The 62,715-nt window shown below is 48.8% G+C and overlaps 3 protein-coding genes and 1 non-coding gene across 4 annotated transcripts; 1 reads left to right on the top strand and 3 right to left on the bottom strand.

Annotated features, from left to right (window-relative positions):
- Nucleotides 1-2,693: 2,693 nt before the first annotated feature.
- Nucleotides 2,694-5,633, bottom strand: Nr0b2 (nuclear receptor subfamily 0 group B member 2). The gene is made up of 2 exons (XM_057785349.1): nt 5,093-5,633; nt 2,694-3,031 (listed from the first exon to the last, which is right to left on the bottom strand). The coding sequence occupies exons 1-2, from the start codon at nt 5,631-5,633 to the stop codon at nt 2,790-2,792; spliced, it is 783 nt and encodes a 260-aa protein (XP_057641332.1). The 3' UTR covers nt 2,694-2,789.
- A 5,437-nt stretch (nt 5,634-11,070) lies between these two features.
- Nucleotides 11,071-11,189, bottom strand: LOC130884498 (5S ribosomal RNA). Its single transcript, XR_009058025.1, has one exon. It is a non-coding gene; the product is annotated as a 5S ribosomal RNA (ribosomal RNA).
- A 1,542-nt stretch (nt 11,190-12,731) lies between these two features.
- Nucleotides 12,732-29,134, top strand: Nudc (nuclear distribution C, dynein complex regulator). The gene is made up of 8 exons (XM_057785520.1): nt 12,732-12,904; nt 18,172-18,249; nt 24,944-25,147; nt 25,247-25,312; nt 26,660-26,974; nt 27,948-28,031; nt 28,119-28,237; nt 28,609-29,134. Exons 1-8 carry the CDS (start codon nt 12,824-12,826, stop codon nt 28,658-28,660), a joined length of 999 nt encoding a protein of 332 aa, XP_057641503.1. The 5' UTR covers nt 12,732-12,823; the 3' UTR covers nt 28,661-29,134.
- A 1,869-nt stretch (nt 29,135-31,003) lies between these two features.
- On the bottom strand, nt 31,004-40,777 carry Kdf1 (keratinocyte differentiation factor 1). Its single transcript, XM_057784967.1, has 4 exons — nt 40,739-40,777; nt 32,607-33,674; nt 31,901-31,975; nt 31,004-31,450 (listed from the first exon to the last, which is right to left on the bottom strand). The coding sequence occupies exons 2-4, from the start codon at nt 33,640-33,642 to the stop codon at nt 31,368-31,370; spliced, it is 1,194 nt and encodes a 397-aa protein (XP_057640950.1). The 5' UTR covers nt 33,643-33,674; nt 40,739-40,777; the 3' UTR covers nt 31,004-31,367.
- Nucleotides 40,778-62,715: the final 21,938 nt, after the last annotated feature.

Genomic DNA, 62,715 nt, shown 5'->3' on the forward strand with positions numbered 1-62,715 from the left:
ACCTTGGAAGGGGAAAGTGAGAGACGGGAAGTTGGCTTGAGGATTTGAGGTGGTGCTACAGTTAACTAGTAGAGACCATTGAGGAAAAGGCATCAAAGATAAAGCCTGGTCTACAAGAGCTAGTTCCAGGACAGACTCCAAAGCTACAGAGAAACCCTGTCTCAAAACACCGAAAAAAAAGGGGGGGGGGGGCTGCCACCACCACCAGACTAGGTTTTGTTTGTTTTTTGAGACAGGGTTTCCTCTGTGACGACCTGGCTGTCCTGAAACTTGCTCCATAGGCCAGGCTGGTCTTGAATTCAGGAATCAGCCTGTTTCTGCCTTCCAAACTCTGGGATTAAAGGCACACACCACCACACCTGTTTCCCTAATTTTTTTTTCCAGATGTGCTCTCTAGATAGGGCAAGCTGACCTTGAACTCACCATGTAACCGGAACTCCTGGCAACCCTTCTGCCTTAGCCTCCTGAGTGCTGGGGTGATCGGCACGAGCCTCCGGTCTAGTGAGGTCTGTCTGCTTTTCTCTTTACTGTGACATGGGAGTGGATGAACAGCACATTCCACAGACAGGTGTAATAGCGCACATGTGTGATCCCAGCATGTGTTAGGCTGGAGGATCAGAGCCAGCTGGGGTTATATAATAAGACTGTCTCATTTGAAAATGACTTGGGGCTGGAGAAATGGTGTCTTAGTTACTTTTCGACTGTGATGAAACGCTGTGACCAAGGCAAGGTGTAGCAGAGGGAATTTAATTCTTTATAGTTCCAGAGGCTTAGAGTTTATGCCGGAGACAGACGTAGGTGACTGGAGCAACAGCTGAGAGTTCACGTCTTGATCTGCAGGCAGAGAGCTACCTGGGAGTGGGGTGAGTCTTTTGAAACCTCAGAGCCCACTCTCAGGGACACATCTCCACCAAGGCAATACACTTTCACCAACTGGGGACCATGTAATCAAACACAAGCTTATGGGGCCATTGAGACCCTCACAGATGGTTCAGCAGTTAAGAGCACTGGCTGTTCTTCCAGAAGACTCAGGTTCTATTCCAAGCACCCATATGGTGGATGGCAGACATCTCTAACGCCAGTGTCTGGGGGTTCTATGCTGCCCTCTTCTGGCTTTTGAGGGCATTGGGCATGCACACAATGTACACACATATGCAGGCAAAATATCCATAGACATTAAAAAATAAAATAAGATAAACAGGAAGCATATGCAGATTGGAGGTGTCGTCAAGAAGCACGCCCACTTTTGGGTGCACGGGTGCATTGTATTGTGACTGTGTGACTTGGGTACATATATGTGCTTTGGGGGGATCTGCTGCCACATGCTTCCCAGTACTATGCGGGGGTCAGTGGAGGTTGTTTTGTGCGTGTGTCTGTGTGAGAGAGAGTTGTCTGTATGGGTGACCCTGAGCTACATACACATCTGAGTTCTGTGAATCGTTGTGGCATCTGAGCTGGGTGGTTCTATACTAAGGGGGCAGGGGGAAGGCACAGGGTTGTCCTTGGTGCTGGCACTGGGTATCCATAACGGGCAGGTGGCATGGTCCTAGGCTGGGAGCTTCAGAGCCAGGCCTGAGTGGTGACTCCTAGGCTGTTGCCCCTGAGAGAATGACCTCTCTCTGGGCAATAATTAACTTGGCCCTGTGAGAAGGATCCAAACTGCGGAGGTGAAGGGGTGGAGCCTTCTCAGCACAGGAGGAGGGCTGAAAGTCCTATAGGCAGCTGTGTGGTTATCATTTCCTCCTGCCCACCCTTCAGGTCAGTCACCCTGACCCAGGATAACCGGGTCAAAATATTTCACAAACACTGAGGCACAGACATTAACCAATCAAAACAGACACTAGCCAGACTCTGAATGGAGCAGGGCTGGAGGCTGTAGCCTGACCAAGTACAGCCTAGGTGACTAGGACAAAGGGAATGACCCTCTGAGAGGAGGGTCCCAGGACTGGGGCAGGGCAGAGGCACAATGGAAGGGGAACTCAGGGACTCAGGACACAGTGGTTTCAGACTTTAATAACTGCGAGTGACCATACCATAGTTAAACCTTTGCCTGCTTCGGCCTCTAAGTTGCTTTTGGGGCAGCTCTGGCTGCTTTGTTCCCTGGTGCTGGGAGAGTAAAGGGCCAGTATCTTCCGTCAATTGCAGGAAGGGGGTACTCCGAGTGTCAAGAATTCTTGAAAGTAAAGTGGTCTTGTCTACTTTGGGAATGGGGCATTTCTGTGATTAGCTGCAATCCCAATATCTCTGAGGTAAGAGACAGTCTCTAGGGGACAGTAACCTGAGAGGGGACAATGGAGGCTCTGGAGACAGGGAGAAGGGCGCGAAGGTGGCAGAAGTGAGAAGAAGGCTTTCTGGTGGCTTCTCATTCAGCTGGAAAACAAAACTTATCCCTACACCAACATCACCATCCTGCCCTAGAACATTAAGGAGCAGGTCTCTGGTTCCTTTCCAGGAGTCCCCTCTGGCAAGAGTAGGGTGCACCCTGGAGATTGGCTGGTCCCTTCTACATGCAACTATGGTGTCAGCTGGTCATACCTTTTATTACAAAAATCAATAACTTAGTTTAGTTCTATACAAAGTTAGGAGGAATTCTGGCTTGATGTATACAGCCTTATTCATGCTCCCATCCCTGGCCCAGAGGCTTTGGGGGCCACCAAGGGCCTATTAGGCAGTTAGTAGCACATGGTGTCCAAGCGAAGAAAGTCCAAACTGGGGCTGTGGCTGAATGAGGGCTACTCCTGGGGAGTTGAGCTCCTCCCCTTTGGAAGCTCCGGACCCCACTCTGTAGGTCACCGCAGCAAAAGCATGTCTTCAAGCAGTTCAGTGATGTCAACATCTCCGATGATAGGGCGGAAAAAGAGGTCCACCAGCAGGCTGCAGGGAATGTTCTTTAGAGTGGAGGCCATGAGGAGGATTCGGGCCAGGCGGCCTTGGCTAACTGGGTACCAGGGCTCCAGGACTTCGCACAAGGCCCAGTGAGCCTCCTGTTGCAGGTGGGCGATGTGGCAGGAGGCATGGAGGCCTGGCACATCTGTGGTAGAGGGCAAAGAGGGCTGGTAAGCGGCTGCTCTCTGGAGGCTAGCCCAGGCTAGCCCAGGGTGGGAGAATGTTAGAGCAGTTCCCTCCCTCACCTGCTACGGTGCACTGCAGGGCCTGGCGCATGCTTGTGCCCGCTAGACAGGCCTCCTACAACTGCGCTGTACACTGATGGCTCCTTTAATATGCTAGGCAAGAGCTGTACGGCTGAACTGCGTTCCCAGCTCTTAAGGAGACCTAATTGTCTGGTGGTGCTGGGATCAATCCAGGACCTGTGGCTCAGGAGCAATGCTTTACTCGTGAGTTCCCTGCCTTGGCCCACTCTGCCACCATCTCCTTCATTTTATTTTATTTTTCATTTATTTATTTATTTTGGTTTTTTTTTGAGAGATAAGGTTTCTCTGTAGCTTTGGAGCCTGTCCTGGAACTAGCTCTTATAGCCCAGGCTGGCCTCGAACTGACAGAGACCGGGCTGCCTCTGCCTCCCAATCGCTGGGATTAAAGGCGTGCGCCACCACCGCCCGGCATCTCCTTCATTTTATTCATCCATCCACTTACAGACTGGAAGGAGATGATGCAGATATGATGACTACGATGTACGAACGACACTGATGGCTCAGAGGTTAAGAGCACTTACTGTTATGGCCAAGAACCTGGGACCAGCTCCTACCTTCATTGTGACTCACAACTGCCTATAACTCTGTTCCTTCCACCCTCTTCTGGCTTCCGTGAGCTCCCACTTAAATGAGGCATGTATATACAGGTAAAAAATCATACACATAAAATAATAATATATAAGTAAATCTTTTTTCTAATTTCTTGTTTGAGACAAAGTTTCTCGGTGTAGCCCTGACTGTCCTGGAACTTGATAGGTAGACCAGGCTGACCTTGAATTTGCAGAGATCCCCCTGCCTTTGTCTCTGGAGTACTGGGATTAAAGGTGTGGGCCACCAGCCTTTAAATCTTAAAAAAAAAAAAATACGTGAAAGAGCCAGGCGGTGGTGGCGCACACCTTTAATTCTAGCACTTAGGAGGCAGAGGCAGGTGGATCTTTGTGAGTTGTGAGTTCAAGGCCAGCCTGGTCTACGGAGCAAGTTCCAGGACAGCCAAAATACGAAGCCCTGTATTGGAAAAAAAAATACAAAACAAAACAGAACCAGGCTGTCTGGATTTGAATTCCAGTGTGGCCACTTGTTAGCTGAGTGACCTTGGACTAGTAGTTTAATCTTTACGAGTAACCTTAGATGAGGAGTTTAATCTTTGTGCCTCAGTTTCTTCATCTGCCAAGTAGGGATAATGACAGTACCGGTCGCCCACGATTGTTATGAGGTTTAACCAAACCAATATTTGCCAAACCCTTAGCCTGTGTCCTGACATATGGTAAGTGCACGTGGCTGTTTGGTGCTGTTGCTGCTGTTTGGCATGATACTTTAACGTTCAAGGCTTGTCTCTTATCTTCTTCAAAGCTACAAAGAATATTTTCCCGTGCCAGGCATAGTCTTGGTTTGAGGTCAGCTTGCTCTGTAGTGAGTTCTAGGCCAGCTAGAGTTTCCTGCTGAGACTCCGCCTCAGGTCTTGGCATCGTCCGGCCCCGCCACCCATTGCTGTTCTCCTGGCTAGGTTTTCCAAGGAGTGCTCATTCTTTCATCTTTCTGCTCTGTGTGGCCTCTCTGAACCCACAGAGGATTTTAACCTTTAGAACCTCACTGTGCAGCCTGCCCTTGGAAGAGGTGATTGCCACGTGGCTGGGTCTCCCTTACTCCCTCCACCCTCCCACAGTCCCCAAGAGTCAGGGCAAATTTCTCAGGTGCAGCTGCAAAGATCAATCTTTGCATTTGCTTGGCTTGCATTTCCAGCCCTGCTCTGCCTCCTCTACCCTGCTGTGTGGCCTTCAGATAGTTGCTTAACCTCTCTATGTCTCTCTTGGGAGATATCTATTTGAGGCTAACAAGGATACAAAGAGACAACGGATGTCAAGCCCCAAGAAGGTTCTTTCCCTGGATGGCTCCTATACACTCCCAGTTTGGTCACCAGCCATGAGTGTCTGGAAACTCACCTGGGTTGAAGAGAATGGTTCCTTTCAAGTAGGCATACTCCTTGGGACCCAGTTCAAGGCTCCAGAAAGACTCCAGGCAACGCTGGAGCCACCGCACAGCAGCCAGTGAGGGTTGTGGCCGGTCTGGTTGCTGGGTACCCTGGGTACTGCTGCTGGGTTCCTCCAGTAGGATTTGTTTAAGTATACTGGGCACCGGAGCCTCAGCCACCTCAAAGGTCACAGTATCTTGGGCCAACCCAAGCAGGAAGAGAGGGCCCCAGCAGCCCCCCAGCAGCCGCCGCTGATCCTCGTGGGGCAGGTGGCAGAAGGACGGTAGGTTCCGGAGGAATGCCACTGTCTTGGCTAGGACATCCAGAGCCTCCCGGCAGGTGCGGTGTGGAGCACACAGATGAACAGGCCGGTGCTGCTGGCACAGACAGTGGCTGCGAGATGCCGGTGCAATGGGCCTGGACCTGAGGCTGGGGCTCAGAAGTGCATACAGAATAGCTGGGCGGCCGGCAGAGCCCTGGCATGGGCAACCCCCAGACTGGCTGGAGTTCATGGTTGGTGTCTTGTTCCCGTTTCTTCCCAGCTATCTGGCCTTTCTGTACTGTGGGGCTATTTATATCCTCGATGGGCGGGAGAGGGGAATGGCCGTGCAACCTTGACTCCAGAAGTCATGTTCATTGAAAAAAAAAACACATACACACACACACAATGCATACACACACTGACCCTGGCAGGACTGGTGAGGAAATGGTGGGGGAGGGGCACTGGAGTTCCACGTGGCCTTGCTATCGCTTTAGTCAATGAAGTGGCCATTTCAGGGCACAGGGCCACCTACCTGCCTTTTATCGGATGACTCAGTGTATAAACAAGGTCATTAACCCAGGCTGTCCCAGGGCACCAAGGTCTCAGGTGCTTAACCAGCCAGTGGATCTGACTACTGCTTCTGTTGGTACCCACTTTCATGCACACAGGACCAGGGTTCTCACTGAGCCAAGGAGCCAGCCAGGGAAAGCTGGCGAAAGCCTTGAATGCGCGACCCAGCCTGGAAGTGCCTTATCGCGGCTGTGTTTGCCTAACCTTGGGGCTCTGCCCCCGTTGTTGGTGAGGAACAGGCTGCAGGGAAGGGAGCCAGGTCCCTGGGGACTTTACTCATTGTACAGTTTAGAAGGCCCCCTTCCTGGGACTCCAGCACAGGGGCCCCTTTGGAGGAAGGCCATTCGGAGCCCCCTGCTCCCAGCCTGCATTCCCACAGCTCCAGGGCAGCTGGCCCTGCCGGCCCTTGCAAAACCGTGAGCTGGCCTGGCTGCCATTTGTTGAAGACACACTAGATGTGGGTCACTTTCCATTGTGATGTTGGGGACTTCCAGAGGAGATCAGAGTCTTACTCTGCGACACTCAAAGAGGTGAAGTGACCTGCTCAAAGTTACTCCAACGGGAAGGGACAGAGCACAGACACGGATAGCCTCAAAGTCACCCTTGTTTGTCCCCCTGGATCAATTGTGTACTTCAGGGTGAGTTTCCCAGCACCGGTGGCGAGGAACTGACCCCCCACCCCACCCCACTCTCCTATCCCTGCCTGGTCTGCAGGTGTGGCCCGCCTCTGGAGTGAGTGGAAACATATCTCTGGCAGCACATGGCTTCTCTCTCCCGGATATTTGTCTCAAGTGGTTAGAGGCGAGGGACAAGGGAAATGGAAGGTCCTCAGTTGTGTCAGGTTCCTGACCTTGGCTAGCCTTGCCTAGCAGGCTTGCTGTCGCCACACTCTTGGGCAACCTGGTGCTCCTGGATGAGAAGAGACTCTGGCGTCCTCCACCCTGGCATCAGGTCTTGGCTCCACGCTTGCCAGTCGCCGTGTGACTGTCAACTGGTCTCCAGGGTTCTGTGAGCCTTGGCGCCTTACCTGAGACATTAAGGTCTCCCTGAGGTGCTGACTTGTGAATGGAGCGAGGTCCTGCAGAGACTGCGCATCCCATTCTAACCGTGCAGGCAGGCAGGCTGCTTCCGGTGTAATAGCCTATACCTCAGCCCAGGCCTCCCTTGGGAAAAGAACAGACCAGCAGGTATGTGGCAAGGAACACTCACAGTGAGAAAACCAACACAGACGGCCTGACGGAGCTGGACGAGGTGGTCCTCGGTGGTCCTCGGATGGTCCGCGAGGTTCCATTCCCATCCATCTCTTTCCTAGAAATGACACAGGAAGCCTGAGGCTCCATTCCTTTATTGTTGTTTGTTTGGTGCTAATTGCTCACTCCGTAGCCCAGGCTAGCCTTGAATTTGCACTGTGTTGCCTCGGACACCCAGCTGCTAGACTTACAAGTCTGAGCTACCACACCTACCTGCTGGCTGCTGCTTTTTAATTTCATTTATTGGGTATGATGGCTGCAGACAACATAAAATGTTATTTTTGTATGAAGTGAAGCTAGTTCTACCTTCCTCCTTCCTTCCTTCCTTTCCTTCCTCCTTCCTCCCTCCCTCCCTCCTCCCTCCCTTCCTCCCCCCTCCCTTCCTCCTCCCTCCCTTCCTCCCCCTCCCTTCCTCCCTCCTTCCCTCTCTCCCTCCCTCCTTCCTTCCTTTCTCTTTCTTTCTTTCTTTCTTTCTTTCTTTCTTTCTTTCTTTCTTTCTTTCTTTCCTTCCTTCCTTCCTTCCTTCCTTCCTTCCTTCCTTCCTTTCTTTCTTTTTGCTTGCTTATTGAAACGACGTCTGCCTCTGTAGCTCAGGTAATCTTGGAACTCGGTGTAGCCGAGGCAACCTTAAACTCATGACAGTCCTCCTGCATCTGCCTCCCAAGTGCTGGGGTTCCGGGGGTGAGGTACAATGCCTTCCAAGCCTCACCTCCAAACTTGTGTCTGCAAAACCCCTCTCCTGTCTGCCAGGACACAGGCCCCTCTTGTAGCTAGAAACAGGGCTTGCTACATCTTGATCCTCACAGATGGACAGGCTGCACCTCCTGCTCCTGCTGAAATCGGGGGCTAGAGCCATCCTGAAAAGCCTCAGTCTCTACCTTCCACTTCCACAAGCAGACAATCAGGCTTGTCCAGGGGAATTGCCTTGATTTGCTGACGCATGTTGTTTAACCATTTTTAAAAATTTTGTTTATTTATTTTGTTTTTTTGAGACAGGGTTTCAGGTACTCCAGCCTGTCCTTCAACTTACTATGTAGCCAAGGCTAACTGTTAACTCTTGGGATCCTCCTGCCTCTTCCTCCTCTTTTTGCAGCAAGAGGGCTTTGTTCTTGCTAGATAATACCCTGGTGCTCTAACCCCCATTCAAATTATTTTTTTAGATTTATGTATGTGTTTTTTTTTTTTTTTTTTTTTTTTTTTTTTTTATTTTTCGAGACAGGGTTTCTCTGTGGTTTTGGAGCCTGTCCTGGAACTAGCTCTTGTAGACCAGGCTGGTCTCGAACTCACAGAGATCTGCCTGCCTCTGCCTCCCGAGTGCTGGGATTAAAGGCGTGCGCCACCACCGCCCGGCTCTATGTATGTGTTTTGCCTGCATACATATATATGCATGCTTGGTGCCCAAGGAGGTCAGAAGAGGGCTTCAGAGTCCGTGGTACTGGAGCAACACATGACTGTAAAGCACTTTGTAGGATCTGGGAACCAGACCTGGATCCTCTGCAAGAGCAGCGTATACAGTTACTCAGGCTGGCCTTAACCTCACTCTGCTTGCCCAGGCTAGGTGGGTTTGAAATTGGGACCGTCCTCCCTCAACCTCTAAACTGCATCCGTTGTCGGCTTGTATCCCTTAGCTGCTTGGTGCCAGTGTTTTATTTTGTTTGTTTTGTTTTTTTAAATTTTCTGAGAGAGGGTTTCACTACGCAACCTTGTGTGCTGGCTAGTTTTATGGCAACTTGTCATAAGCTAAAATCATTTGAGAGGAGGGAACCTCAACTAAGAAAATGCCTCCATGAAAATCAGGCTGCAAACAAGCCTGTTGAGCACTTTCTTAATTAGTGATTAACGGGGGAGGGCCCGGCCCCTTGTGGGTGGGGCTATCTCTGGGCTAGTGGGCCTGGGCTCTCTAAGAAAGGAATCTGCGGGGCAGTGGTGGAATTCCAGCCCCCAGGAGGCAGAGGCAGGCAGGTCTCTGAGTTCAAGGCCAGCTTGGTCCACTGAGTTCCAGCACAGCCAGGGCTACTCAGAGAAACCCTATCTTGAAACGCATCCCCCACCTCTGAAAAAAGAAAGGAGTCTGCCGGGCGGTGGTGGCCCACGCCTTTAATCCCAGCACTTGGGAGGCAGAGGCAAGCGGATCTCTGTGAGTTCGAGACCAGCCTGGTCTACAAGAGCTAGTTCCAGGACAGGCTCCAAAACCACAGAGAAACCCTGTCTCGAAAAACCAAAAAAAAAAAAAAAAAAAAAAAAAAAGAAAGGAGTCTGAGCAAGCCATGAAAAGTAAGTCAGTAAACAGCACCCCTCCATGGCCTCTGAGTCAGCTCCTGCCTCCAGGATCCCGTCCTGACTTCCCTTTCTTAGATAATGAACAGTGATCTGGAAGTGTAAGCCAAATAAACTCTTTCCTCCCCAATTTGCTTTTGGTCATAGTGTTTTATCATAGCAATAGTAACCCAAAGTCAGACACCTTGTCTCTTATAGAACTCTGTAGATCAAGATGGCCTTGACTCATAGGATCTACCCACCTCTGCCTCCTAAGTGTTGGAATTAAAGGCTTATGGTATTGTGCCTGATTAAAAAAAATTATTAGGATAATATCAGAGGCTAACTAATGGGAGTTGATTCTCTTCTTCCCCCATGTGGAATCTGGGGATTGAACTCACATCATTAGACTTGACAACAAGTGCCTTTACTTGCTGAACTATCTCACGGGTCCAAGGTCTGCATTTCTTTTTTTTCTTTTTTTTTTTTTTTTTTTTTTGGTTTTTCGAGACAGGGTTTCTCTGTGGTTTTGGAGCCTGTCCTGGAACTAGCTCTTGTAGACCAGGCTGGTCTCGAACTCACAGACATCCGCCTGTCTCTGCCTCCCAAGTGCTGGGATTAAAGGCGTGCGCCACCACCGCCCGGCCAAGGTCTGCATTTCATGGCCTCTGTCTAGTAGTGTATAAAGTATTGCTGTCATTATTTATACTGCCAAGCAGATGATAATGTTGTCAGCAGTTTGGTAATCAGAAGCCCAGTCTATGTGTTTAAGTCCTGGGGTCTACGTTCTTTTGATCTGCCATGTTGTTCTGTGAATATGCTTTGGTTCTCTGCTACAACAAGGCACCAATCTTCCCAGGTCCTAGAATCAGCCGGTACTCCAGTCTGATTCTGGTGTGGGAGTGTAGTTAATGGAGAGAGAGTGCCTACCATATACAAGGCCCTGACTTCTATGCTGTACCCACGTAAGGGGGCAGGGGTTAGAAAGACTAATGGAAACCACATTTTTCAGAGTGGGAGATGGACGGTGTCAATGCAGAAGGGAGGAAACACAGCACAAACCCTATTCTACTGGATGGGAGCTGGCGATAATCACCCTCATGTTTCTTTACATCCTCAGGTAGGAAATGAATGTAGGGAGCCAAGGAGATGGCTCACCAGTTACAGCACTAGATACTCTTGCAGAGGACCAGGGTTTAGTTCTCAGCATCCATGTGGCAGCTCACAACCAAACATCAATAACTCTAGTCCCAGGGGATCCAACACCCTCTCTGGCCTCTGTAGGCACTGCACACATATGGTGCACAGCCAGCCATACAGGTAAAACACATACATATAAAATAAACCTAAAGGGGCTGGAGAGATGGCTCAGTGGTTAAGAGCACCGCCTGCTCATCTAAAGGTTCTGAGTTCAATTCCCAGCAACCACATGGTGGCTTACAACCATCTGTAATGAGATCTGGTGCCCTCTTTTGGCCTGCAAGCATGCATGTAGGCAGAATACTGTATATACAATAAATAAATAAACCTTTAAAAAAATAAAAATAAAATAAACCTAAAAAATTTCATTTTTTTTTATTTTTATTTTTTTTTTATTTTTTTATTTTTTAAAGCCTACAGCACCCGGTATTCCCAGGCGGTCTCCCATCCAAGTACTAACCAGGCCCGACCCTGCTTAGCTTCCGAGATCAGATGAGATCGGGCGCGTTCAGGGTGGTATGGCCGTAGACCCTAAAAAATTTCAAAATTGAATTATAATTTTTCTTATTTTTTTAAGCATCACAGAAACTGCTTCAACAGGGCTTCCCCCTTATTGGCTGTGGGGCTCAAAGAGCATGCAAAGCGCCTGCGCACTCAGGCATGTCCCGAAGGCTGGTAGTCATCACTGCTGCTGCTGTCCTCACTCTTTGGAAGAGGAAGCTGAGGAGGTGGAACCCTTCTGCCAGGCTGGAAGCTAGGTACCTCTCACTGTAGGGAGCTGTGTATTTCCTGTGCCCTGTGTATGTTAAGATCATACCTTAAGAGGACAGGTGTCATTTCTGGAATCCTTGGAGGGGAGAGAAGGCTGTGGTTAGGATCGCTATAGATCAGAGGCTGACTGGAGCCATTTGCTCAGAGAAGTCCAGGGCTTTTCTGTCTTAGGGTTTCTTCCTTCCTTCTTTCTTTCCTTTTCCTTTTCTTTTTTTTCTCCCAAGACATGGTTTCTTTGTGTAACAGTCCTAGTTATCCTAGAACTACTGAAACTTTCTCTGTAGACCAGGCTGGCCTTGAACTCACAGAGATCCGCTGGCCTCTGCCTCCCAAGTGCTGGGATTAAAGGCGTGAGCCACCACCATCCCGCCTCTGTGGGATCTTATGGAGGCATTTCTCAATTAAGGCTCCCTCTTTTCTGATGAGGGTAACTAGTGTCAAGTTTACATAAAACTAACCAGTATAGGTTCTAACTGGGAGATGACACAGAGCGGCCCTCAGAGACCTGAGTCTGATAGGGAGATAAATCCTGGTCTTTGGGAATGTTCTTCTGAGGTTCAACCCTCAGGAGTCACTTTTTCAAGAAGGGAGATACGGCCGGGCTCTCAGGAAATGTTTGGTAATAATCTTCCAACAGTGTAGCACTACCAGGGTTACAAAGTAAAAAAATATATGCACGCGGGGCATCAGGTGATACACACGGGCAATCTCAGTGCTTTGAGAAGAAGGTAGGTGGACCAGGAGCCCAAGTTCGTCCTTGCCTCCGGGTACAGCATTCCTAACAACAGCAAAACAAAGCAAGCCTCCACCACCACTCTCACCACCAATACAAAGCAGTTTTCCAGACAGTAAGGGAAGAGCATTAATCCAAGCGCAAACAGTTTCTAAGCCTGGGGCTCTATGCTAACTACAGTTCTGTGCGCTTTTCCAAAAGCCTGGTCCAGTATGATGGAGTAGGTTTGGTGAGTGATTTCTTCCTGGGTCTCAACTGCCGCTCGCAGGAAAAGACAACTGAAGGTATTGCTCGACCAAAACTTCTCTTAACTTCCAGCCTTTGCAAGATGTGAGCTCAGACCTTTCTAGAAATCTCCCAGGTATCTGGTGACCATAGCAACTCAAACCAAACTCTGCGGCCGCAAGCCTCGCCCACTGCTTTAGGGTCGCGCCTGTTGATTTGCTCCGCCCGTTAGCCAATGACCGGTGAAGCGGGCTGTGTTCCGGGAGCTCAATGGCCAGCGATGGGCGCGGAGGCGGGAGGAGAGCAGGGGAGGGCGGAGCCAGGCGGCCGGGACGATGCGTGTTTCCGGCTCCGCTGCGGAAGGCCAGCGAGGGGAACCGTTGGGCCCGACTCGGACCGTGCGGAGCGCGAGTGCGGAGCTCGGAGCGCAGCGAGATGGGCGGGGAACAGGAGGAGGAGCGCTTTGACGGCATGCTGCTGGCCATGGCGCAGCAGCACGAGGGCGGCGTGCAGGAGGTAAGTGGCGTGGCCCGCGCTCCGGCCCTTGTCCGCCGTGGATCGCCGAGACCTCCCCCACCCCGGCCTCGCGGGTCTCCGAGGCCCCGCAGCTGGTCCCCGCGCCCCAGCTTCCGGTCCACCCACCCCGCGGGCGAAGTCTCTCACTCCAACGCTATCAGCGCCCCGTACCTGGCCCCCAAGAGCAATCTCGTGATTCCAGAGTGACCCCAAAGCTTCCCGCATCCATTCTGGGCTCCATGCGTGCTTCTGCTTGCATTTTAATGATTACTCACTAGGGCATCCCTGGACCGACTCTCCCAGGCGTGATTTCCATCTTAACCAGAAGTGAAGCCTACCTGTTACACACACTGCGTGGGGTAGTGAGAACCGGGGCGAAGTCAGCACGTGGCCTTTTAAAACTTGAATCGGGGAAGTGAACCGGAGACCTGTAGACGGCTCAGTTGCCTTCTACGGGGTTAAGCGTTCCGCATGGTCTAATCTCAGTTGCCCAGTCTGTGAGGTGAAAAGTGGGAATGCCAGTTCTTGGTTTTGGTTTTATGAGTCAGGGTCTAGCTTGCCCAGAACTTGTTAGAAAGACGAAGGTGACTTCAAATTCAGGGTCATCCTCCTGCCTCTGCCTTCTGAGTGCAGATGTGCGCCACCCTGCGTGGCTCCTAGTTTTCTTGAATATTAGGGAAGTAGTACTTTTAAAGTTCATAAGGCTTGTTCATCAAGTGTTTGCCATTATCGTGTACAAGACACAGAAGATTGGACCTTGGGGATGCAGACACAGCCGGAGACCAGGCCTTGCCTTCATGGAGTTACTTACGTACAAACTTCTTTCTTTAAAAAAAAATATTAGCCGGGCGGTGGTGGCGCACGCCTTTAATCCCAGCACTCGAGAGGCAGAGGCAGGCGGATCTCTGTGAGTTCGAGGCCAGCCTGGTATACAAGAACTAGTTCCAGGACAGGAACCAAAAAGCTACAGAGAAACCCTGTCTCGAAAATAAAAAAATAAAATAATAAAAAAAAGAATAAAAAAAATATTAGGTGTGCCTTTAATCCCAGCACTGGGGAGGCAGAGGCAGGTGGGGAAGGTGGATATTTTGGGTTTGAGGTCAGCCTAGTCTACAGAGCTAATTCCAAGATATCCAGGGCTATTTAGAGAAGAAACTCTCTCTTGAAAAAACAAAACCAAATTATTATAATTGGGTATTTGTGTCAGGACAAATGTGGGGCCAGTTCTCTCCTGCCACCTGTATGTGGGTTCATGATCTTAGGTTGCCAGGCTCTTGAGGTAGTCACTGTTTACCCAGGGAGCCATCTTGCTGGCCACAGTGAGCATTTTAGAAGTATACCTCAGGGCGCCAGTCAGTGGTGGTGCACGCCTTTAATCCCAGCACTCAGGAGGCAGAGGCAGGCGGATCTCTGTGAGTTCGAGGCCAGCCTGGTTTACAAGAGCTAATTCCAGGACAGGCTCCAAAGCCACAAGAAACCCTGTCTCAAAAAACCAAACCAAAACAAAAGTAAGTACACCTTAGGGTTTGAATGATGTTCATAACTGTTATTCTGGTACTGGGAAGGAAGAGGCAGAATTACTACAAGTTAGAGGCTAGTTCTTGGACAGTCAGGTGCATAGTGAGACCCCCAAATATATAGCCCATAGGTGATGTTGAGTGACCAGACCTAGTTAACACCGTGGGTGTGGTTTATGGTCTACAAAGATATATATGCTGTTAATTGTTTTTTTGCCCCCACCCCCAAAATGGAAATGCAGGCAGAGGTGGAAAAGCCTACGGTGGTTCTGACAGTACTTTGATTCTACAAGTACCTGAGGGTCAGAGAGTGACAGGTTTACCCAAAATCAGACCCGAAGCCCCTCACCTCGATAGGCCCCTTCCATCTGTCACTGGGGGTGGGTTTTCATTTAGCTCTCCGTTAGGTCTTAGGGTTACTGTACTGCATCGAAACACCATGACCAGAAGCATCTTGGGAGGAAAGGGTTTATTTCACTCACAACTCCGTATAACAGTTCATCATCAAAAGCAGTGCAGGCAGGATCCTGGAGGCAGGAGCTGATGCAGAGGCTATGGAGGGGTGCTGCTTACCTGCTTGCTCCTAAAGGTTTACTTAGCTGCTTTGTTAGAGAACTTAGGACCATCACTGGGGGAGGGGGCGCCCACAGTGTGCTGGACCCTTCCACATCAGTCAGTAATTAAGAAAATGCTCCGCAGGCTTGGGGGGGGCGGTAGCCCAGTCTTCTGGAGGCATTCTATCAACCGAGGCTTACTCCTCTCCTGATGTTAGCCTGTGTCAAGTTGACATAAAATCAGTCACTACACATTCCAAGTCTTTCTCTAGGTGCTTGTGTTAACCGAGGACTTCTGAATCCCTCCTCGTGAGAGAGAGTGTCAGACCTGCAAACATGAACCGTGGTGATACTTTGTGCTTTAACAAATACAGCTTGCCTGAAGATCAGAGAAGCAGAGCAGCCAGTCACTAGTTCTTGCCTCTACCCAATCCTCAGGCCGGAAGGGTGATCCTCTCTGTATGAATCCTTAGACTGATTCCTGATCTTCTGTCTCCTCTTGATTTATATTCCTCTCTCTGCCTAGCCACATCCCTTCCTGTCTCCACCTCCCTAGTGCTGGGAGTGAAGATCTGAGGCATCACCATCTGGCTCTGTTTCTCTTTGAGACTGGATCAGTCTCCTGTAGCACTATTAATAAAACCCAGAGGCAGAAATTGGAGTTCAACTTGAAGGTCAGAAAAGTAAAACAGCCAGCCATTGGTTCTTACCTCGCCTTCAGTCTGAAACGTCGATCCTGCCTCCAGCAATCTCAGAATGAGACTGTGTGAGAGCTGTCTCCTCCCGCTTTAAATTCCTCTCTAGTGCTGGGATTAAAAGTGTCCACCACTATCATCCGGTTTCTATGGCAAACTAGTGTGGCTACTGGGTTTAAAGATGTGTGTCACCACTGCCTGGTCTATAAGGCCGATCGATCAGTATGGCTGTTATACTCCCTGAACTTAATGCCAGCCTTATTTATTAAAATACAAATGAAATACTACTACAGTCTTCAGTAGCCCAGTATAACCTTGAACTCAGAGCTCCATCTGCTTCTGCCTCCTGAGTGCTGGATTAAAGGTGTGTGCCACCACTGCCTGGCCTTGACTTGCTCCACACTAATCAGGCAAACTTTGTTACAGCACAAACATCACAGTGAAAAGCCTCCTTGTCTCCATTCCCCTAAACTAACAAAATGGGTTTGGGAGTGAGTTCACTTTCTGTTTTAATAAATTTAAAGTACCTAGAAGTAGGGATTTCACAGTGGGGTAAGTTCTTATGTCAAATTTAGACCCATGGATAAACCTTGAAGACATTCATGCTAAGTGAAATAAAGGACAAACACTGCCATGCATCATGACACAGACCTTTAATCCCAGCACTCAGAAGGCAGAGGCAGGAAGGTTTGAGCTTGAGGCCAGCCTGGTCTACACAGCAAGTTCTAGGACAGCTAGGGCTACACAGAGAAACCCTGCCTCGAAACAACAGAAAGCTGAGGATGTCCATGGAGAGTCCGATGATAACAGTGAACCTCAGAACATCCCAACTCAGCAGTCCAGTGCAGCGCGCTGACTCTGGCTGCCTAGGATCGCCAAACATCATCATCTGTACACATAGTCCAGGAAAGACCACAGATTCCATTTCTACTCAGTGCGTGCTGCTGTATCAGAGTGAAGTCTAAACCCTAAGGTGCCTTAGCTGGTGACCCTTTGTATGTAGGAAGAGTCTACCGTCTGCTAGCCTCTCTCCTGTGCCAGACGCTCCCAAGGTTCACTGTCACAAAAGGAGAGAGTGAACTGAATGCCAGCCTTGCTCTCAGCTTCCCGAAGACCATCTGCCCCAAGCTTCTGCTTTTAATTACACCAACAGGAAAAATAGCTAGAACAACACTAGGGAAATAAAATCACCTACTGGATAGCTGAGGCTGACCATGAACCCATGGTCCTCCTCCCTCAGCCTCCTGAGTGCTACCACACACACTTATCGCCCTTATTTTATTTTTTAAATTATTTAGCTGGCGTGATGCTGCACACTTTTAATTCCGACACTTGGGAGGCAGGGGCAGATGAATTGAGTTTGAGACCAGCCAGGGCTGATCCTGTCTCAAAACCAACAGGGGTTAAAGAAATGGCTGAGTTATGAGCCTATACTCTTCTTCCAGAGGACCCGAGTTTGATTCCCAGTATTCAGCGTCAGGCAGCTCACAACTCAATGGCCTGTCACATGATTCAGGGGATTCCTGCTCTGGTCTTTGTGAGCTGGTCTTTCTGTGCCAGATGCTCCTATGGGCTCTTTTTAAAGAAATTAACTTATTTTTACGTTATGTGTGTGAGTGGGTGCGTGCATGTGCACTGTGTTTCTGGTGCCATGGACACTTGCAGAGGGTGTTGGATCTGGAATTACCGATGATTATGAGCGACCATCTCAGTGCTGGGATCTGAATCCAGGTTGTTTTGCAAGAGCAGGAAGTGCTCTTCATGGTTCCGTTCGAGTCTCGCCCTAACCTCTAACTAATTCCGAGTGCTGAATTAACTGTGATAACACCACTGCCCAGCACATGTGTGTTTTTTTTTTTTTTGTTTTTTGTTTTTTTATTTATTATGTATACAATGTTCTGTCTGTGTATGCCTCCAGGCCAGAAGAGGGCACCAGACCTCATTACAGATGTTTGTGAGCCACCATGTGGTTGTTGGGAATTGAACTCGGGACCTTTGGAAGAGCAGGCAATACTCTTAACCACTGAGCCATCTCTCCAGCCACAGCACATGTGTGTTTATATGTGCGTGTGGTGGTTAGATGACAACTCCCCGGAGCTTTTTCTTCTACTGTGGGTTCTGAGCAGTGGCGCCCAGGCTGTCAGGCTTGCATGACAGGGCCCTAACCAGTGAGCCATCTGTAGACTTCTTGATGGGCTTTACTGTCTAACCATGAAGGCTTGGTTCAGGCATTTCAAGTCCTGGATGTAGAGGAAGCATGTCTGACGGGTCCAGCCTCGCTGTGAAGAGGAATGTGTACGGACACACAAGAGATGAGCGTTTGTCCTTCACACTGAAGGTCCTGACAGAAGGGGCTTTGGGCCTTGGTGGGGAGGCTGGCTGTCAGGGGAGAGGTTCAGAGGTAAAGTTCATGTTCAAATTCTCTCCTAAGCTAGAACATTGTCTGCAGCTGAGGACCCCTTCCTGAGCCCCAGCTCACAACCTCTCCCTCTGTCTTTCAGCTTGTGAACACCTTCTTCAGCTTTCTTCGACGCAAAACAGACTTTTTTATTGGAGGAGAAGAGGGGATGGCAGAGAAGGTGAGTGCTGGGGACCCCTTTTTCTTCGGCGGGTCTAAGGCTGGCCTGGCTATCTAAGTTGGAGCAGAATGCTAGCAGAGGGGGACTGGGGAGGGGAGTATCATGGAGGCCCCGCTTGGGTATTTTACATTCTTCAGAATCCTGGGCTGAGCTATAGAAACACCATGGAGACCGTCTGCTATAAGCTTGCTTTCTGTCTGCGAATCACCCCCCAGCCCCACAAGGTTTTTATCTGGCTGGGAGATGAGTGGACAGACATTTTAATTTGAAGCTTAAAACCAGGCATAGGTACATGCCTGTAATCTTAGCCCTAAATTTGAGCCAGCCTGTGCTTCATAGTGAATTTAGATCTATGATATGAGACCCCATCTTAAAAAAGAAAGCAAAAATTAAAATATAGACACAGGCCAGGCCTGTAGTCTCAGCATTTAAGAGGGGGTGGTTCAGGGCCATCCTTGGCAACCTGGGCTGCATCACTAGATCCTGTGTCAGACAACTCTGCTACCCCTTTCTCCCAGGTTATAATGAGCTGCTACCTCAGACCCATTAAAATGGCTTCCATCAGAAAGACAGGAAAAGCTTGTTTCTGTGGAGGCTGAGGCAGGAGGGTGGCTTAAACCTTCAAGTTTGAGATTAGGCAGGTACACATTTAAAAAGAGACCGTAACAGCTGGAAATGAGTGTTGGCAAAGACATGCAAAAGTTGGAATCGCCATGCACAGCCATTGGGCATGTCGGGTGGTCCATCTACTTGTGGCAAAGAGCCTGGTGGCTCCTTGACTATAAAAATAGAGTTGCCATGCCCAGCAGGTCCGTTTCTGGGCAAGTCCCTGTGTTCCTGATAATGGACATTATTTAGAATGAACAAAGGCAGGAGGGGCCTGGAGAGGGCTGGCCACAGCACTCACATCAGGGAATTCACAGCTGTCTGAAACCAGTGTCATGGGATCACACGCCCTCTCACCTTCCTGCCTACTCTCAGATGTGTATGCCAGCTCAGAGATACACATACACATAATTAATTTGTTTGGTTTGGTTTTGTTTTGGTGTTTGAGACAGGATTTCTCTGTGCAGCTTTGGGACCTGTCCTGGAACTTGCTCTGTAGACCAGGCTGGCCTTGAATTCACAGAGATCCGCCTGCTTCTCTGAGTGATGGGATTAAAGGTGTGTGCCACTACTCCCAACATTGTTGTTTTTTTTTTTTTTAATATTTATTTATTATGTATACAATATTCTGTCTGTATGTATGCCTGCAGGCCAGAAGAGGGCACCAGACCTCATTATAGATGGTTGTGAGCCACCATGTAGTTGCTGGGAATTGAACTCAGGACCTTTGGAAGAGCAGGCAATGCTCTTAACCTCTGAGCCATCTCTCCAGCCCTTTAATTTGTTTTTTGGACACGGGCTTCTCTGTTTAGTCCTGGCCCTCCTGGAACTCTTCTCTGTAGACCATGCTAGCCTCAAATACGGAGATCCTACTGCCTCTGCCTCCAGAGTTCTGGAATTAAAGGCGTGTGCCAGTGCTACCATGCCTGGCCTGAGATCCTAAAGCAAATAAAAAGCCCAATCCTTTGACAGACCACTCAAGTCAAATACTTGCCCAAACTCAGGGGTTTGCTAAGAGCTCCTGAGACTGGGAGCTGGGGGGGGGCAGTAGTTCTTGTACTCTTCTACTTTCTATTTTTTGGGTTACTGGTTTTTGATTTTTCGAAACAGGGTTTCTCTGTGGCTTTGGAGCCTGTCCTGGAACTAGCTCTGTAGACTAGGCTGGTCTCGAACTCACAGAGATTCACCTGCCTCTGCCTCCCGAGTGCTGGGATTAAAGGTGTGCGCCACCATCGCCCGGCTTTACTTTCTATTTTTTATGAGAGATACTGGGAGGCACTCACGAGGCAGGGGCAGGAGAGGATCTCTCTGAGTTTGAGAGTCGTAGTAGAGAGTTCTAGGACAGTTCACACACATATATAAGAATACCTATACAGCCGGGCGGTGGTGGCGCACGCCTTTAATCCCAGCACTTGGGAGGCAGAGACAGGCGGATCTCTGTGAGTTCGAGACCAGCCTGGTCTACAAGAGCTAGTTCCAGGACAGGCTCCAAAACCACAGAGAAACCCTGTCTCGAAAAACCAAAAAAAAAAAAAAAAAAAAAAAAGAATACCTATACAGAAGCAGAGCATATGGCAGGGCGTGAAAGTGGCACACACACACAGAGACATGAGTAGCCATGTAGAAGCAGAGCGAGAGGCAGGGTGTGGTACCTCCGTGCCCTTTCTAGGCTTGCTTTCCTCCCGGGATCTTGATGCTCAGCGGCTAAGAATGGTCCAGGCTCCATCACTCAGGGGACTGCATGTGTAAGCGCTTGTGACTGAGAACTGAATCATTGGCTGTCGACCACTTCAGTTCACAGGTTCCCCCCGCTGCCTTCCTCCCTGGGGAGGGGGTTTGTAAGATCCAGCCTCAGCTCTTGCTGCATCTTCCTAGCAACCAGCAGCCGGCCCTGAGCTATGAGACAGGATTTTGACAGACATGGTTTCAGTCTAACAGAAGATGCACCGTCTGTCTGGAAATACCAAGGACTTAGGAGCTTTGTGTTGGGAACCTGGGCAAAGACTTGGTTTCTTGCTGTCGCTCATGTCCCCCTTGTCGGTGTAGTGTGTCTTTGCTCTCTAGATGGTTTTTCTGCCTTAGAACTCATTGTGCTTAGACAGGAAGGATGGAATGGTGGGTGTTCTGTCCGGCACATTCAGCGGTTGGCCATGCTTGCGCCTACTGTTCAGTGCTGTTCTACCATCTTTGCTGTGTCTGTGGAAGCTTCCATCACTGTCCACTCCTGCAGGTGTTTCTAAGGTGGCCTGTGAGGTGGGTTTTTGCTCTATTGTTAGAAATCAAGGATTTGCCAGGTGCCGGTGACGCACACCTTTAATCCCAGCACTAGCAGAGGCAGGTGGATCTCTGAGTTCAAGGCCAGCCTGGTCTACAGCGCGGGTTCCAGGATAGCCAGAGATACACAGAGAAACTGTCTCGAACCCCCTCCCCCCCCAAAAAAAAACCCCAAAAACAAAAGCAACATGTTCCAGGGTTGTTACCAAGTCAAATCATGAGGGAAATTTGTGTCAAAAGACACAGGCCAGTTTGACTTTTTTTTTTTTTTTTTTGAGAAAGGGTTTCTCTGCGCAGCTTTGGAGCCTGTCCTGAAACTCACTGTGTAGACCAGACATGCCTGGAATTCACAGAGACCTACCTGACTGCCTCCCAAGTGCTGGGATTAAAGGCGTGCGCCACCATTCTCGGCCCAGTTTGACTTTTGATGCTAGTGTGAGATTCCATCTAGGCCCCATGTGAACTGCTGTCAGCTTCCATTTTGGGAGTTTGTCATGCTATCGTCACTACTCTCAGATCCCTCTACTTGCTTAGGTGACTGACTGCCTCCTCCTTTTTGTTTGTCCTTGGCTGTCTGGTCTTTGTCTTTTTTTTTTTTTTTTTTTTTTTTTGTGGTTTTTCGAGACAGGGTTTCTCTGTGGTTTTGGAGCCTGTCCTGGAACTAGCTCTTGTAGACCAGGCTGGTCTCGAACTCACAGAGATCCGCCTGCCTCTGCCTCCCGAGTGCTGGGATTAAAGGCGTGCGCCACCACCGCCCGGCTGGTCTTTGTCTTCTAAGTACTTGTGTGTGGACTGGGGACTAACCCTTAGGCTAGGCGCCATGCTAGGTGCCATGCTAGGTGATTGTTATGTCGTTGAGGTGTATATCTGCCCTCAACCCTAGTCCCAGTCTTGATATGGAAAGCACAGTAGCCTCAAACATGACCTTCCCTCTTCTGCTTCTGGAATGTGGGACCACAGGAGTGCAGCCACCACATCTGGTCGTGTCACGGATTCTTAGGAAAATTCTGTAAGTTCTGTAAATGTTTGAACAGATGTACTTCCCACTTAGCAGTTTAGTGAAAGGTGCTGTGTAAAATCACTCTGCGTTCAGGAAGGTGGTTGAGGTATTTGAGATGCTGCAGAGAGCTCAGGCAGCATCCAGCTTCAGAGGGCATGAGGCCCAGCCCTCCTGATTCCTCTCAAGTGAGGAAGGAGCTGATGGCAAAGTCAGTGCTGTTCAGAGCCTTGTTCTTCAGAAGACAGGGGTCTTGACTTGGTGAGAAACAGAAAATGTGGCTTGAAAGCCTCCGCGGAGCTAATTGTGGGCGGAACAAGGCTGCCCTGAGTAAAGGGAGCAGAAACAGCAGGTATAGAGCTGTAGAAGTTGCTGTGTGCCCTCTCACTCGCTCATGCTCTGCAGGCCAGGTGAAAGGACCTGGGCAGAGGCCGAGTGTCAGTCTGGGGAGCAGTGGGCATCCTGCGGGCATCCTGTGGGCATTCTGCGGGCATTCTGCTGCTGCTGGAGCTCGTGGAGGGAGACAGCTCGGCCTAAGCACCAGCGTCTTAAGACTGGTACCAAGTGGGTCTTTATAGGTGATGCTTTGCTCTGACCTTGGGCACTGTTTCACTCAAAACGAGGAGCTCCCAAGGAGGAAAAGGATGCCAAGGGTGCTGGTTTGTGGGGTGGGTGGGTGTAACAAGCTTTCTTGTTGGCTGTCTTTGGATTGCCAGTCCCCAAGTGACGTGGAGACTTAATTACGAAAGCTTGGCCTTAGCTTAGGCCTTTTCTCACTTTGCTCTTAAATTACTTTGTCTGTATTAATCTACATTCTGTCATGTGACTCAGTTACCTGTGCCATATGTCCATCTTGTTCAGCGTCCTCCCTGGTGTCTCCCCGCCTCTCCCCAGAGTGTTCTTTCTCCTCAGAAACCCTGCCTGTTCTCTCCTATCTAGCTATTGGCCATTCAGCTCTTTATTACACCAGTCACAGTGACGCAACTTCACAGTCAGTGTAAAAATACCCTCCAACAGGTAAGGGTGGAGAGAAGCCAGGGCAGTTCTGCTTGTCCCTTAGGTGAGGGCCTGCCGACATGGGCCTTTTCCACCCCAGCTCCAGGTGTCTCCTCGCTGAGACCTCTTGTTCTTCCCCTGGGACCTGAGAGGCCGCTTGGAAGTTGAAAAAGGGAAGGGGTCAAGGATGCCTCTCTAACCCAGTCTTAGAAGGGAGAAAGATGAGGGTAGCTGGTTCTGAAAGACAGAATCAACAGGACCCCTCTGAGCATCCCTGCTAGAGATGCACCTCTGTTGTCCTCTACTTGAATGTGTTATGAGACTCTTGAGTCTTCAGGTTGGGTGTAAGTCTGCCCTGCCAGACTAGGAACCATCCTTGTCCCTGTCAGCTCTGTCAGAAAAACACCTGTGGGGGCTGGAGAGATGGCTCAGGAGAAGAGCGCTGGCTGCACTTCCAGAGGTCCTGAGTTCAATTCCCAGCAACCAGTAGCTCACAACCATCTGTAATGAGATCTGGCGCCCTCTTCTAACCTGCAGGGCAGGAATACATACAGGCAAAGCACTGTTTACATAATAAACAAATAAGTAAGTAAATAAATGAATCTTTAAAAGAAGACCTCACTTTCCCACCTGCCAGCCTGTGACTCCAACCACGCGTCAGTGACTGAAGATTTGACCTGTGACCTCCACAGTCTCTGCCTAGAGGCCATTTCTAGCATGTCCTTTGGTGGGAGGGGCCTGGGAAGAAAGGTCTGAGGCTGCTATGGTTGGCCTTTGCCTGGTGGCTCCCCACTGCCCTTTTTTAACCTCTCATGGCTAGGAAGTAATAGGACAAGTGGATTGTGACATGATTTATGGGGCTGGAAGGGGGGGAGGACCCTGTTCCTGCCCCTCCTTGACCAGTGATTGTCAAATGGCTTGAGTTCAAGGTCCCACTGATTAGAAACTGGGGACAAGGCCCTGTGGTGGAACGGCCTCTGCGCCTCATGGCTGTTGCTCCCATCTCAAACTTGCTGACGCATTGGTGAAGCTACTCAGGGTGGCATGGGGTGGGGGTCACAGATGAATGAGAGTCTGGGAGCATTTGGCAGGACTTTGGGTGTGGGAGGCTGCACCCTCCCTCCATCTTAGGCGTGAAGGTGCCTGGCAGAAGGTTAATTGAGCTCTGATCACGGGGTGGCTGCTCTGGGGGACCTCAGGTGTGCACTTTGTATCGAATGTGGGTGACCACAGAAAATTGCATTTTCTAAGGTTCTGTTCAGAGCCTGGTAGGTACACTCAAGAGACATTTGAGCTGGTCCTGGATGCTGGCCGGTGAGACAGAGACCTCATTCCAGGTGAGAGCAGCATCTGCCGAGGCTGCCTTTAAAGAGAGATGGGGATGGCTCAGGGTCATAGTTCAGATCTGTGACAGGTGCCATGGTGTAAGCCCTGGGTGGCAGACGTCTAGATGGTTCTGGGGTTGAAGCATCATGGGAGGCCCCCTCAGTGAACGTGAAACAACTTGAAATCAGAAGCTCTCTGTTTAGGAAGGGAAATGGTCTCTTCCCTTTGGGGCGTGCTGCCTTCTGGGGTTGTACGCCTAAGATGGATATAGGCAGGAAGAGGGACAGAACAGGAAGTGTAGACCTGTGTGCTAGGGGAGGCTTCCTAAAGGGGCTGAGCGTGAGTTCTGCTTGCAACAGAAACAGCTACCAGCACTGTCCTCACCGGTGCACAGCTGTGTACCTGGCAGCATTTGCAAGGTAGAGGCAGGCAGGGGCTTTGTCCCTGGGCCTTAGGACACTGCCGTCTGCTCTGATGTTTCCCTGCCCTCCCTAGCTCATCACACAGACATTTAACCACCACAACCAGCTGGCACAGAAGGCCCGGAGAGAGAAGCGAGCTCGGCAGGAGACTGAGCGTCAGGAGAAGGCAGAGCGGGCAGCCAGGCTGGCCAAGGAGGCCAAGGCAGAGACCCTGGGGCCGCAGATCAAGGAGCTGACTGACGAGGAAGCAGAGAGACTGCAGCTGGAGATTGACCAGGTGAGGCTGGGCCTCCGCCTCTGCCCCATCCCTGAGTGTATCGGCCCTGGGAAGTAGGGCTCTGTCCCACCTATGTGCCCTGTGTGCCCTTTGCTGCAGAAAAAGGATGCCCAGAATCATGAGGTCCAGCTCAAGAATGGCAGCCTTGACTCACCAGGGAAGCAGGTAAGATAGATTAGCAGGGGCCTGGGCATCACCTTCCTCCCTTGGACAGAATTCCCTTGTCTCCTTCCCCTGCCCTTAGCCTTCAAGGTCGCACCCCAAAGACATGGAAAACCTAGAACAGAGCCAGTGTGGCGGCTCACACCAGTAATCTCAGCACTGGGCGGGGGTGGGGGTGAGGCTGAGGCAGAAAAAATGATATTAATTTGGGCTATATAGTGAGAACCTATCTCAAAAGAAATTAAAACAATATTTTTTCAACCCAGGCATAGTGACACAAACCTTTAATCCCAGCACTCAAGAGACAGGGCAGGCGGATCTCTGAGTTCCAGGCCAGCCAGGGTTATGTAGAAAGACATTGCCTATAATGATGATGATCTTTTTGTTAAATGGCTTTAAGACTGGGACAATATACCAGGCAATGGTGGCGCAGGCTTTTAATCCCAGCAGGGAGGAAGCAGCAGGTGGATCTCTGTGAGTTCGAGGCCAGCCTGGTCTACAGAGTGAGTTCCAGGACAGCCAGGGCTACACTGAGAAACCCTATCTTGAAAAATCAAAAAATAAAAGACTGCAGCCGGGCGGTGGTGGCGCACGCCTTTAATCCCAGGGAGGCAGAGGCAGGCGGATCTCTGTGAGTTCGAGGCCAGCCTGGTCTACAAAGGGAGTTCCAGGACAGGCTCCAAAACTACAGAGAAACCCTGTCTCGAAAAACCAAAAATAAAAAAAAAAGACTGGGACAAGAATCCCCACAAGTGGGCTGAAAAGATGGCTCAGTGGTTAGGAATACTTGTTGCTTGTGCAGGGGTCTCAGGTTGGTTCTCCACACCCACATGGTGTCTCACCACCATCTCTAACTTCAGTTAGATGCCCTCTTCTGTACTCTGAGCACCAGGCGTGCACATGGCGCACACACACATGTAAGCAAAACACTCATACACTGCTCACAAGTCAGGGCACCATGAAGGGTGGGCTGAGGATCAGTGGGCTCCACCATATCCTTTGTCACATGACACACTTTGAGCCCTTCTGACAGAGATCAGAACCTGTTCTTACCTTCGGTTCTCAGTGGCCTGGAGTGTGTAGGTCTGCTATGCTTAGGTCTGCTGTCTGTTTTGTTTGTTGTTTTTCGAGACAAGGTTTCTTCATAACTTGGAACTAGCTCTTGGAGACCAGGTTGGCCTTGAACTCACAGAAATTCATCTGCCACTGCCTCCCAAGTGCTGAGATTAAAGGTGTGCGCCACCACCACCTGGCGTAGGTCTGCTGTCTTGTCCAGTGGCAGTTCTGGGCCTGACTTGGTGGAAGTCTGGTCTGTCAGGTAAGTCACTGAACACTCTTGACTGTGAGCAGGATGCTGACGAGGAGGATGAGGAGGAAGATGAGAAGGACAAAGGGAAGCTGAAGCCCAACCTAGGCAATGGAGCTGACCTGCCCAACTACCGCTGGACCCAGACCCTGTCGGAACTAGATCTGGCAGTGCCCTTCCGGGTCAGCTTCCGGCTGAAGGGGAAGGACGTGGTGGTGGACATTCAGCGGCGACACCTCCGGGTGGGCCTCAAAGGACAGCCGCCGATCATTGATGGGGAACTGTACAATGAAGTGAAGGTGGAGGAGAGCTCATGGCTCATTGAGGATGGCAAAGTGGTGACGGTGCACCTGGAGAAGGTAGGGGAGGCCCAGCCTAGCCTGGGTGCCGACTGCAGGGGAGGGACCAGCTGACTCCCTAAGGCTCCCATAGGTCCTTGGGGGCCTATTCCTCACTCTGCCCTTGTTTCAGAGTCAGGAAACAGCATCAGTTCAGCTGTGTTCCTGGCTTGGCGCAGGTTGGGCAGTCTTGTATGCTGAGCTCGTTCCCATCATCTTTGCACATGGGTTCAGTTCCATACATGCTTGCATACCTACTGTGTGCAGTCTTGTTTGCTGAGCTCTTTGTTCCCACATGCTTGCACATGGGTTCAGTTCCATACATGCTTGCACACCTACTGCAGTCTTGTTTGCTGAGCTCGTTCCCATCATCCTTGCACATGGGTTCAGTTCCATACATGCTTGCGCACCTACTGTGTGCTGGGCACTGTTCTAAGGATGGAGAATAGTGAACAAACAGAAGGATTTGTCCTCACAAAGTCCATATTGTCTTCTACACTGCCTTCCTACAGGTAGGGATTTGCTGGGGTAAATAAAGGTGGTGTCTGAAAAGGGCCGAGAGTCCAAGGACAGCTTTCCCTGGCACAGACAGTGGCTTGGCTGCTGCTCACTCACCTCTGTGCTCTTGTTCTTGGTTTTCCTCCCAGCCAGGATCTCCCTTTTTGTTTGCTTTTTTTTTTTTTTTTTTTGTCTTCCTTCTTGTTTACTGCTGATGCCTTAATGCCTAGTCCACCTGTTACTCTGCCTCTCCTCCACGCTGAGTGCCCACTGTATGTTTCGTTTCCTGATGGGTTGATTGGTAACTGTTGGCCTCTGTATCTATCTTCCATGGCTGGACAGAGGTCCAGTTCTTCTGTATCTCAGGCCCAGCACAGACCTGCGTGGGACTTGGATACAAGATGTGGATGGGAGAGAGTTGAGTTCTAAAAGGGTTGAGGTGTACTTCCTAGGTCAGAGCTTTCCTTCTCCATGGGTATCTTCCTCCTCCTCTCAGATTAATAAGATGGAATGGTGGAACCGCTTGGTTACCAGTGACCCCGAAATCAATACCAAGAAGATTAACCCTGAGAACTCCAAGGTGAGTCCTGGTTGGCTGGAGCTTTTCTGGAATTGAGGGGATAGGTGCTCCAGTGCCTCGTTCACGCTCCCCCCCACCTCTCTCTAGCTGTCGGACCTGGACAGTGAGACCCGCAGCATGGTGGAGAAAATGATGTATGACCAAAGGCAGAAGTCCATGGGCCTGCCCACCTCAGATGAGCAGAAGAAACAGGAAATCCTGAAGAAGTAAGCAACTCGGGGATTGCCCTGGGGACTTAGGCCACTGAATGGGATTCTAGGCTGCCCTGCCCCCTTCCAGCACGAACCAGCCAAGTTCATGGTTCTATGGCCTTGGCTAAGTTAACTTGACCATTTGCCAGGGTCATCTCCAGGACAAGGCTACCTTAAGAGTAGGAAGCAATCGGTAAGAGGTGGTTATTGCCACCTACTGGAAATTGGTGCCACTGCTGGCACTTGCCACTCCCAGCCTCCAGGGTTGCCATGGCCTTCAGCCGAGGCCACTCCCCAGTTAGGGTTCTGGGGAGGCCGGGCCCCGTGTCAGGGCGAGGCTAGGTTGAGATGGGCGCTCACTCCAGTCTTACACTTCTCTTTCCCAGGTTCATGGATCAGCACCCAGAGATGGATTTCTCCAAAGCCAAATTCAACTAGCTCCCGTGTTTGCCTTCCTGAACTCTTGGGACTGAGCCCCTAAACTTCCTTTCCCACCATTTCCTGGGACCTGGGAACCTTAGGGCTGGGACAGGCATGGGACTTCCCAGGCATGTGAGCTCCAAGGCTCCCCTGGAGATGGGCTGGGTGTTGGTGGTCTCCTCCTCCCCATTTGGCCTGTTACACATTAAAACTATTTACCCTGCTCCATCTGTGTCCTCCCTTTAGCCCCTCCCTGTTGCTGCGGGGACCTGGGGTTTTGGCTTCTAGCCTAGATTCTGTTGTGTGGAATTCTACCCACTAGGGCAGGCTCTTCACTCTGGATCTCAGCTCCTCCATGACTTAGGGGGGATGGTGACACAGGCTTTATTTAGAGACAGGGTTTCTCGGTATCCTGGGCCATCCTGGAACTTACTTTGTAGACCTTGAACTCAGATCTACCTGCCTCCCCATGTGATTAAAGGTGTGTGCCATCACCACCACCTGGCCTGCTTTAGTTTTTATTGTATGTGTTATGTACATGTGCTACAGGACATGTGTGAAATTCAGAGGATAACTTTGTGCGTGAGCTCTCTCCATGTTTATGTGGGCTCCAGAGATGGAACGTGGATTGTCCAGTTTGTCTTTCCACTCTGAGCTACCTCACCTGCCACGTGTGTGGCTCTGAGCAGAAGCTACAGCTTCCCAAAGGGACCCATGATCCAACAAGATCTAACAGCAGCTGTGTATTACCAGGAGACCAGTCCCAGAATTGAGTATTTAGACTAGACCGTGCCGAGACAGAAGAGTAATAAAGCTGGGGTGACTTTGCATAGGTGTGGGAGCTGGGAAGGCAGGGTACAGTCCAGTGGAGCCCCACTGTTTGTCTCTGACCTGTTCTCTCAGAGCCAGCACCTATGCAGTGAAGGGCCCAGGAGGCACTTCTGCTCACATCTGGCCCTGGAGCCTCTGCTTCCACTAGAGGGTAGGGGTCGTTGAGTGTAGGAGCTGTTCAGGGTAAAGTAAGTACCCAGCTGTTTCGATAAACCCTTTTCTGAGAATGCAAAGCTTCACAAAGCTGATGGGGAATTGGTTTCTGGGCCAAGACTAGTGTTTAGGGACCATTAACACTCTGACTCTGCTTTCCCGTTCTGTAATCTTTTCCTTAAAAAAAATTTTAGATTAATGTGAACCAATGTTTTCCTAAATGTATGTATGTATATGTACCATCTACATGCTTGGTGCCCACAGCAGTCAGAAAAGGGCATTGTTTACCTTGAACTGGGGTTAGGGATGGTTGTGAGCCATTGTATGGGTACTATACCCCTTTTTGAGGCTGAGCCTTGGTGTGTTTATCACTGGTTAGCTTTGAACTCAGCGATCTTCTTGTTGGTTTCCTAGGTAGGATTACATGTGAAGACCCCCTTTTCCTCTTGCAGCACCGGAGATCAAAGCCAGGATCCCAGATATGCTAGTCAACACCAAGTTGCACCCCTACTTGGTCATTCTCTATTCATGCCTTAGTCTGTATAACACAGCAGCTCCCAAGAAAAGGGCCAGTTCAGTTGCTATAGTTTACCTAGGGCCTGTAGTCACAGCTCAGGGGTCAGCTGTTGTCGTCTGGGAAACTAGATAAATGATAGTTTTACCACTTTCCAAAGGGTGTCCCAAACATTAATGTAAAGAAGGAAGAAGCTGGATTAGAATGGCCCCTTTTGCTAGCTTGTGGTTACTGGGCTAGGTGGGTCAGCCCAGAGCTTGCTGAAACTTTAGATGGGGCCTTACTTTGCTCTAACGGGTTGAAGAGCTGCCCTGGCTAATCTAATGGACCCTGTGCTTGTAGCCCTTCTGCCTCATCCTCCAGTAGCTGTGACGCTAGGTCTGTACCAGGTCCAGCACCTGGAAAGAGCAGCTAAGGGCCCTGCATGGTGACCACACGAGGGGAGCCTGCTTTTGCCTCAGCTGCCGAGTTTGGTGCCCGTTGCCAGCTACAAGGATGTCTTTGGACACCAGGCGCTCTCAAGTTGCCAGCAGGAGCAGGATAAGGTGAAAATCAGAGTGCTGTAGTAACACGAGGGAGAGGGGAGGGGTTCCTGATAAGTGATGAGGGGCTTAATACCGAGGGTGGCCAGACCATGGAGGAGTGGCAGTCCAGACAAAGCTGCCCTAGATTGTTCTGTATCTATTAGAAGCGAAGCTAGTGTCTTGCTCCTACCTTGCCTTTCTACTCCACAATGCTGAACAGCAATTGGGACAGATGGCACAGGGAGAACCATGTAGCTCTGATGAGCCGGCCGGTGTACTTTCAACTATGGTCATGTTAACAATATAGAACAGCCAAGATCAGTACAAACTGCTCAGCAATATAACAGGTGGGCACTGCCCAGAGAATCACATATAGAGGTCATCTGTCCCCAGCCCAACCTATGTAGTTTCCATAATTGCTTAGGGTGACATGGGAACGGAACTGGGAAGCTACTTCCCAAGACTTTGCTTTCAGCTCACAGGAAGAAACAGGCCCAGGCAGCAGTAAGTCCAGCTGAACAGGCAGAGGATGGGGCACCATGGTCCTGTGAAATGTATGTGGTCTAAAGCCATTCAGCGAAAGAAGCCAGAGGTCACTGCTTCTGGGCTCAGGATCTGGCCTCCACACAAAGGGGTCCTGGTTCCTCGACTCCGTTGGCTATGCTTCTTCCAGGAGGGGCTGTGACTGCTGGGCCAGTGGGGGTTAGCAGTACACCTGCAGCAGGGGTGCCCCTGAAGAGTCTGTGTCCGTGCCCTGGAAGGATGAGTCTTGGCTGCCTGGATACCCTGGTTGGAGGAGGAAGCAGAGGCTCAGAGAGGGGAAGGAGCTCAGCCACGGAGAAGCCTGCTGAGACTAGAACAGTAGGGCTTGAGCCTAGTCAGCTGTAAAAGCCTAGGCAACCCACTCCTGGTGTTCAAGTCCCAGCAGTTGTCTGTAAAAGGGTAATGACCTTGCTCCTGGGGTTGTGGCGGCCCAGAGGACAGCAGTAGACATCATAAGGGGAGCTTCCGCAGCTGCAGGATGGGAGGCCTGCCGTCCAGCTTACTCCCCAATCACTTCTAGCTCTATTCTGGGAACCTTCTCTCTTCAAGCCAGCTTCCAAGGTTGCAGTGGATATGTGGTTGCTCAGGCCCTTTTCCATTTCTGACCCCACCCTCACCCACCCCCAAAGTAAGCTGGGAGTCATCGGAAGGCCCAGTGTAGTCTCCCACCCTCTGGTCAGGTCAGGACCACACCTGGGGCTCCATATGGCCTCAGCTTCCTGGCGATGGCGTCTGCTGTTGTCTCCTGGGAGATCTGCACTGTCAGTTCTAGGGAAGGAGTATGAATAGACAGTGGTCATTACATTGTATAAAGCAGCTCAGTGAAGAAGGGTGCTCGTCGGGCACAGGCTAGAGAAATATGATTAAGACGTGGGTGGGTGTGTAGGGGGCAGATGGGACTTTGGCTAGGCCAGGTCAGTGATGCAAATTCTTGGGGGTTTGTTTTGTTTTTTTGAAACAAGGTCTCTGTAGCCCAGGCTTGCCTGGAACTCTTGGCGGTCCTTTTTCTTCAAACCTCTAAAATTCTGGGAATACAAGCGTGAACTATCACTAGCCTTTCTTGTTTACTGCAGAGGCCCAAATTCTTGAGTTCTGGGCCCTTTTCAGTCCAGGCTTGGGAGCTGTTCAGTAATAGGGGAAAGGAGGATCCTGACAGATGCAATGAATGAATGGATGAATGGATGGATGGATGGATGGATGGATGGATGGATGGATGGATGGATGGATGGATGGATGCTGAGGACTGTGCAATGGCCACTGAGTCTGCATGTTCCCCACAGTTCTCAGCTTCATTGTGCCAAAGAGTTTAGAGATGTGTCAGCTGGCTACGGGTAAGCCCCACAAAGAACCCAGCCCAACCGTCCTATAAGCCAGAGCTTCCCTACTTGGGCACACTTACCGTCCTGGCTGAGGGCAGAGCCCACCATGGTCTCATGGCCACTATCAGGGGCAGCAGCAGGGGCTGTAGAGCGTGCCGAGCGCCCCTCGGAGGTCTGTGGGCGGGAACGGCTTTTGCGGGTACTGATGCGGATGATGCCGCGCACCAGGCGGCCCTCGGCGTCTTGCTCGTCCAGGTGGTAATCCTGTGTGATGCTGCTGATCAGGTCTGAAATCTTGCTGGTCTTCTCCAGGAACACAGTGTCTGACGTGCACTTAGCCAGCTCGTCAATCTGGTGTACACTGAATAGCTCTGTCAGCTTCTTGAAAATAAGCACGTCGATCTCCCGGCTCGACATGGAGCCACTGCCCATCTCGGGCAGGTCCAGGTCCGACTCGTGGAAGGAGTAATACTCCTCGGAGCCGCGGGGGCTGCTGGGGAGGGTACTGGGCAGGCTGTGCCGTGTGGTAGGGGGCTCGGGTAGGGGCTCCTTGCAGCAGGAGTCCGAGTCAGGGACTGGGGAGGTGGCATGGCGGTAGGGGTAGACTGGAATGCCCTTGAGCTTAACGTCAGGGTAGCTGAAGCTGCTGCCCATGGGGGACTTGAGCCGCTGGCCATCCCGGCGGCTGGGAGGTGCACGGTCCGGGCTGGGTGGCACACCATTGGGCTCTTTGACCCAGGCGGCTTCGGCAGACCCCTCAGTGGGGTCCCCAGCAGATAAGCAGGGGCTGCAGCCCCGTACACAAGCCCCACAGCGCTGCAGGCAATCCCTGCAGCGGCGAAAGCAGAAGGCAGCCTTGCACCAGTCCCACCCCCAGGGGCGCCAGAGGAGGCAGCAGGTTGGGGGCTCGGTGGCCGGTTCTGCAGAGCCTGAAATGAAGGTGATACTCTCTGGCCCGTGGTGACCAGGGTCCTTGGGGTCTGGCCTGCGGGTGCGGCGGCCTGGTGGGGGCTGGGAGCGCTCATCATTCGTTTCCAGGCATAGCTCTGTTGGCCTCTCCCAGGGACCCAAGCGTGGCGGCCCAGACGATGGGCGAGGCTGTCCGGGCCTGGGCATGACTCAGAGCATGGCTTGCTGCAGTCAGGCACCTGCAGGGGAGAAGCCAGGAGGATGTCAGAAGCAGAGGTCAGAGACAAGCTCTTGGGCTGACCTGAAGAGTTTTAGACTCCTGGGAAGCCTGTGAGGAGGACGGATGGTGCATTCCGTAAACCCTTGCAAACGTTGAGCTCTTCTTGCCCCAAACAGAAAGTTCTCTTTGTGGTCTAACTAAGGCTTTACAATCTCCTGGACTTCTCAATGAATGGCTATTATTGAAAACAAAACAAAGAAAATTACAAGTGTCAGTGGGGATGCAGAGAAATTGGACCTCTCGCACTTTGCTAATGGGGCTATGAAATGATGTAGGTGTTGTGGGAAACAGAACAGTTCTTCAAATTCTAAACACACAGGTTGGAAATGTAGCATTCATGGCCTACATAACATGAAGGAGGCGCTAAGTTCATCCCCAGTATGGCAAACAAAAAACATAAAAATGGGCTGGACAGACCGCTTAGCAGTTAAGAATGTGGGTTCATAAGCACCTGTAACTCTAGCTCTAGGGATGTGACACCCTCTTATGTCTTCTGCCCACACTGTGCTCACAGGGACTCTCTCCCCACTCCACATACATATACAAAAAAATTAAAAACTTTTTCTAGATTTCTTTTATGTGTGTGAACATTTTGCCTGTATATATGTGTGTGTGCCATGTGTGTCTGGTGCCCATGGAGGTCAGAAGAGGGTTGTAGGGGCTCTTGGAACTGGAGTTATGGATGGTGGTGAGCTATATTGTGAGTACTGAGATTCGAATTTTGGGTCTCTGGAAAAGCAACCTGTGATCTTAATGCCCAGCCATCTTTCTAGTCATAATTAACTAATTAATTGATTTTCTGAGGCAGGGTTTCTCTGTAGCTTTGGAGCCTGTTCTGGAACTCACAGAGATCTACCTGTCTCTGCCTCCTGAGTGTCAGTCCTTATTATTTTTAAAAATTATGTGTAAGTGGGGGCTCAACAGATGGCTCATGGTTAAGAGCACTGGCAGTTCTTCTACAGGACTTGGGGTTCAATTCATAGCACCCATATAGCAGCTCACACCTTCTTTAACTCCAGTCCTAGGGGATCCAGTGCCCTCTTCTGGCCTATGTGGGCACTGCATGCATGAGGTCCATAGATGTATATACAGATAAACACTCATATACATAAAAACAAATAAAATCTCTGCTTAGAATAGTGGTGTACAGAGGATCTCTGTGAGTTTGAGGCCAGCTTGGTCTATATAGTGAATTCTAGGACAGCCAGGGATACATAGTGAGACCCAGTCTCAAAACGAAAATAACAAATAAATAAAACCTAAAAAAAATGTTTTTAACATTCCTCAAAGCTCCCCAAAATTACTATATGACCTAGCAAATTCAATCCTTGGTTTCTATCCAAGAGAACTAAAAGTCAACTTTATTTTATTGGTTTTTTTGTTTGTTTGTTTTGTTTTTGAGACAGGGTTTCTCTGTAGCTTTGGAGCCTGACCTGGATCTAGCTCTTGTAGACCAGGCTGGGCTCAAACTCACAGAGATCCACCTGCCTCTGCCTCCCGAGTGCTGAGATTAAAGGTGCGCCACCACTGCCTGGCTGAAAGTAGCAACTTTAAACATTTGTATGTTAATGTTCATAGTAGCATTATTTACAATAACCATAAAGTAAGATTGATCCAAAAGTTCATCAGTGGGGGGGGGCTTCCCGAGGACCCGGGTTTGATTCCTAGCACCTACACGCCCACAAACAACCAATTGCAAGTGTAGTCCAAGGGGATCTGACATCCTCTTCTGACTGCCACAGTGCTGCATGCAGGTGGTGTGCAGACACATATGCAGGCAGACCATGCACATCAAATGAAAATAAAGGTTAAAAAATTAAAAAGTATATCAATAGATGAATCGACTCATAAACTGAAACATTTTGGGGATATCATTTAGACCTTAAAAAGAATGAAATTCTGAGCCGGGCAGTGGTGGCAGAAGTCTTTAATCTCAGCACTTGGGAGGCAGAGGCAGGTGAACCTCTTAAGAGTTCAAGGCCAGCCTAGTCTACAAGAGCTAGCTCCAGGACAGCCACCAAAGCTACACAGAGAAACCCTGTCTTGAAAAGCCAAAAAAGAAAAAAAAATTCTTTTGTGCTTTGACATGGAGAAACTTTCAAGACATTCTAAATGAAATAAGTTATACAAGAAAGAACAAACACTCTATTGTCTAGCTGATATGAACTCTCCACAACTACCAGTTTAACAGATATAGAGAAATAGTGTGGTGGATGCTAGGGGCTGACACAGAGGAGCATGGGGGAGTTATGTTCAATGGATACAGAATTTTAGCTGGGAAGGTGTCATAGCTCTGGAAGGTGAGGATGTATTCAATGCCACAGGATGGTGTGCTAAAGAATGGCATATAAGCCGGGCGATGGTGGCGCACGCCTTTAATCCCAGCACTCGGGAGGCAGAGGCAGGCGGATCTCTGTGAGTTCGAGACCAGCCTGGTCTACAGAGCTAGTTCCAGGACAGGCTCCAAAGCCACAGAGAAACCCTGTCTCGAAAAACCAAAAAAAAAAAAAAAAAAAAAAAAAAAAAGAATGGCATATAAAAGATTAAAATGATATTTTTCCACAAAGAAGGTAAGCTGTGCAGGGACCTTACTGTCCCCACTTTCCTGCCATCACTGAGCCTGGTGCAGGCCTCTGTTCAACAGAGCTTTCTGTCTGCCTTGCCACGATCACCACCACTGCCCCTCCTTCCTTCGTCCCCGTCATCCTGGGCACGGGCATCCTACTCAGATGTGCCCTCCTAGAAACATTTACCATCAAGTAGGTTTCTCTTTTTCTTCTTGGAGAGAGAAGGATTGGTTTTGTTAAGACAAGAGGGTCCCATGTTGGCAGTTAGGCCTCAGATTTGCTAGGTAGCCAAAACTGCTCTTAAACTCCTGGTCTTCCGATCTCCCTTTTCACGTCCTGGGGTTAAAGGAGTGTAATACCTTGTCTGGCAGCACCAACCAGTTTTGGTTCTTTGCCACAAAAATAATCCTCATGGACTAGGGAGATGGCTCACCAGGTGAGAGCACTAACAATGAAGAACCCATGTGAAAGCAGTGATGACATCTGTCATCCCAGCACTCCTATGGTGAGATGGGAGAGAGAGAACTGTCTGGAAGCCCATGGGCCAGCCAGCCTGGGATTAAAGGCATGCACCACCACTGCCCGGCAGTATTCACAAATTTTAATGCCAGCATGGAGTAGGGTCAGTAGGAGACAAGTGATCTCTGAGTTTAAGACAACCTGGTCTATGTAGAGGGTCCTAATCCAGCCTGGGCTATGTAGTGAGACTTTGTCTCAAAACAAAACAAACAAAACCCAAAAACCTCCTAGGATGACGCAGGCGGAATCAAGTAAATCACCAAGGGACCCTAAAGGACGATGTAGTGCCATATTCAAGAAGGCCTTAACCACAGTTAACTGTCCTTAGCCTGTATTTTGAGCCACCATGTGGGTGCTAAGAATTAAACCTGGGTTCTCTGGATGAGCAGCCATTGCTCTTAACCACTGAGCCATCTCTCCAGCCTCCTACCCTTTTCTGAGATGCTGATACTTTATCCTTTACCCCTGATTTTTTTTTTTTTTCCGAGACAGGGTTTCTCTGTAGCTTTGAAGCCTGTCTTGGAACTAGCTCTTGTAGACCAGGCTGGCCTTTTTCTCACAGAGATTCGCCTGCCTCTGCCTCCCAAGTGCTGGGATTAAAGGCGTGCGCCACCACCACTCAGCCCTTTACCCCTGATTTAATCACTATGGAGTTCTATATAAAATTTATTGAGACAGGGTCTATGTAGCCCTAGCTGTACTTGCTAAGTTGACTGGACTGGTCTTGAACTTACAGAGATCTGCCTGACTCTACCTCCTGAATTAAAGGTATGCCAGCTGAACCAACAGATACACACATTTCTAAGGGAAACAAAATAGCCTAGCATCTTTGCTTAGGAAGCAGACTGTAGCTCTTAGGGGTAAAGGGACACATATCTGCAGTGTGATCATCAATGGTTTATACCAACCTACCAGCACATGCCTGGAGAGCTCATGTAGAGACAGACAGACAGACAGACAAGGAATATTCGCTATGCTGGATGAAGACACAGTTCTTCCTGAAGTTTTAGTTTCTGGGACCCACTCAGCTCTCCTTCTCTAGGGGACCTCGAGGAGTTCTAGCCAAATGAGCCCCTCTTTCCATACCCTTCTGCTGAGGGCTCTTGATGACTGGATCAGCCTTGTACTCACTGGTTTGGGATAAGCCTAAATCCCCAGGGACTTTGAGCTTAAAGGTCAGCCTCCTTTCTGCTTCAACGCCTAGAACAAGGTCAGTTTGGGAAGGTGTTAGCATGGCACAGACACATTCTGTGTGACTTTATGGTAGAAAGACAAAGGACTTAGGCTCCAGGCAGACCAGAGCAGGAGCCGGCACTCTTAGCGAACGGTGTATGCCTATGTGTTCTATAAACTGAAAGAGGTATTTCCCCCTTGGAACATCTGCTGCTCAGTTAAAAAAGAAAAGGTACAGAAACTGAAACTGTAGTAAGTGACTTTAGAAGTGTTTCACGAGGGAATGTGGTAGCACACACCAGTCACCCTTGTCCCATGAAGGCTGAGGCAAGAGGATCGTGACTTTGAGACTAACAAAGCAAGACCTCCATTTCAACAAAACAAAATGTTCTTCACAATTCAGAGGGAGACAGCTAAATGTTTGTCCTGATTTAATCAACATGAGGTTGGATCCAATCAGTCATTTAACAAATGTTGAGGCCCTACTGTGCATTCTAAACTCTAAGGACACAGCGGTAAAACAGACTAACTCCCTAGCCTCAGTTTACATCCTATTGAAAGTGATTACTCACAGCTTCCATTATCATAAACATATTGCTTGTAATAAATCTATTAATTCTCAAGACATTCTTAGTATTATTCCACTATACTAAGGCAAAAAGTTTAAGTAAGTTGTCCAAAGCCAGACCCCCCCCCCCCCCCCGGCATACAGTTTTTCTGTCTAACAGTCCTGGCTGTCCTGGAACTTGCTCTGTAGACCAGACTGTCTCAAACTCTGCCTCCTGAGGGCTGGGATTACAGGCGTGTCCACCCACCCCCTTTTGTTTCTTGAGATAGGCTCTTATGTATCCCAGGCTGGCCTCAGACTCACTGTGTACCTCGGGAAAAGAGTGACTTACTGATCCTCCCGCCTTCACAGGTACCGGTTGATGCAGAGCTGGGGCTCTAACTCCGGGTCTCATGCATGCTAAGGGCTCTACCAATAGAGATCTATCCCAGCCCCCACAAAAACACTTCTGTTTGTACTCATTGGCCTGGCCTCGGACTCTCACCCACTCCTACCCCTGTCCTCCACTAACCACCCCATCTGTGGACTTGTGAGAAAAGAGCCAGTTAGGGCTGCCAACACGAGCTGGCATCCTTTGAGGGCTTGCAACTGGAATGTTACCCAAATCAGCCACTCTCAGCATCACACCAAGCTGAACTTTGTGGGTCTGTGGGAGGATCATGGTTACCGACATTGGGCTGGGCCACTGTCACTTTCCCCACCACCAAGAGCTTAGGACTGACCACTGTAGGGTACGTTCATATCTAACACACACATTTACCATGGGCCAGCACCCTGCTAACTACTGAGGAAACAGGAGCAAATGCTCCGGCCAGAGAGCATTCCCATTACTTACAACTACCATGTGAGTAATTTACCTTCACTCCACAGCCCAGGAATCTGAAGCTCAGAGGGGGCTAGAGCAAGACGGCAAACTGTTGTGTGGTGGGCTAGGGCTCTTCAGCCCGGGCACCTTGCTCTGTGCCACATCTCCAGTCGGGGAAGAATGGGGACAAATGAGCAAAGCCTAGGATAAACCAGGGATGGCGGCTCACTCAGGTAAGCCCAGCACTGGAGAGCCGGACACAGGCAGGTTCCCTGGAGTTCAACAAGATCAGCTTGGGCTACAAAAGAGAGACCCTGTCTTAAATCCTAACAACCAACCAGTCTTCCTACTTGTGGTGTGATAGTGTCTGGTCTCAGTGGTCCTTCCAAGGCCCATTCATTCCTTTCCCCACCAGGGTCTCTGCTCCTCCCCCTCCTAACAATTCAGTAACACTGGTCACCTAATAGAGCAGGGCCAATTCGCGCCTTTTAGCTTGGAACAAGACTCTTGGTCCCCCTTAGAGTAGTGAGATGACCCATGTCCCTAAACCCAACACGAGACTGGATGACAAGGAGCCTGGGCCATATGAGACCCTATCTCAAAAACAAAAACTAAATATATACTTAATTAAATTGAATATAATTAAAAATAAATAAAACAATTAACCAAAGTGAAATAAAATACAAATAAAATTTGAAAATCCCATCTGCCTAAACGGGAGAGATTAGTGTCTTTATAGCGCTCCAATGAGGCATTGGTGTTTAGCGAGAGCCTGGGAAGACGGGCTCAGTCACCGGCATTGGAAGGCATCACAAGGATGCTCGAGGGTCTGGCGGCCCCAGGACTCTCTGACTTCTCGTGGCCTTGGCCTTTCCGCCAGTCCCCACAAACACACACACACACTTGGGGCTCTCCACGGGCCCTCTCCCTGCGTCCACAGGACGGGCTGGCTGTTCCGACCCCTCCGCCCAAGCAAACTTCAGGTCACCAAGCCGTGGTCAGCTGAGCTCGAGCGCAGGGCACGGGGCACCCCCACCCCCAGGCACAGCCTCAGCCTCCCGATCCTCTGCAGGCACCGAGTACGCATTGCCGTCGGGGCGCGCACGGCCTCTCTCGCCGCCAGCGCCATTGCCTGCGAGTCCCGACGCAGTTCCACTTACGGTTTCTGCCACGGCTCCGAGGTGCCCGGCCCCAGTCCCCAGGCCTCCCGGCCCGGCCCGCCCAGCCCCGCGCCCATTCGGGCTTGCGGCCCCGCCCGCGCACCCCGGAAGTGGGCGTCGGGTCCCGAGGAGCCGGGCCCCCGCGCCCCGCTGCAGTCCAGGAGCGGCCTCCAGGGTCACTCACTCGGGGCTGCGCCGCTCCGCGCCCCCGCGGGTCCGCTCCGGACTTACCTGCCCCGCCAGGTGAGCCGCCTCCAGCCAGCCCTTCCCCCGCCCCCCTCGGCACTCACCTGGGTCACAGGTGAGCGTCTCGCGGGAGCGCGGCACGGGTCGCCGCTGGGGACACACTTCCTGGCTCCGCGAAGCGCTGCGGCGCACCTGGCCGAGGCCCCGCCCAGCCCCGGCCTAGGCCAGGAGAGTGAGGCCCGGAGAGGGGCAGCCAGGCCGCAGTGCTCAGGTCCCCTTAGCTCTGTAGTCCGGTGTCCTGGAAGTCTCTGAGAGGCCATGGAGCACCTATGGGGCCGCAAAACCGGACCGCAACCAAGACATAAGAAGGTACCTCTGGTGACTGGAAAGATGGCTCAACGGTTAAAAGCATTGATTGTTCTTCCAAAGGACCCAGGTTTAATTCCTGGAACCCACATGACAACTCACAACTGTCTATAACTCCAATTTCAGAGGATCTGGCACCCTTACACAGGCGAAACACCAATGCTCATGAAATAAAATTAAATAAATTAAAAAAAAACAAACTCTTTAAAAGATAAGAGAAAAGCCGGGCGATGGTGGCGCACGCCTTTAATCCCAGCACTTAGGAGGCAGAAGAGGCAGGCGGATCTCTGTGAGTTCGAGACCAGCCTGGTCTACAGAGCTAGTTCCAGGACAGGCTCCAAAGCTACAAAGAAACCCTGTCTCGAAAAACCAAAAAAAAAAAAAAAAAGAGAGAGAGAGAAAGAAGGGACCTCTGGTACCTATAGTGATGCACACCTTTCTCACCAGCACTCCAGAGGCAGAGAGAGGCAGATCTCTGTGCGCTCCAGGTCAGCCTGGTCTGCGTAGTGAGTTCCAGAATAGGCAGGGTTATATAGAAAGACCCTGCCTCAGATAGATAGATAGATAGATAGATAGATAGATAGATAGATAGATAGATAGATAGATAGATAGATAGATAGATAGATAGATAGATAGATAGATAAGATAAGATACTGTGAGGCAATGGTGGCACATGCCTTTAATCCCAGCACCTGGGAGGCAGAGGCAGGCAGATCTCTGAGTATGAGGTCAGCCTGGTCTACACAGCAAGTCCAGGACAGCCAGGGCTACACGAAGAAACCCTGTCTCATAAACAACAAAACAAAACAAACAAACAAAAAAAACCCCACAACCAACCAAACAAAAAGCAGAAGAAAAAAAAGAAGGTAACTTCTGTCAGCTGGGGAGATTGAAAAAAAAGGTAACAGACACACAGGGGATAACAGATTCAGGAGATCAGTGGTGCAAATGCACACAGGTGTGCTGCTCCCGCCAAAGACCTGATAGCGGGCCCTCCCACTGCAGCTCATCCACATTTCCTTCTGGGGCAAGGGGCATACTCTTTTCTCACTTGGAGCTCAGAACATGGGTCCCATGGTGTATAGTGGCATTTCTGTGTACTCTGAGACCAGAAAGGCCGGTTCCAGGGCACATGTATAAGAAGCTCTCGTGCTACCCACGAAGGAATGTGTACAAGGGGCTGGTAGGAACTGTGCAGCTAGCCAGGCAGTGGTGGCTCATCGGAGACAAAGGGAGGCGGATCTCCGTGAGCTCAAGGCCAGCCTGGACTACAGAGCGAGTTCCAGGACAGCTAGATTGTTACACAGAGGAACCCTGTCTCGGAAAAAACAAAACAAAAACGAACACTGTATGTTTCTATTAACATCAAATATTGAAGTCTGGGTATATAATTCAGTGATAGAGTGTTTGTCCAAAGTACATCAGACCCTATGTTCAGTTCCCAGTATTGCCTAAAATAAAGCAAAATGAACATGCAGAATATTAAGAATAGTCAATTTCACAGAGGCAGAAAGAGTAGATGTTATTTACTGTTAGACTGGAGGTCACGGGCAGCTATTGCTTCATAGGTACAGAGTTCTTGTTTGAATGATGAAGACATTTTTGAAATAGAGGTTGTGTAATACTATAAATGTAATTATTCCAGTTAAATTGGTGCTTCAAAGTGTTTTAACGGTTTGGGGTGATGGCTCAGTGGGTGAGAGCTCTTGTTGTACAAGCATTAGGGCCTGAGTTCAAATCCCCTCTGGCATCTGCCACGCACACACACACATACACATGTGCACGACAAAGTGACTAAAAACTAGTTTAAGCCAGGTGTGTGGAAAGCTGGAGGCAGCAGGATTTCAAGTCTAAGGCTCTAGCTGCGCAGTGAGCTCAAGGCCAGCCTGAACTATATAACAAGACCCTGTCTCAAAAATGCTAAAATAATGACAGTAAACAAACAAAAACTTAAAGAATATGCACAATTACTTCTCATTAAAGCAAACAAAACAAAAGAGGGCATTCTAAAAACAAAACAGAGTGTCTCATTGGCTTAGAATTCAACAAGACAAAGAACAGGCTTCCAGGGGAAGGTCCAAGATTAACACCCTTTCTCCTGGAGTTTTTTATTTGTTTGTTTATTTGTTTGTTTGTTTGGTTGGTTGGTTTTTTGGGACTGGATCTCTCTGTGTAGCTTTGGAGCATGTCCTGGAACTCATTCTGTAGTCCAAGATGGCCACAAACTCACAAAGATCTGCCTGCCTCTGCCTCCCAAGTGTTGGGATTAACCACTGCCTGGCTTTTTTTTTTAAAGATTTCTTTTTTTATTATGTATACAGTGTTCTGCCTGAAGGTCAGAAAAGGGCACCAGATCTCATTGTAGATGATGTGACCCACCATGTGACGGCTGGGAATTGACCTCTGGAAGAGTAGCCAGTGCTCTTAACTTCTGAGTCATCTCTCCAGCCCCTTGACTGTTTTTTTTTAAATGATTTATTTATCTTTATTTTATGTGCTTTGGTAATTTGCCTGCATATATGTCTGTGATATGTCTATGTGAGGGTGTCGCATCCCCTGGGATTGGAGTTACAGACAATTGTGAGCTGCCAAATAGGTGCTGGGAACTGACTCTGGTCCTCGGCAAGAGCACCCGGTGCTCTTAACCACTGGGCCATCTCTCCAGCCCCAGTTATTTATAGTTTATAAAACAAGTGTCTGTTTGGGTGTGTGTTTTCTTTTCTTTTTTTTTAAATATTTATTTATTTATTATGTATACAATATTCTGTCTGTGTGTATGCCTGCAGGCCAGAAGAGGGCACCAGACCTCATTACAGATGGTTGTGAGCCACCATGTGGTTGCTGGGAATTGAACTCAGGACCTTTGGAAGAGCAGGCAATGCTCTTAACCGCTGGCCATCTCTCCAGCCCCGTGTGTTTTCTTTTTGATACAGAATCTCAAGTGACCCAAGCTGGCCTCAAACTCTCCATTTGGTTGGGGACGACCTTGAACTTCTGACCATCCCGAGTGCCGGGATTAAAGGCCTGCCTGACGTATGCTGGGTTGGAATGGAACCTAGGACTTCATGCATGTAGGTGAGCACTCTGCCCACTGAACCTCATTCCTAGAAAGCATCCTTCCTTTCTATTTTAATTAAAAGATTGGTTTCTAATAGTAGAGCTAAAACCTAGGGCCTTGCACATTGTAGGCCAGCGTTCTATATCACAGCACTGAAATTGCTTTTGCGTGTTCTAGATACATCTGCCTGCTGGTCTCTCCCATCCCATCCAGCCCGGGAGCATTGCTTTGTAACTAGGGCCTCCTGACCTCATTTGGCCTGATAGCCTTGACCTGAGGCCATTGTCCTGACCGTCTGTTTTTACCACTGTTGCTCTGCTGTGCTTTTCTGGTCACCTTCTCTAGTCTCTATTCTGGCACCTGACTGTGTGACTGGATGCACGGAGAGTTTCAGGTGTAACGATGTTGATCTAGGTTGGACCCGTTGGGTTTGAGGGTCGTGAGGCAGTCAAGCACATTACTGTACACACGGATGGATGACTGTTTTGAAGTTGACACACAGCAGCTTTGGGGCTCAGGGGACTGGGTATGGGCGCCATAATCAGGCTCTGCAAGTCTCCCTGCCTCCTTCCCTTGAGGGCTGCCTGCCTGCCTCTGCTGCACTTCTCTCATAGGAGCACTAGGGGGCAGCATACAACAGCAGAAACGCCCAGACTTGCTGCCCGGCTCTAGGTGTGTGAACACAGGCTTTGAGCCTCTGCACTTCTCACAGCGGGTGGACTCAGCTTTGACTAAGATATCACACTGTTACAGTGTGAGCTCTGAATCCAGAGGGCCTAGACTGCGAAGCTCTGGTACCTACTGGATTTGTGAATTTGGTCAAATCCCCTAACTTCTCCAGGCCTCTGAAACACCTGTAAAGGGGGAGCACACCAGCCTTTCCCTGCTTGCGGCTTCGTTTTCTCCAATTTCAATTATCTGCGGTCCATTACGATATTGCAGAGAAAATTCAGAAATAAAGCCCAGTATGGTGGCTTACACCTGTAATCACAGGATACCCAAGAAATGGAGGCAGACAGATTGCTGCCAATTTGAGCCCAGTCTGATCTTCACCATTCCAAATCAGCCAGAGTTAAATAATGAGACCATGTCTCAAAAAAACAGCAGGGCTGGAGAGATGGCTCAGAGGTTAAGAGCACTGACTGCTCTTCCAGAGATCCTGAGTTCAATTCCCAGCAACCACATGGTGGCTCACAGCCATCTGTAATGAGATCTGGTGCCCTCTTCTGGTCTGCAGCATATATGTAGGGAAAATGCTGTATACATAATTAATAAATAAATCTTAAAAAAAAAAAAACAGCAAAAAGCAAAAGCAAAAACAATGAACAACAAAAATACCCCCAAACAGTCACACAAAACAAACAAAAACCCAAAATCAAAACAAAACAAGTTCTAGAAATAAACATTCCATGTTTTTTTTTTTTTTTTTTTTTTAAAGATACTTTAAATTGTTGGGACCAGAGAGATGGTTCACTGGCTGCTCTTTGGAGGACCCAGGTTCCGTTCCCAGCACCCACATGTGTCCTACAGCCATTCATAACTCCAGGTCTGGGGAATTTTATATTTTCTTTTGGTCTTCATGGGCACAATGCATGCAAATGGGCACAAACGTACACATGTGTGGGCAAAGCATGTATTCACATATATTTAAGGGTGGAAAGATGGCTCAGAGGTTAGAGCACCAGCTGGATTCCGTTCCGAGCACCCACATGGTGACTCACAACTGTCTGTAGCTCCAAAACCCTCTTCTGAACTCTGCTGGGCACATGGTACATAGATGTTCATGTAAGCAAAACACTATACACCTAAATAAATTTTAGGAATTATATTTTTCCAAGACAGGGTTTCTCTGTAGCTTTGGAACCTGTCCTGGAACTTGCTCTGTAGACCAGGCTGACCTCGAACTCACAGAGATCCATCCACCTGTCCCTGCATCTCGAGTACTGGGATTAAAGGCGTGCGCCACCACCGCCCGGCTCACCTGGCAAATTTTAAAAATTAAAATAATAAATATATTTTTAAAAGATTAAAAAGAATTTTAGTGTGTATGTGTGTTGGGGTGTATGTGTATGCATGAGTGCAGGTGTTCATGGAGTCCAGAAGAGGGCATTGGATACCCTGGACCTTCCAACCAACACGGGGGCTGGGAACTGAATTCTGGTCGTCTGCAAGAGCACAAAACATCCTTCACCACTGAGCCATCTCTCCAGTCAATTCGTGAGTTTAAGGGTTGTGGAGTAATTTTTTTGTACACTGTGAAGATTTGTCACTCAGACTGGTTTAATAAAAAGCTGAACAGTCAATAGTTAGTCAGGATTTTCAGGCACAGAGGATGCAGGGAGGAGGAAGAGGAGAGAAGCAGAGAGTCACCAGCCAGACTGAGAGGGAGCAGCATGGGCGTGCAGAGTAAAGCCATGAGACAGGATGTAGATTAATAGAGATGGGCTTGTTTAAATTATAAGAGCCAGTTAGAAACAAGCCTAAGGTATCGACCGAGCTTTTATAAATTTTTGTTTGGTTGGTTTGGTGTTTGTCAAGGCAGGGTTTCTCTGTGGGATGGTTTGACTGTCCAGAACTCGCTCTATAGACCAGGCTGGCCTCGAACTCACTGAGATCCTCCTGCGTCTGCCTCCCAAGTGCTGGGATTAAAGGCGTGCGCCACCACCAGGCTGAGCTTTTATAATCAATAAAAAGCCTCTGTGTGACTATGTGGGAGCTGGCAAGCAGGATAGAAAAGTTCCTCCTTCTTTGAGTGGCATGCTTTGTCCTGGCCTTTGAGGCCAGGTGTATGCTCCCTCTGGTCAGTCACTTGGTGGCCTCTCATATCAAGTATCTCTACATTGCAGAGCCTGTGCAGAAAGTTTCTTCTTTTACTTACTTCCAGCCCCAGGGTACAAGCACAGCAGTGCTGCCCATCCAGGCACGCCAGGCGGAAGCTGGGAAGTCAGAAGATGAGAGTCCTCGAGAGGAAAAGCAGAGACTGGGAATGGAGGTCTGCGTCTGCCGTCCCAGTGCTCGGGAGGCGGGGGCAGGTGGATCTCTGTGAGCTTGAGGCCAGCCTGGGCTACAGAGAGAGTTCCAGGTCAGCCTACGCAGTGAGACTGCTCCAGATGCCATGCGTGTCACTTTCTGCCCCGCTTCCCACCCTGTAAACTCCTCCCAAAACTTTAATCCGGACTAGACTCTGTCTTCCATAAGTAGCTTTTGGTGAAGGTGTTTATTGTAGCAGCAGAGGGGTAGCTAATAGAATCCCCCTTTTGTTGACACAGGTTTCTCGTATCCCAGACTGATCTTCAACTCATTGTGTAGCTGAGGATGACCTTGAACTTCTGATCCTCCTGCCTCCATCTCCTGAGTACTGGGATTACGAGTGTGTATCTTGTTTATATGATACAGGGGATTGAACTCACGACTTTGAGCAATTGAAATACACCCTGGCCCCATTTGTCCTGCCTTGGACATCGTGTCTTTCTGCTTGGAGGCTTCACCACTCCTAACATAATCAGTGCATGTTTTTTGTGGGGTCAACTAAAGCCATCTTCAGGATCAGGCTTAGCATGCTGTCCTGGCCAATGAAGCTAAACAAGGATGTTTTCTGGAACTGACAGACAGCCTAGGGGCTGCTGACTAAATGGATCATGCACTCGCTATATGTGCTGTACACCTGTGGGCACAAGGGAAGTGACTGTGGATAAGCCCACCAGCAAGGAGAGCCGGGAAACCAAGAGAAATCTGGTGGAGGCTGCGATGGCTTGAACGTCTCATGGCAGCTGTGTCTTGACATTGTGTTCCCCTTGAACTTTTCACTTGGGTTAGTGGATAAACTCTCTTATTTTTCCTTAAGTCTTATTTTTTAAAATCATATTTATTTCATATGTGTGAGTGTGTGTGTGAGTGTGTATGTGTGTGTGAGTGTGTGTGTGAGTGTGTGTGTAAGTGTGTGTGTGAGTGTGTGTGTGTGAGTGTGTGTGTGTGAGTGTGTGTGTGAGTGTGTGTGTGAGTGTGTATGTGTGTGTGAGTGTGTGTGAGTGTGTGTGTAAGTGTGTGTGTGAGTGTGTGTGTGTGAGTGTGTGTGTGTGTGTGTGAGTGTGTGTGTGTGTGTGTGATGGCACTCGTGTGGCAGTCAAAAGACAGCTTTTGCAGGCTGGAGAGATGGCTCAGTGGTTAAGCGTACTTACTGTTCTTCAAGAGGACCCAGGTTCAGTTCCCAGCAGCACCCACATCAGGTGGCTCACAGCCACCTGCAACTCCAGTCTGTTGTGAAATAATCTAGTTGTATACTGGGAAGATGTGTCTTTGCCAAGGCACCTTCTGATTGGTTTAATAAAGACCTGAATGGCCAATAGCTAAGCAGGAAGGGTTGGGGGGCCTTATGGGCAGAGAGAGAAGGAGAGATGCAGGAGAGAAGCCAGAGGACACGCGGGGAAACAGGACATGCAAGGGAGAGGTAAAAGCCACAAGCCACGTGGCAGCACATAGATTAATAGAAATGGCTGGTTATAAGAGCTAGTTAGAAACAAGCCCAAGCTAAGGCTGAGCTTTTATAATCAATCATAAGCCTCTGTGTCATTTCCTTGTGAGCTGGTGGACCAAAGAAAAATCTGTCTACATATGGTGTCCTATATGGGGGCTTGGATGTCCAAACATAGGGCCTGAGAAAGCTAAGAAAAGTTCTGACAAGGAGCCAGATGTAGCCTAGTCCTGCCGTCTCTCTGGGCTGGTGCTCAGTGGCATACGGAAGCGTGGCTACTGGCATTGCCTGCAGACTGGAGCCAACCTCCAGTTCATGTGCCGGCACCGTATGCTGAGCTGTGCCGTAGGACGGCTGACATGGCAGTTCAAGATTTGTCTCATGAGGTCAGAAAATGCTGCAGATGCTTAGTAAGACCAATCCAGACACAGAAAACCTCTAAAAAGGTACAGTGTGTTTAAAACCATGCTTAGATGCTGAAGAAAGAAAAGAAAATTGGTACAGACAGTAATAAAAAATAGTTTAAAAATAATAAAATCTTTAAAGAGAGATTAGGGTAAAATATTTTTTTAAAAAGCCACATAAGGATGGAAAATATTATAACACAGGATCTTGTATGGTATTTTATTAATTTTGAATTTTTTGATTGCTAATGAACAGATAACGATGATGCTGAGAGACGCTGGATTGTGGAAGGGGCTACTGAATTAAACCAGCCTGTGTACTTTGGGGATGTCTCAGCTTCAGATTGGAAATCAGAAAATGTATTGCTTTAGGGAAGAGGTTATGCTTTTGTTTCCACAGAAAACAAAAGGCTGTGGATTCATTCAGGTTGATAGAGATCAAGTTTGATTGGGGAAGACCCCCTGAAAATCCTGGCTGCAGACATAAAGAAATAATCCTAGAAAGACTACAAGACAGATGCGTGTATTTACCTGCTCAAACATGAAATTCAAAAACATCTTTGGCTGGCTTGTATGAAATGCACAGTTCATGCTTATGTTGATGCAAATATGTATGCTATCTTTGAAAATTTGTGTGTTTTCAGAACAAGGGGACCAGACGCCAATGAAAATGGGTGGCCCAAGTGATCCAGACTCTCAGAGTGCCTCTTTTGCTGTTTCCTCAGAGTTCTGCACCCAGAACACCTTCAAGGCTACTGGTTTAGATGGTCCAGCCTTGTCGATCACAGACTATTCTACCCAGGACTACAGAGAAGCCTTGTGCTTTCCCATTGCAGAGACTGGACAGCAAATGCTATGGCTAGTTCTCCCAGGACTTGGCCACTATCTTAATTTTCTCAGATTCTCCAAAGATGCCCTCATTCCCAGACAACAGGAAGTAGTCTGGAGTATACAACACCCACAGTCCCAACGGGTGGGGTGGATGGTTTTTGGTAGTTCAATGGGTTATGGTTGTTTGTCATCATTTAGGGGGGTTGGTAACAAGTTGTTATTGGTCAAGGTCAGGAAAAAAGCTGAACAAAGGATATTAGACTCAAGGATCTCTTTCTGAAGGGAAAAAAGAGGGATTTAGTATGAAAATGATGGGATTAGAAGGGTGGATTGTTTAGTCTAGTTTTTAGCAACCACTAGTTTCAAATAATTTACATTGGTATGTATTTTTGTGTATTGATACAAATTTAAGGTTATTTTTGTTATACTGTGTATATGTTTCTATTCTTGATGGATTCCTTCTTTATTCTCTCCTGCTGTTCTCATGATGTTCCTTTGCTACATTCTTGCTCTCTCTATTCTTTCTCTCATTCTGACTCTATCTTTACTCTTGATGTTTCCCTTCTAATTCTCCCACACATGATGTAACCCTTCTCGCCCATTTAACACCTCCCCTGATGCTCTTCTCATGATGTCCCACGTCCCTCCGTTCTTTACAGCTTAAATACCCCCACAAATTTTTTCAGGCAATCTAGGAGTCACACGTAAGGTCATATTCCATTTCTTAAGTAAATGGTAAAAAAAAACTAGAGTCTTCCTGATAATTCACATGCAATGAATCTAAATAACTTGTCACAGAGCAAGGAAGGAACATTTTTTTTTTCCCATTCAGCTCCCTAATTGGTGGGCTGTAACCTGCAGCTGCAAAGAAAGAATCAGTCATTTTGTTATCTATCTAGAGAGGAAGTCTATAAAGGATTTAAAAGGAATTATAAAACTAAACTACTAAGAAAATTGTGCACTATATCCTATACTCCTGAGTGTATAAACATTTTAATCTAACATTTTGGTTAGTAGTTGAAAAAACTGGGCTTTCTTAGGACTCTTTCTGTTTACAGAAAACGATTATACCATAAAATATTTGGGGGGACCTCAGAATTACCATAAATCTCTCTCTTTTTTAAAAAAATATTCATTTATTTATTTATTATGTATACAACATTCTGTCTGTGTATATGCCTGCAGGCCACAAGAGGGCACCAGACCCCATTACAGATGGTTGTGAGCCACCATGTGGTTGCTGGGAATTGAACTCAGGACCTTTGGAAGAGCAGGCAATGCTCTTAACCTCTGAGCCATCTCTCCAGCCCCTACCATAAATCTCTTAACATCAGCTCAATCGACACTCCCCAAGGCATAATGGCACTAAAAGCATTTTAAATCTTAGAATGTATTTTCTGTCCTGTGTGTAGCTTTAGATCATAAAAAGGAAATTTTAACTCTTTCTCAGGGCTATGAAGTCAGATTTTTTTTTTTTTTTTTTTTTTTTTTTTTTAGCTCTGGCCATTTAGACAATCTTTTCTGTGCTGTACCTGAACGAAAGCCAGTTTTGTTTCTAGACCTGGGTTAGCTCCCCGTCACCTGCGCAATATCAAGACCCAACATAAAAACAGTTAATTGGCCGAACTTCCAAATGTTCGGTTTATATACTTGTATCATAAAACTGAGGTTAGAAATTTGTACAGAGTTTATCACCATCCTAGGCTGTCAACCAGATCTAGCAAAAGAAGCTGGCATAGCAATTAGGTTGTGTGGTACCTTTAACCTTAATTCAAGATCAGATTGCTTGCTATAGGCCCTTGTGAACTGGGCTGCCTTTTCTGCGCATAGCTTATCTTAAAAATCATTAGCATGGCACCTGGTCAGATCTAAAGCTACTGTGGTATTGGCTCATAGTGCACAGCTGTCTTGGCAGCTGTGGAAATTTCAGCTGCTTTCACAGGCCTTGACTGTGAATAATTTCTTTGTATTCATTTTTATTCATTAAAACTCTGTATAAGCTAACATTATTGACATCAGTTAGGCAATACAGCTTAAGGGGAAGTCATCTTCTTGACAGTCCACAGATAAAAATTGGCCAGTAGATCCGGATGTATTTGTGAGATAAACACACTGTGATACAAGATTTCCAACAGCCCATGTGAAGTTACAGACAAGAGGCAGGAGATATTCTGGGCTCTGTAGCCTCATGGCTTTTCTTTTTCTTTTTTCTTTTTCTTTTTTTTTTGTTTGTTTGTTTTTCGAGACAGGGTTTCTCTGTGGTTTTGGAGCCTGTCCTGGAACTAGCTCTGTAGACCAGGCTGGTCTCGAACTCACAGAGATCCGCCTGCCTCTGCCTCCCGAGTGCTGGGATTAAAGGCGTGCGCCACCACGCCCGGCCTGCCTCATGGCTTTTCTTAACGAGGTTCTCCACCAGAGAATTCTTCATGGTGGGTTGACACCTTGAGTGTTAATTATCATCTGCTACTCCTTTGACAATGGCCACAAGGTACCAAGATAAGACAGATAATGAAATATTTTCTCTAAATTTGTCAAATGCAAATGGACTGGATATTGTGAATGTAATTCTTTTTTTTTTTTTTTTTTTTTTTTTTCGAGACAGGGTTTCTCTGTGGCTTTGGAGCCTGTCCTGGAACTAGCTCTGTAGACCAGGCTGGTCTCGAACTCACAGAGATCCGCCTGCCTCTGCCTCCCGAGTGCTGGGATTAAAGGCGTGCGCCACCATCGCCCGGCTTCATGATTATTTTGATTTTTCTGGAGCTGGTAAAGTCTTTTCAAGTGCCCACTAGTTATCTGTGTTATCTGAGTCCTTTTCTTTTTATTTAGACAAAAGGAGGAAATGTTGTGGAATGATCTATTTGTACACCGTGAAGATGTGTCTTTGCCAAGGTGCCCTCTGATTGGTTTAATAAAGAGCTGGATGGCCAGTAGCTAGGCAAGAAGAGGTTTGGCGGGACTTCTGGGCAGAAAGAGGAGATGCACCTAGATGGGGGAGAGGTGCCGGAAGAGACAAAGGGGAAGCATGACTTGCAGGAAGAGAGATTAAAGCCAGGAGACAGTCAGGCAGTGATGGTCCCAGCACTTGGGAGGCAGAGACAGGCAGATCTCTGTGAGTTCGAGGCCAGACTGGTCTACAAAGGCTAGTTCCAGGACAGTTAGAGCTGCTACACAGAGAAACCCTGCTTCAGAAAAAAAAAAAAAAGCCGCAAGCCACACCACAGCACATAGATTAACAGAAATGGATTAATTAAAGTTATAAGAGCTAGTTACAAACAAGCCTAAGCTTCATAATTAATAATAAATCTCCATGTCATTTTTTGTGACACTGAAGACATGTATGGCACATGGTACTTATAAATTTATACACACAGAGACGCATAAACGTAAAAGTGAAAAAAATATTTAATAAATATTTTGCTGCCTCAACTGAAAATTAGAAAATTATCTGGGCCAAAATTATGGTGGCACAAGTCTATAATTCTAACTCACGGGAAGCAGAGGTAGGAGGATCCGGAGTTCAAGGCCATCCTTCCCAACTTGAGACTGTTTCCAGAACCAAAACTAATCAGCTAAAATAATGGATAGACCATACAATTATCTTCCTAAGACACAGATAACTACCTAGTAAGGGAAATGTGGGCTTGGGTATAGCATATTGACAGAGCATCTGCCTAGCACAGGGGAGGCCCTGGGCTCCATCCCCAGCACGGTGTAATAAAAACTAAACCAAACAAAAATAGGACTAGACTGGGCTGTCTTACCAAACCACTGACAGGGGCCTGATACCCATTTAAATTATTTATAGATACATAATACATGTGTGCACATGTATGTGTGCCTATTTTTGCCTTCTATCACATTTGAGGCAGGTTCTCTTTGGTATTTGCTGTGCACCCACTAGGCTAGCTGTCCTGTGAGCCTCTGGGGATTCCCCTGCCTCTACTTCCCCTCTCACCACAAGAGTAAGGGAGAGTAAAGAGGGACATAGGTAGACAAGGAAAGCAGTCATGGACTCTCTAAGATGGCGACTTCCTACTCCCAGGAGACACTGCAAGAAGAACGGGCCAGGAAGGCACAGGTACGTGGGGGTATCTAAACAGAAGCAGCTGCGGGAAGGAGGACCCAGGGCCTCCAGAGCACTCGACCCAGAGTCTACTTAGCAGACTCTCAGTTAAGGGCTCCTCCCGTGCCAGAGGCGCTGTTTGGACTGAAGTTGTTCTTTCGTTTACTCCAAGGCTGGATCTTTTGCTTTTTTCTCAGAAGTTCTGTGCCCATTCCATGGGGTGGGTTCTACAGTCCTCTGAATGGACCGCCAGCACCCCGTTTCAGAAGCGCCGGGGAGTGAGTACTAGCACACATGTGCGCAGCTTTCCAGTGGGTTCTGGAGTTTCAAATTCAAGTCCTTGTGCTTGTGGGATGAGTATTTTATCTGCTGAGCCATCTCCCTGGACTCACTCTTGCTTTAAGAATCTTTCAGGGGCTGGAGAGATGGCTCAGTGGTTAAGAGCATTGCCTTCTTTTCCAAAGGTCTTGAGTTCAATTCCCAGCAACCACATGGTGGCTCATAACCATCTGTAATGAGGTCTGGTGACCTCTTCTGGCCTGTAGGCACACATGTAGACAGAATATTGTATACATAATAAATAAAAAAATATTTAAAGGAAAAAAAAGAATCTTTCAGCCACGGTTGGTGGTGCACACCTTTAATTCTAGCACTTGGGAGGCAGCAGCAGAGGCAGGCAGATCTCTCAGAGTTCGAAGCCAGCCTGGTCTACAGAGAAAGATTCAGGGCAACCAGGGCTACAATTGAGAGACCCTGCCTAATAAAAAAGAAAGAAAGAAATCTTCACCTGAGTAATTTTGCCTGACCAATCCCATGGGTGCACCCCGGTACTCCTAGACTTAGCATTTCACTCCAGCCAACAGAAGCCCCCAGGAACAGTTCACAAGCCCTGTGCTGTTCTTTCCCAAAGCCAAACATAGCTCACTGCTGCCGCTGGAACCTCAGCCACAGAAGCAAGGAGGATGCACGGAGTGAAATGATCGGAGTGTGCTTGCTCCCCTGTCACGATGGAGTCTGAATCAGCATCAGATGTCAAGAGAAGCTGGCTCACCAGTCTCAGAGAAGGCCGCAAATGCCAGACCTAAAAGCAGATGGCAGGGGTAGAGCTGCGGGCTGGCACCACCGTCAACTGCCTGTCGAAGCATTTCAGGCAGATGGCGAGGCCTAGAATGCGGAAGCCAATCCAATGACGCTGGCCAGAGTGTCACAGTTGGCATTTAGTGATGATGTCCTTACAGGGTCCACGTGAAAAGAGAGAAGAAGGGGACACACAGAGGAACTGTGGGTGTGACCTGGCCAAGCTGGATCACAGCAGCAGTGATCGTGGGGAGGACAGAGTGAAGTTTGGAGACCCGGGCCAGCAGAAGGGGTTCCAAGGCCTGACGCTGGCAACCTGGAGCCAAGGGAATGGACTTTTCTGGGCTCTCATTTTGTTAACGGGTCAGATGAGGCTTTAGATCCAATGTCACCTCAAGGAGGGTCCTCATGGCTGTCCTCACAGGACAATCAGTGCCATCTACAGGACACTGGGAATTGCTCAGGTTTATTTCCCCAGCCCTGGCTTGTTTTTCTAGCACAATAGCCAGCACTAATGGACAGCTTAGGGATATAGTGCTTTGTTAGATTGATTCATCAATGGAAGAAGTGCTACTTGTGTTTTTCTGTAAGATGGTGGTGGAGGTGGTGGAGGTGGTGATGGTGGTGGTGATGGAGGTGATGGTGGTAGTGATGGTGGTGGTGGTGGTGATATGTGTGTTTATTTCTGTCATGTGAACTTGCAGAGATGAACAAATGTCCGCTTTTTCAAAAGGAGTCAAAGAAGTAATTCTGTCCTAGTTGAGCATGGTAAACCATAACCCACTGCGCTTAATTAGGGGTACTTATAGGAGCAGCCACAAGGGACTGCTTGCAGCAACAGGGAGACTGATGAGCACCTGCACCACTGAAGAAACTGTCTCTATGTCCTCAGAGAGAGGTGAGCCTCACAAACCCCGCTATTCCTCTGTGAAGGAGAGGTAATGGGTCCAGTCTTGGGCAGGTCTCTGGCGTTCAAGATGGCCACATCACGCTCCGTGAACAAGTTTGTTTTTTGTTTTGGTTTTTCGAGACAGAGTTTGTCTGTGTAGCCCTGGCCATTCTGGAACTTACTTTGTAGACCAGGCTGGCCTCAAACTCAGAGACTCACCTGCCTTTGCCTCCTGAGTGCTGGGATTAAAGGTGTGCACTACCATACCTGGTCTTTGTTTTTTTTGTTTGTTTGTTTGTTTTTGTTTTTCGAGACAGGGTTTCTCTGTGGTTTTGGAGCCTGTCCTGGAACTAGCTCTTGTAGACCAGGCTGGTCTCGAACTCACAGAGATCCGCCTGCCTCTGCCTCCCGAGTGCTGGGATTAAAGGCGTGCGCCACCACCGCCCAGCTCGATACCTGGCCTTTGTAAATAGTTTTCTACAAGTTTGATTTTGTGTTTTCAGTTTTTGAGACATGGTCTCGCTAGGTAGCCCAGGCTAGCCTTGAACTCACTATGTAATCCAGACTGACCACAAACTTGACATCTTTTGGGCTGGAGAGATGGCTCAGTGGTTAAGGCACTGGCTGCTCTTCCAGATAGACCTGGGTTCAATTCTCAGCACCCACATGTCAGTTCACAGCTGTCTGTAGCTCCAGTTCCAGGGGATATGACACCTTCACACCAATGCACATAAGATAAAGTTAAATAAATTATTTTTTTTTAAAAAAAAAAACTTGAAATCTTTCTGCCTCATTTCTCGCCTCTGGAATTGCAGATGTGTCACCCCACACCCTGGCCCCTCCTGTACCCCATCCTGACTCCTGGGACAGAGCCTCAGGTTTTGTCCTCCAGTCCCCCTTACCTCATTTCTTTCTCCTGAGACCATTGCTCTGTCCTGTAGCTTCAAGTACCATCTGTATGTTGATGCCATACTGAACTTAGATCTCTACCCCAGACAAATCTCTTTTTAATTGTAAATCACATTTATTTATATTTATTTATTGTGTGTCTACGCATGTGTACATCACATCAGGGGACACCTTTCAGGAGTCAGTTTTCTTTTTCCATTATGTGGGCTCCGGAGATTGAACTCAGGGAGTCAGCCTAGGTCGGAGACAATGGCCCTTATCCACTAAGCCATCTTGCCAGCCCCGCCCAACCTGTTTCCCTGCCTGCTCATCTGCTTACCATGAATTTCCAATTTGGGCTTTCAAAGGTCTTGCCACAGGTTTCTTTATCCTCTTGCAGAGCCTAGCTGGAAACACATTTTCCTTCTCTGTATCCTCTCTTTCTCCCTTTCTTTTTTCTTAGGGTGTGTGTGTGTTCAAGACAGGGTTTCTCTATGCATGCAGCATTCGCTGTCCTAGAACTCGCTCTGTAGACCAGGCTGGTTTTGAACTCACAGAGATCCACCTGCCTCTTCCTCCTGAGTGTCTGAGTGCTGGGATTAAAGGTGTGCGCCCAAACTGCCCAGCCACTTTCTATTTGGCGACAGACTCTTGGACCGCAGCTCAGGGTGGGCTGGGAAAACTCATGTAGAAAAGGCTGGCCTCAAACTCATGGCAATCCTTCTGCCTCATCTTCCTAAGTGCCTAGATTACAGACATTAACTACTATGACTGCCCTCTTTGTCTTCTTTTTTGTTTGTTTGTTTGTTTGTTTGTTTGTTTTGTATATTTATTTATAGGGTGGGCAATGGTGGCTTAAACCTTCAATCCCAGGATTTGGGAGGCAGAGGCAGGTGGATCTCTGTGAGTTTGAGGCCAGCCTGGTCTACAAGAGCTAGTTCCAGACAGCCAAGACTACACAGAGAAACCCTGCCTCAAAAAAGTAAAAAAGAAAACAACAATAAAACCATTTATTTATTATTGCGTTGAGGGTGAATGCCGTGACACTCACTCAGAGGACAACTTTGTGGAATCAGTTCTCCTTTTCCACTTTTCCTTGTGTTTGGGGGGCGGGGCAGGGAGGTGTGCCGAACTCAGGTTGTCAGGGTTTTGTGGTGTGACTGGAGCCCACTCACCAGCCCACTTTCTTTCGTTAGGTTTCGTCTTTCTAGGTTAGACTGATCCATAGCAAACAGGATTCTGGAAGACAGATACTCTTTGTTCTGATGCCCAGTGACTCAAGGAATTTTATCTGACCTGAACTCGCAGGGTAAACTAGGCTTCCTTCGAATTTGCCATTGCTACCTCCATCTCCTCAGTGTGTGACAGGGCAAAACAGTGTAGGACGAAGGTTCTCAACCTGTGGATTGAGACCCCTGCGGGAGGACGGGGGTCCAACAACCCTTTTCACAGAGATCGCTTAAGACCATCAGAAAACATGGATATTTACCTTACAATTCATAGCAGTAGCAAGATGACAGTCGTGAAGTGGCGTGAGAATAATTGTATGGCTGGGGTCAGCACAACGTGAGGAACTGCACTAAAGGGTCACAGCATTAGGGAGGCTGAGAACCACTGCTCTATCCTGTTATGGAATAATATTTTAAGATGTGTTATTTTGTGATGTGGATTTTTTTTTTTTTTGAGACAGGGTTTCTTTGTAGTTTTGGAGCCTGTCCTGGAACTAGCTCTTGCAGACCAGGCTGTCCTTGAACTCACAGAGATCCGCCTGCCTCTGCCTCCCAAGTGCTGGGATTAAAGGTGTACACAACTGCCTGGTTTGTGATGTGGATATTTCAAAATGTTGCATTTTTTAATAATTTATTATTTTCATTTTATGTTTATTGATGTTTTGCCTGTGTGTATGTCTGTGTGAGGGTGTTGGGTTCCTCTGGAACTGGAGTTACAGACAGGTGTGAGCCACCATGTGGGTGCTGGGAGTTGAACCCCGCTCCTCTGGAAGAGCAGTCAGTGCTCTGAGCCATCTCTCCAGCATTCTTTTCTGTTGCATTTGTTTAACTCTGTGAAACTGTCACTTTGCCTGTGTTGCCAGACAGGGAGAAGAAGTAGGAGGAGAAATCTGGGAACAAAAGATCAAAGAGCAAGGAAAGAAGGGGCCAACCACCCAGCAACAGAGCCAGGCACAGAGTAAGAAGTAAAGAGAGATATAGAAACAGAGAAAGGTAAAAGCCCAGAGGTGAAAGGTACACGGCATAATTTGAGTTAAGCTATCAAGAAGCAAGCCAAGATAAGGTCTGGCATTCACAAGTAAGGATAAGTCTCTCCGTGTGTATTTATTTGGGAGCTGGGTGATGAGCCCCCAAAGAGCCAAAAGAGTTAAAAACAACCAGCTACATTAACCCCTGTCTGGCTATCTCTGGTGTAACCGGTGCTGGGATTACAGAGTCCTCTACCTCATCCTAGCCCTCCCGCGCAGCTGGGCTGCTTTCTGCACACTGCCCCAGGTATCCCACAGATTTACATCTTTGACACCTGCCAGGGAGAGGGTCGTGCAAGGCACCAGTTCAGAGGTCTACCACGGAGGTGGTTCCTTCCTTCCTCCTTCACACGGGTTCCAGGATTGAATTTAGGCCATAAGGTTTACATAGCAAGCAGTTTTGCCTGTGGAACATTTCATCAGCCATAAACCCTTGACCTTGATGTCTCCACCAAACTGCTTCTCCCTCTGTTCTCTCTGCCAAGAACATCATAATCCATCTGCTGGTTTTCGGGCAAAGCCAGAGGTCATGTCCCCACTCCCACCCTACTAATCCATTCTCAAGTCCTCTCTTTGCAAATTGAACCCTAACCCATCCTCTTTCCCCTTGCCATTAGGTCTGGCGCTGTCCTCTCTCCCATGGATTACCGCAGTAATCTCCTAGCTCAGGCCTTGCAGCCCTCCTTTGCCCCCTTCCAATCCAGTCTCTTCATTCTACCCAGCAAAAACTTCATCTTTCGGAAATAAATCAGATCATGTTGATCCCCAACCTAATGGCTCTGCCTGCAGAGTCACATCTGAGCCCAGGCTCTGTCTCAGAGCTCAGTGGATCCTTCCGATTTCCTACAGACTCGCCAGATAAATGCGCACATGGACCTTTCTGCCCCAAGGTCTTCTTGCTTTCTATTGTTTTTGTCTGAGAAATTTCTCTCCTTGGTTTGCCCATCATCATCTTCAGGTCTCAGATTGAATGTCATCTTTGTGGGGGATGCCCCTCACTGACCCCTTTTTCATCCAGTCCCTAGTTTCTTCCCTGATTTCCTGGGAATGCACCGGAGAACAAGATGACCTGGGGTTGCTTCCAACACTCCTGGGGTGGGACACCCAGCACTCCCCTCTGTCCTTCTGTTGCTTTCCCTGAGGAACGCCACACACAACGGCTTCTCTAAGAGCCATTCCTGGCACAGAGGGAACATTTGGGAAATATCGTCAGATGTTTCATTATCTGTTAAAGCACCTTTCCTAGGATTTGCTTGTTATTTTATTTATTTATTTTGCTTCTGAGATATGAGATTTGTCAATCAGGGATCTCCTGGCATCACCCAGTGGCTGTGTGTATACAGTTTAATTGGGTTGTTTAATGAATACATGAGAGGAGCCATTTTTTCTTTTTTTCTTTTCTTTTTTTCTTTTTGCCCCTTTTGTCCTGTTTATCTTTCAACACCAGACTGTTTCAGTGGATGTGAAACTGGAGCCCTGCCTGGGTATGTAGCTCAGAGATAGAGTGCCTGCCTGCGTACAGACGGTCTGGGTTGGGTGGGTATGTAGCTCAGAGATAGAGTGCCTGCCTGCGTACAGACGGTCTGGGTTGGGTGGGTATGTAGCTCAGAGATAGAGTGCCTGCCTGCATGCAGACGGTCTGGGTTGGGTGGGGATGAAGCTCGGAGGTAGAGTGCCTGCCTGCCTGCAGACGGTCTGGGTTGGATGTCCAGCACTTCACAACAAAAAGGCAATAAAAAACAATGCCCTCACTGGGGAGGGGGAGAGAAAGAAAAAAATGAAAAACTCCTGCTACCCTCTTGAAGGACTTGAGAGCTGCCTGTAGAGGCAAGGAGCGTCATTTCTACTTGCCAGAAATGTCACAAGATATCGAAAGCATGTGGCACCTGCTGCCTCCATTGTGAACAATCACAGCCTTTTATTCCAGGAAAAATAAGTAGGGCAGAATTTTCATCATAGAAGAGATGAAAAACAAAGAAAGTCTGAGCAGCAGGCGGATTGCAGGCTGTGGGCTGGATGACATTGGCAGTGCACTTGTGGCTTGCTGGGGAAGACAGTCTCCTGTCCACATACCCCTCCTCCTCTGACATTTAGGAAACAAAGGCTTCATATTACCAATGCAGGAACAGAGGCCCAGAGAGAAGGGCCCTGTTCAAGCCACTGTAAATGAGAGCCAAGGTAGGATCCCTTTAAGCCATAATGGATGAGATGGAGAGGAAAAGCAGGTGAGAGAAAGGAGGGAAGAGAGCGAGAAGGAGAGAGGTGAAGAGTCTGCTGGCAGGTGGGGGTGCTGACGGTGTATAGGGCAACCTGAGACCCTGGGGACTTCAGCAGGAAAGGGGAGCTGGAGCCTGGGGCCTGGCTGCCTTATTTTCAGAACTGCTATCTTTGTCTGCATCTGCTAAATTATTAAACCACCATCACATCCTCGAGGGTGTCAGGCCAGCTTGCCAGGAAGATGCAGGGGGCGGGGGGTGTGTTGGAGCTTTGTGCTGGGGCCGCGAATCTTGTGGGCTGGAATAGAAGTGGACTCCTCAGGCCTTGACCTCTTGTCCTAACCCTTGCTCAGCTGATTGAGGGACCTGGCTGGGGCCACACTCACATGTGCCCCTCCCCCCAGCCCCTCAGAGCCCCCTCCGCATAGATTGTTCCGGGAGGGGCTGGTCCATACTGGGTGGACTGGTGTAGTCTGATGGCCACTTTGCTTATAGTGTCTTGAACTCAGACCACAGGCTTGGAGCCAGGTAGACAGGAACGGCCCAAGGTCTCACACAAACCCTCAAGTCCTGGCTGTGCTACTGGCACTTCAGTTCTCTGACAGGACCTGGACGTTCAGAGAAGGTGCCTCGCTCAGCTTTGAAGAACCAGGAAAGGACTGAACCCAATCCAAACACAAGCTCCCTACTCCTGGGTCCCCCTTTCTCCCTTATCATTACTTTTGGTTGTGAGGTTCTAAGTTTCCAAGGAAGATCTTGAACTTCCACTCCTCCTGCCTCCACCTCCGAAGAGCTGGGTTACAGGTGTGTGCCATCCTGCCGCCATACCCAGTTTTTGTGGTGCTAGGGGGTTAATCTCAGCACCTTATGCATAATAAGCAAGTGTTCCAGCTTCTGGTTTATCACGAATATTTTTTGTTTTTTTATTTTATTATTTTCTCTATTTTCCTACAAGAAAATTATAATTTTCATAAAGATCCGAGAAAATGTAAGGGTCATGAAAATCACAAAATGTGTTTCCTAGCTGGGCCTGCTGACAGACGTGGTCCTTTTAGGAAAGTGGAAGTGGGGGAGGGTCAGAAGTTCAAGGCCAGCTTCAATTCTCTAGCATATTCAGAGCAGCCTGGGCTACATCAGACCTCAAAAAGACAAATGTAAATGAAGAGGCACAGGGCGAAAGCGCTTGTCATACAAACCCGAGGGCCAGAGTTAAATCTGAGCCCCACATGGTGTAAAGAGAGGCCCAGCTCCCACAAGCTGTCCTCTGACCTCCATGAGGGCAGCAGTTCCTGCGCATACCAGGTATACTCATGTGCAAGTGCATGTGTGTGTGCACACACACAACACACACACACACATGCACACGTGCACACACACAATGCACGCACGCACATACACACAGTAAGTTGAGTAATGAAATTTTACCTCTTAGAGCTTTATTAAAAATTAAAAGTCACTTTGTCAGGTTGGGCATGGTGCATGCCTTTAATCTCAGCACTCGG

The sequence above is a fragment of the Chionomys nivalis genome, chromosome 11 (genome assembly GCF_950005125.1).
Source record: "Chionomys nivalis chromosome 11, mChiNiv1.1, whole genome shotgun sequence".
Taxonomy (NCBI): Eukaryota; Metazoa; Chordata; class Mammalia; order Rodentia; family Cricetidae; genus Chionomys; species Chionomys nivalis.

What these genes read in the sequence shown, in the direction of transcription:
- Kdf1 (XM_057784967.1), bottom strand. Translation starts at nt 33,642, where the DNA reads ATGCCCAGGCCCGGACAGCCTCGCCCATCGTCTGGGCCGCCACGCTTG. An exon ending in CTCTGCCCTCAGCCAGGACG is followed by an intron (nt 31,976 to 32,606) that starts GTAAGTGTGCCC and finishes CTCCTTCCCTAG; the next exon opens with AACTGACAGTGCAGATCTCC. An exon ending in GAGGCCATATGGAGCCCCAG is followed by an intron (nt 31,451 to 31,900) that starts GTGTGGTCCTGA and finishes TCCTCCAACCAG; the next exon opens with GGTATCCAGGCAGCCAAGAC.
- Nudc (XM_057785520.1), top strand. Translation starts at nt 12,824, where the DNA reads ATGGGCGGGGAACAGGAGGAGGAGCGCTTTGACGGCATGCTGCTGGCC. An exon ending in TGCAGCTGGAGATTGACCAG is followed by an intron (nt 25,148 to 25,246) that starts GTGAGGCTGGGC and finishes CCTTTGCTGCAG; the next exon opens with AAAAAGGATGCCCAGAATCA. An exon ending in TTAACCCTGAGAACTCCAAG is followed by an intron (nt 28,032 to 28,118) that starts GTGAGTCCTGGT and finishes ACCTCTCTCTAG; the next exon opens with CTGTCGGACCTGGACAGTGA.
- Nr0b2 (XM_057785349.1), bottom strand. Translation starts at nt 5,633, where the DNA reads ATGAACTCCAGCCAGTCTGGGGGTTGCCCATGCCAGGGCTCTGCCGGC. An exon ending in AACCATTCTCTTCAACCCAG is followed by an intron (nt 3,032 to 5,092) that starts GTGAGTTTCCAG and finishes CCTCTACCACAG; the next exon opens with ATGTGCCAGGCCTCCATGCC.